General features: G+C 24.9%; 2 protein-coding genes across 6 annotated transcripts in view; one reads left to right on the forward strand and one right to left on the reverse strand.

The window, feature by feature from the left end:
• Positions 1 to 2,289: 2,289 nt before the first annotated feature.
• On the forward strand, positions 2,290 to 55,774 carry LOC117176248 (lissencephaly-1 homolog). Of its 2 annotated transcripts, XM_033366403.1 has the most exons (7): positions 2,290 to 2,406; positions 8,911 to 9,050; positions 33,680 to 33,833; positions 36,998 to 37,204; positions 46,452 to 46,862; positions 49,643 to 49,991; positions 53,685 to 55,774. In XM_033366403.1, the coding sequence occupies exons 2-7, from the start codon at positions 9,013 to 9,015 to the stop codon at positions 53,756 to 53,758; spliced, it is 1,233 nt and encodes a 410-aa protein (XP_033222294.1). In that variant the 5' UTR covers positions 2,290 to 2,406; positions 8,911 to 9,012; the 3' UTR covers positions 53,759 to 55,774. The 2 variants fall into 2 exon arrangements, with proteins under 2 accessions (XP_033222294.1, XP_033222303.1); XM_033366412.1 differs by lacking the exon at positions 36,998 to 37,204.
• A 9,474-nt stretch (positions 55,775 to 65,248) lies between these two features.
• Positions 65,249 to 72,089, reverse strand: part of LOC117175417 (ATP-citrate synthase) — a 94,036-nt gene continuing 87,195 nt past the window's right edge. For all 4 annotated transcript variants that reach the window (XM_033367493.1, XM_033366836.1, XM_033366127.1 and 1 more), the window contains exon 11: positions 65,249 to 66,275. In XM_033367493.1, the coding sequence (XP_033223384.1) occupies positions 66,184 to 66,275 (92 nt within the window). In that variant the 3' untranslated portion in view covers positions 65,249 to 66,183. The remainder of the gene's footprint in view (positions 66,276 to 72,089) is intronic.

The following is a 72,089-nucleotide window of genomic DNA, read 5'->3' on the forward strand; positions in this document are numbered from 1 at the left end:
CTAAAATATCAATTTAAAAAAAATCAAATTTGCAATTAAACCCTAAACGTTTTAACGAATTAGTTTAATTTTTAATCAAATAGTCAAGCAAATAAAAGATAAATCTTCAACCAAAAAAATTAATTTTTAACAAAGCAGTTGAATTTTCAATTAGAAAATATAAATGATTTTTTGACCAAAAAAGGAATAGCAAAATTTTCATTTACCATTAAAAAGATTAATATAAAACAACAAAAAAGACTAATTTTCAACCAAAAAACGTGAATTTTTAAGTTAGAAGATTAATTTTTTACAACAAAAAATTTGTTGACATAATACGTACATTTTCAATGAAATAATTTAATTTTCAAATATAGAAGAGAAATTGTGAACTAAAAATAAAGCTGTTAAATTTGTAATTAAAAAAATTAATTTTCGGTAAAAAATGAAACGTATATTCAACACATCTGCTAAATTTTCAAACAAAGAGGAATCTTCAAAAAAGAAATTAATTTTCAACTAAGTAGTCAAATGTTCAACTAAAAAAGATAAACTCTCAATTAAAAATACAATATCTGAATTTTTAGATAAAGAATTAATAAAAAACAAAATAGAACTTATTTTCGACCGAAAACATGAATTTTTAATTAAAAAAATTAATTTTAAAACAGAACTGAAGCAAATCAACAAAATAATTAAATTTTCAACAAAAAAGATAAATCTTCAACAAAAAAATTATTTTTAATATAGGAGTTTAATTTCCAACCAAGAAGTAAAATTTTCAACTAACAAACATACGTTTTCAATCAAAAATACAATATAGAAATTTTTTAATAACAAATCAATAAAAAATACTAATTTTCAACCAAAAACATGAATTTTTAATCCATAATATTAATTTCCTGTCAAATAGTTGATTTTTAAACCAAAAATGGATAAACTAAATTTATAGTTAAAAAAATTAATATAAAACAACAAAAAAGACTAATTTTTATGAAAAAAACGTGAATTTTCAAGTCAGAAGATTAATTTTGACAAACAAAAATTAGTTCAGATAATATGTATATTTTTAATCAAATAATTGCATTTTCAATTAAAAAAGAAAAATGTCAACTAAAAATAAAATTGTTAAATTTTCTATTTAAAAAATTAATTTTCGATAAAAAATGAAACGAATATTCAACAAAATAGCTAAATATTCAACTAAAAAAGATAAATTTACAATTATAAATGAAGTATCTAAATTTTTAAATTAAAATTAATAAAAAATGAAAAGAACTATTTTTCCAGAAAAAACGTGAATTTTCGATTAAAAAAATTAATTTAAAACTAAAATTTAATGAAATGAATTTGTTATTTAAAATTAAATACAAGAATAAAACAAAAATACTAATTTTCAACAAAAACATGAATTTTTAATCCAGAACATTAATTTTCTGTCAAATAGTTGATTTTTTAACCAAAACTACAAGAACTAAGATTTAATCAAAAAATTAATATAGAACAACAAAAAAGACTAATTTTTAATCAAAAACGTGTTTTTTTTTAACCCGAAGATTAATTTTGTACAAATAAAAATTTGTTTAAATAATATTTATATTTCTAATCAAAGAATTGAATTTCCGATTAAAGAAGATAAATTTCTAAGTAAAAATAAAAGCGCGAAGTTTTCAATTTAAAACAATTAATTTTCGATACAAAATGAAACGAATATTCAACAAAATAGCTAAATTTCCAATTATGAAGTATCTAAGTTTTTAAATAAAAAACAAGAAGAACTAATTTTACACAAAAAGCGTGAATTTTCAATTTAAAAAATCAATTTTAGACTAAAAATGAAGCAAGTATAAAAATAGTTTAATTTTCAACCAGAGATGAATCTTCAGAAAAAAATTAATTCATAACAAAGTAGTTAAACTTTCAACCAAGCAGGTGAATTTATTAACAAAAGAGATGAAGTTCCAACCAAAAATATAATAGTACTTTTCAACCAAAAAGTTACCTCCCAACCGAATTTTCAACTGAAAAACATAAATTTTCAACCAAGAATGTAATCGTTAAATTTTCAATGCGAAAAATAAATTTTCAAATGAAAATTAAACGGATTTTTGAGAAAAAAGTCAAATTTGAAACTAAAAATATAATTCGTCAACCAAAAGCATGAATTTTGTGCGAAATAACTCACAATGGTCTTCAATCCGGTTAATTTTATTCGTTTTATTTGTCGACATTCGTATGTGGCGCGCTTGCGCATAATTCTATACCTGTCGCGCATGCGCGGCCATCAGCGCCACCTCGCGAGTGATCCCGTAGTTTGGTCGCAGTCGTGATCTCGAGAAGTTACTTTCGCGGTACGGTTTCCCCGGTTTTCCCGTGAATTTCCCGACTCGTAGGGAATCTCGTGTTTTCAGCTCTGTGACAAGAAACGTGAGTACCGATTTTCCTTTTCCAATCTCCTTTTCACCGCGATGACTGTCTGACAAATTGTTACTCCCTCGACGCGTTTTGCACTCATTTGCACTCAACAGACGGCACGAATCCGACCAAAATGGCCGTACCCGATTTACAACAAACCGAAGGGCCTCGCTTCGATTCAATCACAAATCTCCAAAAAAGGACCCCACCAAAAATCAGTAAAAAATCCCCCCCTGACGTATTTCCCGATTTTCATACCTTTTCAACAATTTTCCCCGGAAGTCAAATCCGGAAAATTGAAAATGCCCCTGGCTCTTGCTTGTGTGTCGTCGTTCCGAATCGATTTTTTCGCAAGGGGCCGTTCTCGATTCGCAGAGAAGCTCCCAAGGGTGAAAAAGGAGGACTTTTGTTTTAGGGAGTTTCTAACCTCTACTTTGTTAGTTTTAGTATTTAGGAACTTTTTTCCGGGTGGATTTTTCTGATCCGCCCAGAATCAAGTTTTGACAGGTGAGGGATTTGATCAGCTGTTGGGACTGTCATCGGATTTTTGATTTGTAATTGGGAATTAAAATTTGGAATTTGTAATGAGCGTTTTTTTTTTGTTTGATAATTTAGAGGTTATTATTCGGTGAGAATTTGATTGTTGCTTTAAGGGGAGAAACAGGTCGTTTTTCTGAGTAAATGCCAGTTGTGATTCTCGATTTCTCCGCTTGTGGACTTTTTATTTTATTTTTTGAGGTAGGCTCGTTAATTACCGAAAGTTATTTCAGAACTGAGCGGAAAGATTTATTTGTTTTTTTGTTTCTGTTTTCGGGGCAAATTTACCCGTGGATGAAAATTAGACCGGGTCGAAGACCCTTTTTTTTCTTCTAAATATGTTTCTTCAATCCATTCTTTTTTGAGGATTCAGAACCTTTTATGTTAATATGTTTGATTTTATTAAATTGTGTACTCTACCTGAAAAACCTTGAATTTCCAGGACATTTTTATATTCCTGACAAGGGAGTTGAATTTTTAACACAAAAATATGATTATTCAGCAAAAAAGTTAATTTTCAACGTTAAAAGACCAATTAGCAATAAAAAATAGTTAATGTTTCAACCAAAAAATATTTAAAATTTAAATAAAGCCACTAAATAAAGCACAAGAATTTTTAACTAAATGCATAAATATTTATCCAAGAAGATTACTTTTCTACCAAAAAAGAAGAATTTGCAACCAAATATTTGCATTTTTAGCCTAAAAATTATCACAAAAAGATGAATTTTCAACAACAAAAATTAAATTTTTGACGAAATATTTGAATTTCCTATCATATTGTAGAATTTTTAAGACAAAAAGACGAATTTTCTACAAAATAGTTGAATCCTCGAACCAAAAGGTTTAATTTTCAACCAAGAAGTTGTATTTTTAACAACAAGAAAAGTTGATTTTATATTTAAAAAATCCCAATTTTCAACGAAATAGTTGAATGTTCAGTGTCAAAGTGATTACTTTTTAAGAGACAAAAATTGAATTTTCTACGAAATGTTTGATATTTCTATCAAATTGTTGAATTTTGAAGACAAAAAGGCGAAGTTTCTACAATTTAATTTTCAAATAAAACTATGAATCGTCAACCAAAAAAATGAAAGAATTTGTGATAAAGTATTTCAACTTTCAACCAAGGAATTTAATTTTTAAATTAAAAATGAATTTAAAAAAACATAATAGTTGATATTTCAACAAAAGAATATTTTAATTTCAAATAAAACACTGTTGAATTTAACCAAAATAGACCAAATTTTCAACCAAAAAAATAGTTGATTCCGCAACCAAAACAGGTTTTTTTTTAATCAAGAAGCTGCATACATATTTTACCGAGAAGATTAATTTCTTTACAAAACAAATGTTTGATATTTCTATAAAATTGTTGAATTTTCAAGACAAAAATGCATATTTTCTACAAAGCAGTTCAATTTTCAACTAAGTACATTTTTAACCAAGCAGATTAATTTTTTTTTTTACCAAAAAGATCAATTTTTTACAAAATAGTTGAATTTTTGACTAAAGTCATGAATCTTCAACAACAAAAAAAAGTTATTTTTAATAAAGTGGTTCATTGTTCTTTCAACCGAGGAGTTGAAAATGTATCTTTTTGTTAAAAAATTTAACTATTTGGTTGAAAATTCTTTAATTTTCCATCGAAGATTGATGTTCTGAATTGTATATTCCCATCATTTTAGTTAAAAATTCATCTCTGGTTGAATATTAATTTTTTTTCCATCTTCAATTTTTGGTAAAAACCGTGTTATTTTTCAGGTAAAAATTCGCCTTTCTTGTACAAATCAATTTTTTAGGTTGAAAATAAATATTTTTTGATGAAAAATTCAGTTATTCTAGTTGAAGATTTATTATTTTTTGTTGAAAAATGGAACTTTTACTTTGAAAATTCGTTTTTTTTTTGTAGAAATTCTTCTTCCTGATTGAAATTTTTGGTCGAAAGTTCAACTATTCCAGATTTAGATTCATTATTTTGCTCGAAAATTCATCTCTGATTGAAAATTGTTTTTTGTTTGAAAATAATTGATATTTTTTAGTTCGAAATTCAACTATTTGGCTGAAAATTTCTCTCATCTCTTTGAGAATTCAACTTTTTAATTTAACCTTTATTTATGTATTTAATTTAATTATTCAATTTTAAATTGACAATTTATCTTCTTCAGATTAAAATTCATCTTTTTGGTCGAAAATTCGTCAGTTTTATGGAAATTAATTTTTTTTAACTGAACCATGTTTGTGAAAAATTCATATTTTCGGGTTGAAAATTAAAAAAAAGAACTTGAATAAAATGTAAACTCTTTTTGGTTGAAAATTCGATATTTTGTTTAAACACGCAACTATATTTTTTTAAATTAATTTTTGTTGAAAATTAGTGGTTTTTTTCAAACCAAAAATGTATTTATTTCCGTTAAATATTCAATCATTATATTTGAAAATTTATCTCTGGTTGAACATTAGTTTTATAACCGAAAATGTAACTATTCAATTTCTGGTTGACAATTTATTTTTTAAATTAAAAATTCATGTATTTTGTTGAAAATTTGTCTTTTTGGTAGAAATTAATGTTCTTGGATAAAAATTCATCATCTAATTGAATATAAATTTTGAAACTGTAAATTTAACTATTATTTCTTTTTTTCCAAACCTCATTTATTTAGTTTAAAATTCAACTGTTTTGTTGAGAATCGATAATGTTTTAAGTTTAAAGTTCAACTATTTGGTTGAGAATTCATGTATTTAGCATATTACACTTTTTTGAAATACCGATTCGAAAATAGGTACTAATTTATAAATTGCTGACAAATTTTTTAATGCATAGAGTAATAGTTTCCAAAAAAATTGTCTTTTGGAAAAAGGCGTGTAGTTTTTGTTTAAGTACAAATTAAATTATTGTCCTGATTTTTGGTAAATTTTGCAGTTAAATGCTAATTATAGAGTTTTTATCATCCAGGTTTTTTGGTAATTTTTACTGATATGTTCCAGTTTTGCTGAAAGATTTAAGGCTTTTTAAAGGAATACATTTAATATATCCTCATAGTATTTTTAGGTATACTTTACAGTTTATGTTCTTTTTTTATTGCAAATTAATATTTTCTTGAAAGTAATTATTTCTTTCAACATATTATTTTCCTGACATACATTTTTGCAAGAGTTCTTATCGTCTTTTTTATCATTGAAAATACTTTGTTCCCAATTTTTGTAATTTATAAAAATAATTGCTTTTGGAAAAAAGTTATGTACTCTGAGGAAATTCATATTTAGCAAAGTTTTAAAAAAGAATGTTGAAATTGACACACTTGCAAAAAAGTGATTAATTATTATTGGTTATTATTATTGTTATTTATTGTATGTTTTTCTGCACATGTCAACATGAAGTATTTCTTATAAATTTGTAGTTTGCAAATTTTTAACGTTTTCGTAGTGAATTAAAAACAAAAAAAAACAAAATCAAATTTAATTTTCCGTTTTACGAATCTAATCTCTAATTAAGCAACTGAAAATTTTAAATAACTTATTATTATTATTATTCTCCAGAAATAAGGGCGTTACATGAATATTTGAATAAAAGGAGTCCAAGGGGCCGGCCGGCGGCGAGACTATTGATTGTAATAATCTCGTATACGCATAGTCGCAAAAGTGTCGCGACGCTACACCTACCCGGTAGATTATGCCGTCTGTCAAGGTCTCTTGCGTACTTCCGGAAAACTCTTCTTTGTTTCCAATTTCCGGTAAATAAACCATTTAAAACCCAAATTCCGAGCAAAATTCATTTTTTTTTTAATTTTATTTATTTTGTTTCCTATTTTATATTATGTATATATTTTTAGAATTATTATGATCAGGGCTGTTACAGGTCAGGGATTTTCAGAACGTCAGGGAATATCAGAGAAAACTTGAAATGAATTTCAGATGAATTTTCGACCAAAACGATGCATTTTTTTACCAAAAAAGATGATTTTTAATAAAGTAGTTGCATTTTCAACAAACGAATTGCATTTTTAACCAAACAGTTGAGTTTTCTAGTAAAAAAAAAGAATTATCCGCCAGAAATGGAATAGTTACATTTTTAATTTAAAAAATTAAGTTTTAACTAAATGAAAATGAATTTTTACCAAAGTATAGTTAAATTTTCAACTAAAAAAGGGAATATTTAACCAATAAGAATAATTTTCACTAAAATACGTGAAATTTTAACCAAACAATTAGATTTTTAATTGAAAAAGATGAGTTTTCAACAATATAGTAAAATTTTCAACCAAAGATATGAATCTTAAAAAAAATGTACAAAGTAGTTCAACTTTCAACCAAGTAGTCGAATTTTTCAACAAAAAATCAAAATTACCAACTAGAAATGCTGTAGTTATGTTTTCAATTTCAAAAAAAGTTCACAAAAAGACGTGAATTTTCAACCAAATAATTAGATTTTCTGCGGGAAAAGATGAATTTTAAAACTAAAATGAAACAATTTTTAAACAATTTAGTTCAATTTTTAACCGAAAAGATGAATATCCATCTAAAATAATTAATCTGCAAACATGAAGATGTATTTTCAACTATGAAGTTAATTTTATACCAAAAAAGACCAGATAAAACTTATTTTTAACCAATACATGTTTAAATTGTTAATCAAAGAAGTGAATTTTCAACTAAAATGATTAGTCTCCAACAAAAAAAAAACTTTTAACCAATGAGTTGAATTTTGGACTAAACAAGAAGACTTTTTAAGAAAATAGTTGCATTGAAATTAATTTTTTTTCAACCGAAAATTGACATCTTTTTTTTATCAAAAAATTATCTTTTAGATTGAAAATTAATTTTTTTTATATGAAATTAATTAATAAACATTTTAAATAAACATTTTTTATTATAACTGAAAATGTAACTATTGTATTTTTGGTTGAAAAATTATCTTTTAAATATGAAAACTCATGTGTGTATGTTGTAGAAAAGTTGTCTTTTTTTCGTTAAAAAAAAGTATCTTTTGGGTTGGAAATTCAACTCATTGGTTAAAAGTGCTTTTTTTTAGGATAAAAATGCATCCTTTTATGTAAAAAGCAGTTGTTTTTTTAGTTGAAAATTAGTTTTTATAACTGAATATATTTTATACCATTTTTGCTCGAATATTTATATTTTTATATGAAAGTTCATTTATTTAGTTGAAAACTCCATAATTTTACTAAAATATTCATAGTTTAGACTTAAAGTCCAACATTTTGGATCTTTCATTTCTGTACTGATAAAATTTTTGTTTGTTTGAAATTTAACTTTTTTGTTCAAAATTCCTCTTCTGAGTTTTAAAATTAGTCTGCTATGCTGAGGATTCAACTAATATCTTGAAAAGACTTTTTTTTCCTAATTCAAATGTATTTGATTGAAAATTAAAATATTTTTATGTGGAATTTTTATGTTGAAAAATGATCTATTCTGTTGAAAATCCCTTTTTTCTTGTTATAAATTAATTGTTTTAACTGAAAATTTAATTCTACCATTTTTTGTTCAAAATTTTACACCTTTCACGAAAAATGTTTCAAATAAAGTTGGAAACAAACCCTTTTTCAATAATATTATTTATCTCCCAGGTGCAAGGTTGTTTTTTTTTATCTAAAAGACAAATTTAGTGTTGTCAGGGAAAATGAAAATTTTGTCAGGGAAAAGTCAGACAATTTCAAGATTGGGATTTTCTAACAACCCTGTATCATTAAAAAGACGAAATCGCAAACAAACAAACTCGGTTGAAATCATTTCGAAGACGTAGAATCTATTGATAAATTATCGGACGCGATATTTCGAACCATTCTGAGGAGTATTGAAGAAAATTATTCTTAAAAAAAAAACAGAAAGTTTATCAAAAATTGCGATTAAATTTGAAATTATTTTCCGCCTGAAGCCAAACAATCGAATTAAAGATTATTTGAAGCAAGTTAACTTGGTAATCATTAATAATCAATACTATTTTTTAAATTAACGTTTTAGAGGATGTCGATGGCAGTGCACTAAAATTCAAGGCTCGAGGGAGGACTCAAGTCTCTACTGATTTGCATCATCAAGGAATCTGCCGAGTTACACTCGTGGATCATGAAAATGGTGTTGTCTCAACGTCAGAGGGAGGAGTTGTAAGTTTAGTTTTCTTTTTGTGTATATATGTAATTTTTGAGAATAATACTGGGTTAACATGGAATTTCGGAGTTACAAATGCTATGATAGAAATAGAATGCACTGTCATATATGCCATAGAGATATTCTGCGCAGTCACAAATGATATAGCCATTTACTGCGCATCAATATATTCCATATATGTCCACTGCGCATCAATATATCCCATATATGTCTACTGCGCATTAATATATTCCATATAGCTCTGCCGCGCAGCCCAAAATGCATTCGGGGCGGGAATTTCGAATGGGGAATTCTTTTCTTTTGATGTTTGGAACGATTTGTATTGTTTATGTTAATTTATATATATATATATATATGTATATATATATATATTTTTTAGGCGTTAGAATAAAAAAGTAATTTTTTCAATTCAAAAAATGTGAATGTTTAAATTTGTTTTTTTTTTCAATCCAAAAAAATTACTTTTTCTTTTTTTTATGTTTCTTCCTTCTGACGATTATATTTTTAGAGTAAACTTTTATTATTTCGTGGAAAATTCAACTTTTGCTATGTTCATCCTTTTTGGTTTTTGTTCTGTGCAAATTAATTATTTAACTGAAAATTTAACTATTCTAATTTTAGATAGAAACTAAGTGATCTAGTTTGGTTCAAAATTCATGTGATTTGCTAAAAATGGGCCTTTTTGATTAAAAAATTAATTGACTTGGTTAAAAATAATGCTTCTTTGGTTAAACATTCAACTGCTTGTTTAAAAGTTGAACTAATTTGTTAAGACTTCATTTGTTTTTGTTGCACATATATAATTTTATTTTAAAAATTCATCTCTGGCTGAATTTTTGTTGATGAAAATTTAACTATTCCAGTTGCAGATTTATCGTTTTAGTTAAAAATTAATTTTTCTGGTTGCAAAATGAAATATTTTGCTTAAGATTTTTTTGTTTCGAAATAATTTTGTTTAACCGTAAAGGTAACTTTTCTATTTTGGATTAATATATGATCTTTTTTAGTTAAAAATTCGTCTTTTTTTTTAGAAAACTATCTTCTTGCTTTGAAATTTTCACGTTTTTAGTGAAAAATGTAACTGCTTGGTTGAAAATTAACTTTTATGTTGAAAATTTATATTTGCGGGTTTAAAATGCAATTTTTTTCAGAAAATTTAACACTTTAGGTAAACTTTTATTTTCTTTCTTGGCTGCAGAATCTTGGTTTGGAAAATCCTCATTTTAGTTGCAATTTATTTTATTTTTTTTGAAAATTCATCTTTTTGGTTAAAAAATGTAACTCTTTTTGTAGAAATTTCATATTTTTCGGTTAAAATGTAAACTATTATGTTTTTGGCTAAGAATTCATCTTTTTACGTCAAAAATTCTTTTTTTCATTCGACTTTTTATCTTGAAAATTTATCTTTATAAATAGAAAATTAAAGCATTTGGTTAAAGATTCAACTATATTTTGTTGACATTATTTTTTTAAAAGTTTAATTATTTGATTTAAAAAGTTTTCTTTTTTTTTGTCGAAAAATCAGATGTTGGGTGGAATATGGGTATTTTTTTATTAAAAATTGAACAGTTTTGACGACAATTCAACTATTTGATTCTAAATTCTCCTTTTTTGGTTCTAAATTAATATTTTTTTATTAAAATTTTCATCTGTTCTTGGTTGAAATACCAACTAGATCAGAATTCATCTTTATAGAGTGAAAATGAAGTATTTAGTTAAAGATTGCATTTAAAAAAAATAAAAATTTGTTTTTTTTTTGTTGAATTATCGACTTTTGCATTTTTGGTTGAGAATTCATCTTTATAGGTTAAAAATGGACCTTTTCGGCTTTAAAAGTCAACTCTTTTCTAAAAAATTTAGCATCTTTGGCTTGAAAAATCAACCATTTTTTGTTGTTGAAAATTCACCTATATTGTTAAAGATTTAATTATTTTTTTGAGAATATAAATATTTGTTTAAAGAGTCATCTTTGTGGTGAAAAGTTCAAATGTTTGGTTTAAACTCAACTATTTTGTTAAAATTTTAATGATTTTGTTAAAAATATTATTGTGCGAAAAATTAAATTATTTTGTTAACGTCATTTTTGTCATAGATAATTCATCTTTTAGGTAGAAAATTCAAATATTTGGTTAAAATTTTAATTATTTTGTAAAAAATTAAATTATTTTGTTAGATAGAAAATCCATTTTTCGGTAGAAAATTCAAGTATTTGGTAAAAATTCAACTATTTTGGTAGAAATTTCATCTATTTTAGATGCAATTTAATTATTTTGTTAAAAATTTAATTATTTTGTTGAGAATTTAAATATTTGATTAAAAAGTTATCTTTGTGGTGAAAAGTTCAAATATTTGGTCAAAGTTCAACTATCTTGTTAAGGTTTTTATGATTTTGTTAAAAATATTGTGCGAAAAATTTAATTATTTTGTTAAAGAGTCATTTTTGTCATAGAAAATTCATCTTTAAGGTAAACAATTCTCATATTTTTGTTTAAAATTTAAATTATTTTCTTGAAAATTTATTTATTTTGTTAAAAATATTATTTTGTAAAAAATTTAATTATTTTGCCAGATAGAAAATCCATCTTTTGGTGAAAAATTCAAGTATTTGGTAAAAATTCAACTATTTTGGTAAAAATTTCATCTATTTTAGTTGCGATTTAATTATTTTGTTAAAAATGTAATTATTTTGTTGAAAATTTAAATAATTTGTTAAAAAGTTATCGTTGTGGAAAGTTCAGCGATTTTGCTTAAAATTTATTTTATTTTGATTGCAACTTAATTAATTTCTTGGAAATTTAAATATTTGGTTAAAAACTCATTTTTGTGGTAGAAAATTCAAGGATTTCGCTGAAAACTTTTCTTTGTAGAAATTTTAACTATTTTGATTCGCAATATCAACTGTTACATTTTTGGTCGAGAATTCATCTATTTGGTCAAAAATAATTCGACTAGTTTGTTGAAAATCCAAATATTCTGTCAAAAATTTAAATATTTTGTTAAAAATTTAACTCATGTTGGTTGAAAATTAAAATTTTTTATGGAAAATTCGTTTTTTTCGTTGTTGAAATAGTAAAGATTACATTTTTTGTCGAGAATTTAGCTTTTGGTTGAAAATTCGACTTTTCGGATTTGAAAGTGAACTATTTTCTAAAATATTCGACATTTTAACTTGAAAATGCATCTTTTAGGTTAAAAAAACTCAAGTATTTAGTTAAAAATTTAAAGATTTTGTTGAAAATTCAACTATTTTTTTGAAAATTCATTTTTCATGGAAAGGAAAGTCGTCTTTTTTTGGCTGAAATAATTCAATTAATTTGAGATGTTTCAATTTTAGTCTTAAATAGTTTTATTTCGTTTATACAGGTGGGGGAATTTTGAAAATTTGCATTTTTGCACATTATTCTGCATTTTTATTTTCTATCAAATTTGGTTTAATAATTTTCGCACATATTCATTCCACTCAAATATGGTTTTCTTCAATTTAAAACATGTATCAAATTTAAAAACAAATGATAATTTATCCGCCTATCTAACATAGGGAATCTTCTTATAATATTATTACATTGCAAATTGACTCTTTAGACAAGAGTTTTTTGGTTTCCCCCATTATGGGTTGGCGTGCAGACTTAGTTCGGATCAATGGAACGCCATACTCGGCTTCAGAATTTAATCGTTTCGTTACACAAGTTTGTTACTAAGGTATATCCACTTTCAAGGCAAAAAAAGATCCTCCCTTCATTTCTAACTTCCGATCACTCTCCAGTTTCAAGAATGACTATCAACACACCCTTAGAAGAGACAACAAAAAAATTATTTTATCTTCAAATGCAATGCCAATGTTAATTTGATATTTCAAACTTAGCAATTTTTAATATTCCCTTCAAATCTTATCTGTAATTTACATCAACACGATGGTTGCCATTGATCGATTTTTTCAATCCTCTTGTCACGAATCTGGCTCAAGTCGATAATAATTGTTTATATATATATTTTTTTTGTTTTTTTTTTTGTTATCAAATTAATTCATCCAGTTTTATCAATTTTGTGATTCGTTTTCCTCTTGCAAATGGAGAATCCAATCTGACTGAAACTCATGCGATTCGCAAAGTGGAAAAGGCCAAAATCGATCTTATGAATTAGTCTCGGATCAGTCAGGGTGGAATGAATAGTGGGCGTAGTGAAACTGTGGGGAAACACGACGGGGGTGTCTTCTCGAGCACGCGCTACTTGTCAGATCGATAGTAAAGTCGTCGAGACGCAGTATATGCGCAAAAGGCGGAAAATTGCAAGAAAAATTTCAAAAGATCCCGTTTATTTACTTAAATTCAACAAAAATTTGAATAAAATTGAAAAATTAAAATTTATCCCCCTTTCTCTTCTTCATTGAAATTGAAGGGATTTAAAAGGATTTTAAATATTTGAAGGTCATTTAAAAAAATCCAAAGAATTTGGAAGCGCTTTAACCTGTTTCAAGGGATTTCAACATATTCCAATGAATTTGAAATATTTTTGAATATTTTAAAAGTTTCGTAGAATTTAAACTAGATTGAAATAATTTATAGATATTCTAAAAGATTATAAAGAAAGTATTCCAAGGAATTTTCAAAAGATTTCAAGGAATTGGAAATATTTTAGGATATTTTTAAAGATTTCAAGAATTTTTGAATAACTTAAAATAATTTGAAGAGATTTGAAAGGATTTGATTGGTTGTAGGGTATTTTTAAAAATTCCAAGGAGTTTTCCACAACTTTAAAAAACTTGGATTTCGAAGCATTTTTAATATTTTAAGGTATACAAAAAAATCCAATGAACTTTCAAGAGCGTTAAAAAACTTGCAGGGATTTAAAATATTTATTTAGGGTATTTGTTAAAAATTCTAAGGAATTTCAAAGGATTTTTAATAATTTAGGGAATTTTTAAAAATTGTTTGAAGGTTTTTCAAAGGATTTTAAAGATTTTAGGATAGTTTAAAAAAAAATCCAAGGTATTTCCAAAAGATTTAAAAGGCCTTAAGAGATTCCAAATGATTTTAAACATTTTGGGATATTTTTTTGAAATTTCAAAGAATTTTAAAGAGCATTACAAAATTTTGAAAAAACATATTTTTTCTCAATATTAACGAATTTTCAAGAACTTTTAAATAAATATATCATTTGAAGAGATTTCAAAGGATTTTAAGATATTTTCAACAATTTCAGAGAATTTTCAACAGCTTTAAATAGTTCGAATTTCGAAAGATTTTTAATATTTTAGGGTATTGTTTTTAAATTCCAAATAATTTTCAAGAGCGTTACAAATTTCAAGGGATTTCCATATTTTAATACAATTTTCGGGTATTTAAAAAAAATTGTTAAATGATTTCAGTAATTCAATGGAATTTCAAAGGATTTAAAATATTTTAGAACATTTTAAAAAATTTCAATGAATTTTCAAAAGAGGATGAAAGTTTTTTGATGTATTTCGAAGAATTTGGGATATTTTAAAAGATTCCACGAAATTGTTTACTTCATTTGATTAATTTGAAGAGATTTTAATAAATCTTAAAGATTTTAGAATATTTTTGCAAATTCTAAGGTGTTTCAAAATATTTAAAGAATATGAGATACCTTAAGAGTATTTAACAGATTTTAATAATTTCAAGCGACTCCAAAGATCGTGCAAAATTTGATGGTATATCTAAAAAGTTTAAGGAATTTTCAAAAAGATTTAAAATTAATTTTTAAATGTTATTTTAACTAAATTATGGTCTTTTTTAAATGCCAAAGAATTTTCAAGAGATTTACACATTTTTAAAGGGTTTCTATTCAAAAGAGTAAAATAATGTCAAGGAATTTCTAAAGATTTTAATGATGTTACGTAATTTAGAAAATTTGCATGGGCTTTCAAAAATTTCACTAGAATTTCGGAAGATATAGAGCGATTTTATAGGACCTATATGGTTTTAAAATATTTCAAGGGGGTTTACAAGATTTTCGATTTAATATATTTATATAGGTTTCAAAGAATTTATTCACAAGGAGTGACGGATTTCCTAGTGTTTCAAAGATTTTAAGAGATTTAAAAATATTTCTTCAATTTTAATTAATTGGAATTTTTTTAATTTCTTTTGAATTCTTAAAATTTTTTAGAATTTTTCTAAATTCACTCAATTGTACTTAATTCATTCGATTTCACTCACCTAAATTTTACTGAAGTCAATAAATTTTTATTTAGTTTTTTCCAATTCATTTGAATGCTTCACAACAACAGCAAGCAGGTGAATTTTTTTAACAAAAAGAGATTAGTTTTCAACCAAAAAAGATGTTTCAGTGAATGAAGAAAAAAAAGTTACACCCAGAGCGTTGCATTTTTAATCCAAAAAAATGAATCCTCAACAAAATACATACATCTTTAAATATATAGTTGAATTTCCTACCAAGAAGATTGATTTGCTACCAAAGAAGACGAGTTTAATGAAAAAAACTAATTTTCTACAAACCATTTTTATTTAGCAGTTAAAAAATTAATTTTGAACCAAAGTAAAAACGAATTTTCAACTAAGATTATTAATCTTCATCTAAAAAATGACTTTTATGAAAGTGGTTCAACTTTTGACCCAGAATCTCAAACAAAACCGATTTTATCAACCAAACAGTTGCATTTTTAACAATAAAAATTGATTTTCAACTAAGAAAAAGACGAGTTTTGAAGCTAATACATAAAATTTTCTACAAAACAGTTGAATTTTCAACCAAAAAATATGAATTATCAACAACAAAAGATTAGTTTTAAACGAGAAAAAAAAACTAATTTTCAGCTAAAATTATAAATCTTCAACCAAAAAAATTAAATTTTAAGAAAGTAGTTCTACTTTATTTTAACCAAGGAGTTGAATTTGTTACCTAAAATTAGGAATTTTCGACGAAAAATATAATAGTTCATATTTAAACAATAAAAGATTTTAATTAAAAATATAAAACAGGTGATTTTAACCAAGCCTTACATATTAATGTGGTATAAAACAGTTGCATTTTCAACCCAAGCATGTGAATTTTTAACAAAGAATTTTATTTTCAACCGAAAAAGACTAATTTGTAACCACGCAGTGACAAATCAACCAAAAAGATCATCAAAAAGAGCATCAAAATACTCAAATTTTCAATTAAAAAATTCGTTTGTTTTGAAAGAAAAAAATTTCAATCAAATTGATGAAAAGAGATGTTTCGGGTTCCAATCGTATAAAAAACTACGAAACGTTGGCAAAATTCGTATGATTGGAACCCGAAATATCTATTTTTATCAAAATCAATCGTCGTAAAAGCAACTAATCTGTTTTCAATCAAATTGTTGAGTTTTCAAGTAAAAAAAAGACGTATTTTCAATCAAGTAATTCAATTTTGTACCAAATAATAACATTTTTTAATAGAAAATATGAATTCTTAACGAAAAATATAATAATTTAAAAAATGTTATGACACTATTTTGACACTTTAAAAAAATTGTTACACTATTTACACTATTTTTGATCTCTAAAGTGAGTCCTCGACCTGAATTTATTGTCTTTAAATAGTAATGGACAGGGAAAATGAAAAAGTAATCAGACAAAAAGTCAGGGAATTTTGATAATGAGTATTTTATTCTGTCCGTGTTATTTAAAAGTCTAGACTTCTCTTGCCGAAATTACCGTCAGATAATAATATAGCATCAGTCGGTAATGTCGGTTAAAATGTCATATTATTAGAGTTCTGAGCCGGTTATATTACTTTGAAAACAGTAACGAGAATGAGAATATTACCGAGAATATAACCGAGAAATAAATTCTCTAAGAATTTATGAGAATCTCATAATTTATTTTAGTCAATAGAAAATTGCATTTTTTCGTTAACTTTTCGGTTGAAAATTCAACTCCTTTTTTTTGAAAGTTTGTCTTTTTTATTTTAAAGTTTACCTGCTTTAGCAGAAATTAAATCTTTTTTTGATAAAAATGCAACTGTTTGGTTAGAAATTAAGCTGTTATACTATTTTCTTGAAAAATTAACTATTTCGTAGAAAATGTACTTTTTGTTTAAAATTTATATTTTGACGTTGAAAAAAGAACTGAAATACTTTCTGGATGAAAGTTCCACTTATAAAAAAGTAATTTTTTTTTATTACAAATTTATCTGTTTTAGTACAAAATTGATTTTTTTTTTATAAAAATGCAACTACTTGGTAGAGAATTGAACTATTTTGTTAAAAATTCATCCTTTTTGGTTGAAAAAATTCGTCTTTGTGGATTGAAAATTCAATTTTGTTCGTAAAAACTTACTTTTTTGTTACAAAAATTCAATTTTTTGTGTTACTGAGTTAACGGGAATCTTTTTTAGATGAAAACTCAACTTTTTTTGTAATAAAAAATTCTTCTGCTTCAAGATAAATTTCATATTTGTTGATAAAAATGCAACTATTTGCTAGAGAATTCAACAATTTTGTTAAAAAGTCATCCTTTTTGGTTAAAAATTCGTCTTTTTGGATTGAAAATTAAATTTTTTTGATAGAAAATTATTTCTTGTTAAAAAATTCATAGTTTGATCGTCCTTCTTTGCTTGATAATTCAACTAATTTGTTTAAAATATTTGGTGGTATCAATTTTTTTGTTAAAGATTGATATTTTAAGTTGAAAAGTTATCTCGTTGGTTAAAAGTTTAATTATCTTGTTATAAATTAATCTTTTTTGATTGAAAATTCAAGTACGTGGGTCAAAGTTAAACTACATTGTAAATTTTTTTTATTGAATGTTGGTTTGAAGTCTGGTTTGAAATTTCCTTTTTTTGCGTAAAAATGCATAAGTTTCCCGTAAAATTAATTTTTTGTTGAACAGTCATATTTTTTGTTTGAAAATTTGATTTTTAAAATTAAAATTTGTCTTCTGGTTTGAAGGTTTAATAATTTAGATAAGGTTTTATTTATTTTTTGAGTAAAAAATCTTAATTTGTTGAAAATTCGTCATTCAAGGTTTAAAATTCTTTTCTTTTGTTGTATAAATTTCATTCTTTTTTTTATTAAAACATAAAATATGACACTTTTTCGTTGATAATTTGTCTTTTGAGGTTGAATATGGAACTATTATGTTAAAAATTAAATGATTTTGTTGAAAATTCCAGTATTTTGTTAAAGAGTTATCTTTTAAAGTATAAAAAACTTTTTTTGTTTGTTTGAAATAAATGAATACATTTGAAAATGTTTAATTTGTATATGAAACACTGTAACTCCTGAATATTTCTGAGCTAGAAAATAATTTATATTCAACCGCTGATATGACCTGATACTATAAAAATATTGTTAAAAATTATAAATTCTCTTAAATTCTTTTAAATTCTGTTATATTCTCGGTTACAAAACCTGAACTTAAATTCTCAGGAATTTAAGAACTCCTCTACATCTTATAGTCAAGTCACGGATAATTTCGATCACGGAATCGAACCTCTTTAGTGTGGAATTCTACTATCCTAGTTTCCCGATGTCGGTAAATGTCGGCAAGAGGAATCTATCTTTTAAATTTATTTCGTAAATTAATAATAAACAAAATAGGAAACGATTCTTGAATTATGAAAATAATATATACTGGATATTATTTGGAATAAATGAATATATTTCGTAAACTTTATACTATTTTTGTAATAATTGTAGTTTTGTGAAGTACAAACTATAAATTCTAAATGTCAGGAAGATGGGAGAAATGGTCGTGGGCATCGATCTTTACTTTCCAAGTCTATAGATATATAAAACACGTATGATGCACACCTCATGTTTCACAGAATGACGTCATGCAGTTACTAAGGAATGGGCTTTTACACACAAAAGTTATGACAAAAATTATCGTGAAATTAGAGGTTGGAGTCACTTGAATACTCAAGAAAAGGAAAAACGAAGGTCAATGGTCCTTACGTCATTTGACACGCAGATTTTTCAAATATTTTATTTTAAAGTATTTTAGTAAATTAAAAACGAATCTTTCGCATTATAAAAAATAAAATAAAAACGTAACACAATGAAAATCTGAGATGTGTCCCATGGGTGGAGGGAGGGGTTCAAAATTATCCAAAAAACTGTGTTTTTTCATTTTTAATGTTTCCCATTTCAAAATCTGTTTATTTAAAAAAAAAATTTAGAGTAATTGAATTCATTTTTAAATTTTTTTTTTAATTGGTCTAATCAGCTTTAATGCTGAACTATAATTTTGTTACGTTATAACAATTTAAAATTCTGAAATTTCAAAAGCTTTGACTTTGAATTATTCAATTCCATTTAAAAATGTCAACGTTTAATCGCTTTGAATTTAAAATTAATACAATTCAAAAGTTTTTAAATATATTTAATTTTGAACGCTCTCCAATTTCCAAAATTCTTATCTTAAAATATTCAATTTTGAACATTTTTACATTGTTCTATTTTCGAAATTTTAATCTGAAATCATTTAATTTCCTGATTCTTTAATTGAAAATAAAATTGATTTATTTTTAGCGCTCCGACTTCGAAATTATACAATTCAAATTCTTTTTCTAAGTAATTTGTCAAGAATCGTTAATGATTTAAAAAATTTTTAAATTTATATTTAAAAATTGGTTTAATAATGGATTTTTTAATTGTTTATATGATTCAAAATCAATAGATTTCCCATAAAAAAATTTTTGCTGATGATTATCGACCTCCACAAATTTTCCGCAAGATATATTTTTAATGGAATGAAATGGAATTTAATTTGTCTCATGTCTGAATCAAAGCGTTTGGAATTCAATCATTTTAATTTGAAGGTATTAGAAATTGAAAAATTATAATTTAGAAACACTCAAAATTGAAAATTTTCATTCTAATTTTTCGAAAAAAGGACAATTTCAAAACTTAGCAAATTTAATACTTTCAGATGAGAATTTTTAAAATTGGATTATTTAAATTCAATAATATAAAATTAAAAACGAGATTGAATATTTCAAAGTTAAAGATTCTGAAGTTCTAGAATTTCTAGCATGCAAATAATTCTAGAAATTGTAGAATAAAGGAATAGACAAATGTTTCTAAGATAAAAAAAAAATAAATGAACTATTATAAAGTTTAAAATTGAATTATTTTAAAACATTTCAAAGGCTTAATTTGGATAAATTATTTTTCTTAAGTTTTGTCTGTTTTGAATTAATTCTGGAGGCATATAGTTTATACAAATAAAATTTCGAAGAATTAAAAAAAAGGAAACAATTTTGTACGTTTAAAATTTTTTTAAATTCGAAAATAACAAACTTTAATTTTCAACTTCTCATTATGAAAAGAATTGATTAAAATAAATTAAAATTTAAGAAGATTATCATTATTTCTGCAAAAGAATTTTCTAGAAATTAGAGTTGTTGGAAAACTGTTCCCGGAAGAATTCTTTTCCTTTTTCATAAATGGCCTCACAGATCTTAGGATCGCACTTTCCAGAGGAATATCAAAGGCTCGAAACTTTTTATTCCCAAGACCAATTCGCTTCTTCTTCTCACCTCTCTTATTTACTTTCTTACCTCAATACCTGATCAGATTCGAAATCTTTAATCACAGTTTAACCAGGTGAAATTTTTCATTAAAAATCATTGTATTTATTTTTTGTTTTCCTAAATCATAGACACATTCTTTCCCCTATTCCTTCTTTATTCCCCTATTTTCAAGAAACTTCCTTCTTTTCTCATTTTTTCGGTTTAATATGCGAACTGAATTAATAAAATAAAAAATTATACTATTTTTTTTAAATTTAAATATTTGGTTACAAATTGAATTATTTTGTTAAAGTCGTATTTTTGGTTTTAAAATTCAACTACTTGGTTGAAAATTGAACTATTTTGATACAAAGTCATTTTTTTCTATGATTAAAAATTTAACTATTTTTTGAAAATTCCTTTATTTTTTTTGGTTGAAAATTAATTTTTTAAACTAAAAATGTAACTTCCATTTTTGGTTGAAAAATATTATTTTTAATTCGAAACTGATCTTTCGTAGATGAAAATTCATCATTTTCGGTTAAAAATTATTTTTTTGTTTAGTTTTGATTTAAAATAGATCTTACATTGTTGAAAGTTCATCTATTTGGATTGAAATTCTATGTATTTTGTTGAAAATTCAACTATTTTTGTTTAATTTTTTTCTCGTCGAATTCAGCTGTTTTTTATTTTAAATTAAAATATTTTTTGGTTGAAATATCAACTATCACATTTTTCTTTGAGAACTCATGTCTGATTTGAAAATTAATCTTTTGTTGCTTTTAAAAATGTAACTGTTTGATTAAAATTGATCTTTTTTTTAGGATTTTACTATTTTGTTAAAAATTTGTTCTTATTTTATTTGAAAATAAATTTCCTTACATGATAATTTATCAACTCGATTTTTGGTTGCAATGTAACCTTTTTTAGCTGAAAATTTAATTATTTGGTAAAAAATTTTTGCATTTGGTTACAAATTAAACTTTTATTGAAAATTTAACAATTTCGTTGATTTTTTCTTTCTTGACTGAGTTTTTAAAATCATTTTGTTGAAAATTCCACACTTTTTAAGAATTTATCTTTTTTTTATCCAAGTTTTTTGTAAAAAATTAAACTTTTTTGGTTGATGATTTAAATATTTTGTTGAAAATTCATCCTTTTTGGTTGAATTCGACTGATTTTGATTCAAAATTAAAATCCTTTTTGTTTGAAATATTAGCTTTTCATTATTCATTCAGAATTGATCTTAATTGGATGAAAATTCAACTATCTGGTTGAAATTTTGAACTGCTTTGTTAAAAATGTACTTTTTTGGTTAAAGATTCATCTTTTTGGGTTGGAAATTGAACTATTTTGTTTAAAAATTCAACTATTTAGCCAAAAATTAACCTTTTTTTTTTGCAAATTTATCTGTTTTGTAGAAAATTTGTATTTTTAGGTTAAAAATAAAAAAATTGGGATTATTTTTTTTCTCTACTGAAGAATCAACTTTTAAAAATTAAAAAAAAGTTCAAATTCGTTTTTTTAGACGCAGAAAGTTCATATTTTGATAGAAACGTATTTTTTTTTAGACAGGAAAATGCGACTAAATTTTGTTTATAAATTAAATGTTATAAAATTACAACAAAATAGTTGAATTTTCAACCGTAAAGATAAAACTTTATTTTTAAAAAACCAACAAATTAGTTCAACTAAAGTATTTTCGACTAAAAAATATGAATCGTCAACAAAAAATGATTTCTTAACAAAGTGGTTCAACAAAAATTTGTAAACAAAATATTTAAATCCTTAAGCAAAGAAGATTAATTTTTAACCAAACAGTTGCATTTTTATCCAGGAAAGATGAAATTTGTAATAAAAACAGGTGCATTTTTAAATACAAAAAAATAAAAATATAAAACAGTTGAATTTTCATCCAAAAAAGATTTCAGTTGAGGTTTTAACATATTTTCAAAAAAATAATTGAATTTTCTGCCAAAAAGAGTGACTGCAAAAAAAAATACAAGAGGGTAGTGTCGGTAATAGTAACCAATTAAATGAATTAAATTTCTAAAATCGAAAGTGGAATGATTATTAATATTTTTTCACATTATGGGAAACGGGGTGTGTTAATCTCGATAAATCTCGTTAAAATATAATTGGTTCGCAATTCGCATCTCACGATCCTAAGTCAATGGAGTCGATAGAGTTGTCTGCTATTAAAATCGATCAGAGTGTGTCATCATTTCAAAGGTCGCCTCCCACCTCTTTCACTATTATTATAATTTCTACATTAGATTATCGATTTCTGCTTGTAATCTTGTTGATCAACAAAGCACTTTTTATTTTTATTTTAGTGGTTTCGGATTTTACAGTCCAAAATGCTTTTAAAATAGGGGAAATAGGTTGATTTAAAAAAAACTGAATTATAAAGGAATAAATACTTTTCAATAAAATTAATGTTTTAATCGTTGAAATTTCAACCAGGAGATATGAATTTTCTACCAAAAGAAATGGATTTTGAACAAAAGAGTTGAATATTCGACCAAAACGGATTAATTTTTAAGCGAATACTTGTATTTTTAACAAAAAGATATTAAATTTATACTAAATCAGTTGATGTTTTAACTGAGAATTTTTCCACAAAATAGTTGAATCCTCGACCAAAAGCAGATTAATTTTTGACCTATGACTTTTTAATCAAATTCTTGTATTTTCGTCAAAATAATTAAGTTTGCAACCAGACAGTTGTATTTTTATCTAAAAAAGATTATATTGCTACCTAAAACAAATTAATTTTCAGCAGACGAGTTCAATTTTCAACAAAGAAACATTTTTAAGTCACAAAATAAAAACAATAAAACTAAATTATTGAATTTTCAACAAAAAATTTCATTTTTAACCAAATAGTTGAATTCTTAGTTTGAAAAATTCTTTTTTAACGAAAAAAGAACAAATTTTCAACAAAATAGTAAAATTAACCAAAAAGATTGTTTTTATCATAAAATAGAATAGTCAAATTAAAAAAAATTGAACTAAAAATGTAATAATTTATATTTTTCTTAAAAAAAAACATTTTAATATTAAATAAAAAACTAGAGTTAAATTCAACCAAAAAAGGCGATTTTTTCACAAAATAGTTCAATCCTCTACCATAAATAGATTCAATATTTTGGAAAACTTTTAGATTCTGAACCCGAAAATATGAATTTTCAACAAAAAAGTTCATTTTCAGCCAAATAGTTAAACTTTCAAGCTAAACAGATGATTTTGTTAACAACAAAAAACTAGAATTTTTAACTTTTATAAGTTTTTAATTTTTAATAGTTAATTTTTCGATAAAGAAAAAAATTCAACAAAATTGTTGAATTTTTAACTAGGAAGATGAGTTTTCATGCAAGAACATCAATTTTCTACGAAAAAAGTTTAATTTTCCACAGAATACATGAATTTTCAACAAAAAATTGTATAGTTAATTTTTACCATTTTAAACTTCATTTTTAAGAATAGTTACATTTTCAACTAAGAAATATCAATTTTTTACTAAAAACGGAATAGTTACATTTTCAGTTGATAAAATTAATAATTTCAAAAGTTTTGTATGTTTAATTTTCAGCAAAAAAAATTTTAAACAAACAAAACAAATTAAACAAAAGATAGTGGAATTCTTAACAAAAGAAATTAATTCCAAACTAAAATGATCAATTTTCAATAAAAAAATGCATTTTTAAGAATATAGTTAATTTTTTAACTAAAAAATATAAATTTTCAACTAAAAACGGAATAGTTACATTTTCGTTTGATAAAATTAATAATTTCCGTCCCAGAAAAGTTTAATTTTCAATCAAATTTTCTATTTATTTTTAACTTAAAAATACGATATTTAAAAAAAATGAACTTTCAACTAAAAATATGAATCTTTAACAAAAAAATAAGTTTTTTACAAACTAGTTCCACTTTCAATAAAGTGCTTGAATTGTCAACCAAAAAAGATGAATCCTTGATGAAAAATTCAATAGAACTTATTTAAAAAAAAGATTTCTATTTTGTATTTAAAAGAAGTTTTTAACAAAATAATAGAATTTACGACCAAGAAAGAGTTATCAGTCAATAAGGAACAAAATTTAAAATTGTTTATTTTTCAAGCTAAAAATAAGAGTTTTTTTACAAAATAATGTAATTTTTAATTCAAAAATATAAATTTTTAACAAAAAACTTGCATTTTCAACCAAATATTCCATTTAATTTGAATAAGAAGATATGAGTTTTCTACAAAAATAGTTGTATATTCAACCGTAAAGATAACATTTCAACTTAGTAGTTAAATTTTTAATAAAAAAAGATCATTTTTTGACGAAAAATGTCATAGTTGATAATTCAACCAAAAAATATTTTAATTAAAAATAAAAGCAGTTAAATTGAACCAAAAAGGCTAATTGCAAACTAAAAAATTTATCTAACAATTCTCAACCAAAATAATTAATTTTCAACCAAAATCTTGCATTCTTAAACAAAAAAGTAAATCTTCTTTTAAACCTGATGTGTTTTTTTTTAATATTCAATTTCTTGTGTGCAAAATGCCATCATAGCCTAAAATTGTTTCAAATGTTGCGAATCTTCTTTGAAATCTATTTTTTTTTCATTTTACCATTTCTTTTGAATAACCAATTTTTGACTAAGAAATGTTAATTTTACTTAGAAATGCTAACAAAACGTATGGCATTCTTGAAAAATGCTTCATTTTTAAACTACAATCATTTTTAGATTAAAAATGCCCATTTCCGGAGTACAAAGTTAAAATTACCTAAAATTGTTGAAGATTGAGAGTCCTGATGAAAATTTGTGTTTTGTAATGTTAATTTTTGTCGAAAAAAATTAACTCCGTAAAATGTTGAGAAATTTTATGATTTTATAATAAATTTCTTTTCGTAAAAATACTATATTTCGAGTAAAAATCATTAACATAAAACATAAACAACATTTTTCATTTGTGGATTAAATTTTCAAATTTAAAATATAAAACAACTCCAAGTAATGAAAAGCCTGAAGGTGTTTCAACAGCAATGATTGCAACATTTTAGAGACATATCGTGGCACCATTTTTAAAAAATATGTTTCCGAAGATAAGATATCAAGTTTAATCAATTATCAAAAATATGGTCCTTGCTTTTCTTTTCGTTTATTTGAGATAATGGATACCATAAAATCTTCAAAATGTTTATTAATTAATATTGATTTAAGATTTGCGTGAGACTTTTTTGAAATTCTCTAATTGGCTAAAACTTATCTCAATGGCTGATTTTAGGGGTCGTCCAAAGTGTTGAACTTTCAAGACAAAATGATAAGCTTTTAACGAAACAGCAAAATTATCAACAAAAATCGTTCAGTTTTCAACTAAAAAATGAATTCTCAACGGAAAATATAATAGTTGATATTTAATCAAAAATTATTTTATTTAAAAATGTAAAAAAAGAGTTTAATATAATCAAAAAAGAATACTTTTCAACAAATACTTTAATCTTCTACTAAAACAGATTAATTTTCAATCCTACAGTTGCATTTTCAACCAAAAAACTTATTTTTCAACTACGAGGCTAAATTTGCTACCACAAATTGAATAGTTTAATTTTCAGTTGAAAAAATTAATTCTTAATAAAAAGAAGACGAATTCTCTACCAAACAGTTACATTTTCTTTCTGGAAATACTAATTTTCAACAAAATGTTTAGTCGTTGATATTTAAATGAAAAAATATTTTACTTTTAAGTACAAAAAAGTTGAATGTAACAAAAAGACGATTTTTCAACAAAATACTTAATTTTTCAAATAAAACAGATTAAATGGCTACCATACAGTTATATTTTTAACAAAAAAAAATTATTTTTTACAAAAAAAGTGTTGTCTATCAAATACATATATGTATTTCCTGTAAAATAGTTTATATTAATATAATTATATACTTGCATTTTTAAAATAAAAAAAAATCGATTTTCTACCAAAAAATATGAATTGTCAACCAAATACATATATTTCAACCAAAAAGTAGGATTTAAAAAAAAAGATTAATTTTCTACCAGAAAAGACGAATTTGCAACAAGATACATACATTTTTAACCAAATAGTTGAAGTTTTTAAGAAAAAAGACAAAATTTCATTAAATACATTAGTTTTCACCAAATTACACATATTACGAACTAAATAATTTGAACAATGAATATGATGTTAGTCTTTTATTTGTTTAATTTTTAGTTAATATTTTTCTTCGTTTCTAAACTTTTTTAACTGAATAGTTGAATTTTTTAATTTAAAAATATCAGTTTTAATTAAAAATGTCATAGTTATATTTTTATCGAAGAGAATTAATTTTCAATTAAAAAAATAGAATTTTTTAAATAACAGTTTAATTTCTTATCGAATAGTTGAATTTTCAACCGGAGAATATGAATTTTCAACAATATAAATAGATAAATTTTCAGTTTAAAAAAATAACTTTTTACAAACAAAAAAAAACGAAATTTTCAAACTAAAGTTATGAATCTTTAACAACAACAACATCTAACTTAAGAAAGTGATTCAACTTTCAACCAAGGAGTTGAATTTTCAACCAAATACATACATTTTCTACCAGATAGTTCAATCTTAAACAAATAAGATCAATTTCGTTTATATTTTATATATTTTTTCGTTTCTAAAAATTTATAACTAATTTTTAAAATTTTTTAACTGAAACAAAATCAATTTTGAACCAAATATGATGTTATTCAATTTTCTTTGAGAATTAGTTTTCAAGTAAAAACAAAAACAATTTTGTATCAAACAGTTTAGTTTTGTAATTTTTCAACCAAAGTTATGAATTTTCTACAAAAAATGAGCTTTTAAGAAACTAGGGCAACTTTAACCAAGAAGTTGAATTTACGATCGAAAACAGTTTGATTTTAACCAACGAAGATGAATTTTCAACAAAATACTTAAATTCTCTCTAAAAAGCAAATATATTTTCAACGAAATAGTTAAAGTTTCTACCAAATTGTTTAAATTTCGAGCCATTCAAATTGTTTTACTTCACAAAAACAACAATCACTTGATATTAAGAAATATCTTGACTGTTCATTAAAAATCAGTAATTATACATTACATATTAAAAATTAAACAAAAGAAACTAAACTTTGCACTTATAATTGTAATCGTTCTATTTAAACAATTTTATTTTGTAAGTCAATTTATTGAATTTTGAGGTATAAATAATAATTCAACACCTGTTATTTGTAGGAAAAATTTCTAGTAAGTTGAAGGAATATTCAGAAGTTGAAAAAAATTAATTTAAAATTTGAAATGATTTTAAATAATTTACACCGAGAACAACAGGTTATTTGTACCGAAATTTCGGTGCAAATAGTCCATGGCCTAATTTAAAACCAAGTATAGATTTTGACAGATTTCGAACAAAAAATTTTGAATATTTTTAAGAATTTTTAAAGGATTTAGAAGAATAAGAAGAAACATTTCCTAGGAAAATTTAAAATTATTTTTTTTATTTTTTAAAATTAATTTTAAGAGAATTTTTAAAAAGATTTGGAAAGATTGACAAAGTTATCAAAAATAATTGTGTAAGATTATAGACATCTTTTTTTATTTGGCAGGAATTAAAGAAATTATATTAGGAAAATTTGAATTACTTTAAAATATGCTTAAAAGTTCAGAAAAAGTTTTTATAATGATCAAAAAAATTGCTAAAAATTAAAAAAAAAAATTTTTAAGAATTCATGTTTTGTCGTTGAAGGTCCATCATTTTAACTGAAAATTCATATCTAGTGGAAAATGTAACTACTTTTTTTAAAAATCAATTTGTTAAACTAAAAATGTAACTATAAATGTCAAACTATTGTTTGACAATTTATGCATTATGTTTTTGGGTATAAAATTTATTTACTTTTTTGTAGAAAATTCTCTTTTTCTTCGCTAGTTTATTTTCTTCTTTTAATTTTTTGGTTTATTATAAATTTATGTATGCCAGTTATATATTTATTATTTTATTTTAAAATTCATCTGTTAGGTTGAAAATAAAATTACTTGGTTGAAAGTTAAACTCGTTTGTTAAATTTTTTTGTTGAAGATTCATTATTTTAATCAAAAATTCATTTATTTGCTTGAAATATGAGATATTTTATTAAAAACTTATTTTTTTATTGATGAAAAGTAATTTTTTGCCGCAAATTGAATTTCTTCTCTTTTTTTCTTTTTCGGTTGAAAATGATTATTTATTGGAATTGAAAATAAAACTATCATTCCCGTTGAACGTTCCATAATTTTAGTTAAAAATCCATCTATTTGGTTGAACATTAATTTTTTGACTAAAAATTTACTTATCAAATTTTTGGTTGAAAACTGATCTTTTTTTAGTTAAAAAGTGCATCTTTTTTGTTTAAAATTCTACTCTCCCAGTTAAAGATGTACAATTTTAGTTGAAAATTCATAACTTTGTTTGAAAATGTAACTTTTTTTTTTAAACTTTTTTTTTGTTAAAAGTAATTTTTTTAATTGAAAATTTAAGTTACTCCAATGGAATATTCCATAGTTTTAGTTGAAAATTCATTTATTTGGTTGAAAATTTATTATTTTAACTTAAAATTTAATTACTAAGTGTTGGTTAACAATAAATCTGTTTCCGTAAAAAAGTAATTGGTTGTTTTGTTAAAAATGCGAATATTTCAATTCAACTAGTGCAGTTGAAGATTCATCATTTTAGTTGAAAATTCATCATTCAAGTTGAAAATGAATTATTTTCCTGAAAATCCGTTATTTTTTTGTTTGAAAATTAATGTTTTGAGCTAAAAGTTGAAGAATTCAATTTTTTGTTAAAAATTTATATTTTTTGTGTTAAAGGATGCTTGAAATGTACGACATGAAACAAAATAAGTGTTTGTGTTTAGAGACAAATATGAATATGTTACTTTTAGTTTACCGGGAAAATTAAAAAATAGACCAAGAAATGATCGGGAATTTGAAAATGTTTAAATTCATTGATTGAGTCTTCAATTTAGTGGATTTATATTTTTGGAACTGAATCTGAATCTTTGAACTCTATAATTTATAAAAGTTTAAAAAAAAATGATTTGGCAATTTAACCACTTTGAGAACTTTAATTTGCAGCTCATTTTTTATTACTTCAAATGGAAAAATGGTTGACTTTAGAATTCGTTATTGTAATTTCATTGAACTTGAAAAATGTTAGTGAACCGGAAAATGACCGAAGAATTTTTTCCTTTGATTAAAACGGCCACTCTGAATACATGAGGTTGTGCTTTTTTTTATAATGATTTTGATTTGAAGGATGTTGAGAGTGTAAAGTAAGGAATGTGTACGGTAATAATGAAGACTACTATTGGCAAAAGGGAACTCGTCGAGGCCTTTCACCCTGATTGTGAGCCAGCTTCACTCGACTTTCGATCTCTTTCCCACGTATTATTATTCCCTCACGGTTAACTCCATTAACTATCCTCGGAATCGTGCTACACCAACACTTGTACTTTAAAATTTATTATATACACTTTGCAGTTTGCTCCCGCGAAAACAATGCTCTGTCTCACTATCTACCTGCTTGTCGAAAGTCAGAGTCACCTCAGATTTGCCCTAGAATTCGAGCAATGACGGCAAAAAAAACCGCTAATTGTTCCTCGAACAATAGTTCCTTTTAGATGATCAAGATTTCTATTTTGTTTAAGACAGTTTGACCGGATAAAAGTTTTAAACAATTCGAATAATTGTTACGTTTAACCTTTCGTCGAACGTTCGACCAAGTGATTGAATTCACAACCAGGAAAGGTGAAAACTAAGAGAAAAAAAAGAGTTGATATTTCAACCAAGAAAAGATTTTCATTTCAAATAAAAAAAATAAAAAAAAAAGGTTGAATAGAACCCAAAAAGATGAAATTTCAATCAAAGGAGATGAATTTTCAAATAAAAAGAGATTAATTTAAAAATCCTTTACTTTAAACAATGTCCATTTTAGATTTTAATTTTTAATTTAAAGAATTTTCAAATGCAGTCTTGAAGACCTAAACAATTAAAAATTAAAAGTTTTTGAAGTTGGAAATGTTCGATAAAAAACATTTTTATTTTATCAACTGTAAATATAAATAAACTAGTTTTAAAATGAATCTGTATTTTAAGTATTAAAAAGTGAAGAATAATTTATTTGGCAAAACTTCCAATTCTAGAAAACAGTTAAATATTTAAACAAATAATTAAATTTGCAACCAAGAGGATTAATTTTATACGATAAAAAGGGCTTTTCCACAAAAAATATAAGCTGTTAACCAATCAGATGAATGTTCTATTAAGTGGATTATTCTTCTGCTAAAGACCAATTTTCCACGATTCACATAAATTTTCAACCAGAGTTTAATTTTGAAACTAAAAGTGATCAATTATTATCAAAAAATGGAATAGTTACATTTTCAATGAAAAAAAATAATTTTCTATAGAACAGTTTAATTTTCTACCAAATTGTTCTGACGAATTTTATACAAAAATGTTGAATTTTCAACTAACTTAAATGTTTATTTAGAAAATAATCTAATGTGGAACAAAATTAAATTATTTTTAATCAAAGTATTTTAATTTTCAATCAAAGACCCAAAATGAAATATTAAAATTTGTATAAAAAAACTTTCAATAATAACAAAAAATCTTCCACAAGACAGTCGTAATTTCTACAAAACTGTTTATTTTCCACCATACTGTTGAATTTTCTAGACAGACCATTTTTCTGCAGAAAAGTTTTTTTTTAAATTAAATAATTACATTTTCTCTAAAAAAAATGATTGCTTAACCAAAAAATTTTGTTATCAAAGTAGTTCAATTTTCAACCAAAAAGATAAATTTTCTGCTAAAATCATGAATTTTGCACAAAAAAATTTATTTTCAAGAAAGCAGTTTAACTTTGAACCAGAGTTGAATTTACAATCTAGAAAGAATTATTTTCAACCAAAAGTGTAATATTTGATATTTCAAACAAAATGTTATATTTAATTAAAACCAGTAGAATTTAACCAACAAAGGCACATTTTTAACAAAGTACTTGGATCCTCAACTATAGCAGATTCAATTTCGTAAAGGATGAATTTTCAACAAAATATTTGAAATTTCTACCAAAGTTGTAAATAACAGTTTTAAAGCAAAAAGATTAATTTTTCTAGCAATATATACGAATTTTTAACAAAATAAAAGCATTTTCAACAAAAACAAATTTTTTGATCAAGACAAATTTTCAAATAAAAAATATGATTTCTTAAGAACATTGTGGAATTTCCAACAAAGTGATTAGACTTGAAACCAAGCAATATCATTATTAAACAAAGAAGATTAACTTTTTACCAAAGAGATGAATTTTCAAATCAAGAAGACGCGTTTTCAACTAAGACAGTTTTTTTCAGGGAATAGAGAAAAACAATTCATTCAAAATGTTGAATTTTCAGGACAAAAAGTTGAGCTTTAAACAAAACAGTTCAATTTTCATTAAAATACTAAAAAAATAGAATAATTTTCAACCAGCAAATAAAAATCCTAAATAAAATACAAGCATTGTTAACCAAATAGTTCAGTTTTCGACCAAGAAGATTAATTTTTTATCAACAAAAATTTATCCTCAACAAAATGAATACATTTTAAACCAAATACTTGAATTTTCAGCCAAGAGGTAAAATGTTATACCAGAAAAGACGAATTATCACTTAAACAAAATAGTTCAATTTACGTATTAAAAAATCTATTTTGAAAAAAAATTCAATTAAATTTACGAATTTTCAATCTAAAAAAATGGAATTTTAAGAAAGTAATGCCACTTTTAACCAAGAGGTTGAATGCATTTTCAATCTAGAAAGATGAATTATCATATGTCATATTTATGGTTCAGAATTAATCTTTTTTGCTTAACAATTCTACTATTTAGTTGAAAATTTAGTTATTTTGTTGAAAATTCAACTATTTTGTTAAAAAGTCATCTTTTTTTGCAAAAAATTCAACGGTTTTTCTGGAAAATTCGTCTTTTCGAATTGAAAAATCGCTCTTTTAGATTGAAAATTCATGCTTTTTGTTTGAAAAGTCTTCTACTATCTTATTGATTCAGAATTCGTCTCGTTTGGTTAAAAATTTTATTATTCAATTGAAAATTTAATTCTTTTTTTATTTTGAAAATTTAACTATTTTCTTAGTCATATTTTTTGGTTGAAAGTTAATTCCTTTTACTGTCAAAGTCTACTTTTATATTTTTGGCTCCGAATTCATTTCTTTACGTTAAAATTTCAATTATTATTATTTTTTTTTAATTGAAAAATTCGATCTTTTGGATTGAAATTCTTTCTTTTGGATTAAAAACTCCTAGAAATAAGAGGCAAATTCTTCCAAATAGACAAATTTTCAACAAAGTATATGAACTTTCAACCAACTAGTTCCATTTTCAACCAGAAAGTTTATTTTGCAAACCAAAAATCGAATAGTTAAATTCAATCAGATTAATTTTAATCAAACAGTTGATGTTTTATAAAAAAAAATTCGATTAAAAGAGATGAAATTACAAGCCAAAGACGAATTTTCAACTAAAACTATCAATTTTCTACCGAAACAGGAATAGTTAAATTTTCAACCGAAAATATTGATTTTCGATCAAAGAGATAAATTTTCAACTAAAAAGATTAGTGATCAACCAGAAAAAATTAAATTGTAACAAACTAGTTAAACTTTCAATCAAGAAGTTGAATTTTCATCTAAAAAAAAAGATAAATTATGGTACTTATGTAAAATAAATTATGGTAATGTGCAGTAAACTTCTAAGACAATGAGGGATGCGCAGAAGACTTATGCGACTACAATGGTTGCGCAGTAAACGTATATACCACCCGTAAATGCGCAGTAGACTTCTGCGACACTTATGAATGCGCAGTAGGCTTCTACGACTCAAATGGCTGCGCAATAAAGTTCTATGGTATATGTGGATGCGCATTTAAATTCTATAACACCCACAGCTGTGTAGTAATCTTCTATTGCATCGAAAATCACGGATTAGATTATGAGAAATCTTTTTTTCGAAACAAAAATACTCACTAACGTTGTTTTAAGAAATATTATAAATTAGACAATTTGATTCAACGATAATGATCCGTTTTTTTTTTGTTTAATTACAGAAATAAGGCGATCGCAGACTACCTGAGCGCGAATGGCTACCAGGATGCGTTGGAAGCGTTTAAGAAGGAGGCTGATATGCCAGGTGAAGTTGAGCGCAAATATGGTGGTCTCCTCGAAAAGAAATGGACCTCCGTAATCCGACTACAGAAAAAGGTTAACTTTGGAAATTATTAAACAGATAAAATGATACAATTACTTGAAATTTCTAACTTATAATACCAGGGTGGCGACTTGACCGGGAAATGATCGATGATTAAATTAAAAACCCGGGAATTCACTTCTGATGGCAGTAAAATTCGACTTTTCATTATACTAATAATTTTTGTCAATTTAGAAAGTTTTTTTTTTGTTACTTAGTCCTCATTTATTTGACTATGAACAGGGAATTTTAGAAAATAATTATCGTTTTTATTTTAGGACAGGGAGTTTTTCGGCAAAGAAATATAATTTCTCTTGAAACATGGAATTTTTTTAAACCATCATAATTTGGATTTAAAAAAAGGAATTAAAAAGAATTCCAAATTCAAGTGAGAATTTATCACAATTTGATAGTTTCCTCTTCCCAATTTTATATAAAGAAATTACGTCAAGTTGTTTTTAGAGTAGAAGTGGTATTTTAAAGAAGAAATATTTCTGATTTATAATTTTTTTTAGATTGTTCGTTGCGACTCCTTGTCTTTTTTTTATAGTTAAAAATTCAACTGCTTGGTTAAAAGTTATGCTCTTCAGTTAAAAATTAATTTTTTTGGCTTAAGATTTATAATTTCAATTCGATATTCATCTTTGGTTGAAGTTGGAAAATTTATGTACTTTGTGAAAAATTCGCCTTTTTGTAGAAAATTAATCTTTATGGTTGCAAATTCTTTTCTTTTTTAGTATAAAATTGAACTATTCCAGTTGAAGATTTATCAGTTTAGTTGAAAATTCATCGATTTGGTCGACAATTAATTCCTTTAACTGAAAATGTGATTGTCTATTTTTTGTTGAAAATTCATCTGTTCTTGTTCGAAATTTAACAATTTGGATGCAAATTTGTATTTTTTAATTACAAACTAACTATTTCATTGAAAATCCACATATTTAGTTGAAAATCGATCGCTGGAGCGGGAAACCGGGAATTTTTTGAGATCGGGAAAAACCGCGAAATGACAGTGAATTTTTTTTGGCCGGGAATTTTACAAATTTGTAGAAGAAAAATGTGCCCACGTTCGATTTCAACAGTTTTAAAATAATTAGTTAAATTTTTAGATTTTTCAATTATGCTATTATTTAGCTTACAATGCGTAATTATTCAAATTTTTACTTAGAAAATTTTCCATTCTAATTTTTATTTTTAAGCTTACATTTTTAATTTGAAGAATTTTTAAATGCTTTCTTAAAGAATTGAACAAATAAAAAATAGAAGCCTTTGATGTTGAATATTTTGGATAAAAAACATTTTTATTTAAGAAATAAATAAAAAATTTTAATTTAACTGCATTTTAAGTAATAAAAAGTGAACAAAAACGATTTGACAAAACGATCTTAGACCAGTTCAAAATTTTCAGATTTTAACATTGAAACTTAAACGATTTCAATTGGAAAGTCTTAGTCATTAAACAAATATGAACGTGTGACTCAAAGTTTATAAACTATTTTCAACTTAAAAATAACTTTATAATAATATATTCTTAATTAAAGGATTTTATTACATTTAAAATACTGATAGTTGTAAAGAATCTTTAACTGCACTTTTTGACATAGAAAGCCTGGAATCGTTAAAATTTCGAAGAGCCTTTAAACTTTGAACGTTACAATTTTAATTGTTGCATTTGAAAAATGCTTAATTAGTAAGTGAAATTTTTTAATTTTGATGTATAATTTACAAATGAACATTTGTAGAAAAAATTGGAGTGATTTTAAGAGATATTTAGGAGTTTCAAAAAGACAAATTATTATCATGCAAATTTTAGAAAGTGTTCTTAAAATCTTCTAGAATCTTTTTTGAAAATTTTGTTGAAATCTTTGAAAAACTTTTAAAATATTCTCTTAAAATAATTTTTCTAAATGAAAAGTTTTTTTTTTGATTTTCCTATGAATCTTAAGAAAATGTTTTTATTCTTTTGAAGCCTTTTACAATTCTTGAAAAGAATCTAAGTTTTTGTTTAAAATCTGCGAAAATCTACATTTTGCTATCATTTCAAGTTTTACATTAAGCTAGAATCTTTTCAAAACTTCTACATATCTCTTAAAACTACCCAAATTTCGCCTACAAATAATAAATGTTCAATTGTTATTTATACATCCAAATTGTACAGAAATGTTCTAAAAATTGCAGGGTTTTTGTTTTATTTTGTTGAAAGTTAGTGATTTGTGAAAAGTAATTTTTTAACTGAAAATATAAATTATCATAATTGAATATTTCATAATTTAGTTAAAAAATCATTTCTTTGGTTTGATATTCATATTTTTTGGTAGAAATTAAATTTCTTGGTTGAAAATTCATTTCATTGGTCAAAAATTCAACTATTCCAGTTAAATATTCAAAATTTTATTGTAAATTTTTTTTTGTGAAAGTAATTTTTTAATTGAAAATTTCACTTATTTTAATTAAAAATTCCATAACTGTAGTTGAAAATTTATCTTTTTAGGTAAACGTTAATGTATTTAACTTTAAATTAAAGTTTTGGTCGAAAATTAATCTTTTTTGTTATAAATTAATTTGGTTTGTTTGAAAACTCATCTATTTCAGTTGAAGATTTTTGGTTGAAAATTATTATTGTTTTTTTTTTTTTCGTTAGAACTTCAACTATTTAGTTTGGAAATTTGTCCTTTTTAATTAAAATTTCAAATATTTCGTTAAAAATCCATCTTTTGTTAAATGAACGTATTTTTTGTCAAAAATTAATGTTTTTAATTGAAAATTAATCTTCTTGTCTAAAAATTTAACTATTTCAGTTGAAGATTCACAATTTCATTTAAAAATTCATCACTTTGTTTTCAATTCGAAGTATTTTGTTTGAAAATTCTTTTTTTATGGTTAAAAATTGATTTTTTTAAACTGAAAGTCTAACTAGTACATTTTTTATTTAACAAAAAATAGATTTTTGGTGGAGAATTTAAGTTTTTTTTTATTAAAAATTAAATTATTTTGCGATTTTTTGCTCTCTTGTATTAAAGGATGTTCGGAATGAACGTCAGGATTTAAAATAAATGTTTTTTTCGCGGAAAATATGAATATATTAGTTTTTGACCAGGAATTCGGAATCGTCGGCCGAATCGCCACCTTAAATACTATTCTCAAATAAATATAATAATAATAATAATAATAATACCAGGTAATGGAACTAGAATCTAAACTTTCCGAGGCCGAGAAGGAATTCATCGAAGGAGCTCCAACCCGAGGAAAGAGATCCTCTTCCGAGTGGATTCCAAGGCCGCCCGAAAAATTCTCTCTCACTGGCCATAGAGCCACCATTAACAGAGTCATCTTTCATCCCGTTTTCAGCCTCGTCGTCTCCGCCAGTGAAGATGCCACAATCAAGGTTTGAAAGACACTTGTTATCAGATTTAAATTTATTTATTCAATTTTCAATCTCACATGACTCAGAGATTTTAGATAAAATCTTGCAAAGGTCAGGGAATTTGGATGAAAGGCATCTTAAACAGAGAGAAATAGAGAGTTAGAAAATGAGAAAAGTCATCTTTTTGGTCGAAAATTCGTATATTCGGGCAGAAAATTCTATATTTTTAATTTAAAATTCATCTCTTAATTTTAAAAGTCTACTAGTATATTTTTTGCCCAAAATTCATCTCTTTTGGTTAAAAAATCAACTAATTTGTTGAACATTCCTCTATTTTGGACCGAAAGTTCGGTCTTTTGAATTAAAAATTCGCCTTTTAATTTGGAAATTCCACTATTAAATCCTGGGTTGAGAAGTAATGTCTTGTGGTTAAAAATTAAACTTTTTTTTTTGTTCAATATTCTATTATTTTTGGCATAAATTTCATTCATTTGAATTGAAATTTCATCTTTTAATTTTATATGTCTACACTTATATTTTAGGCCTAAAATTCGTCTCGTTTGGTTAAAAATTCTCTTACTTGGTTGAAAATTTAATTTTTGCTTTTAAATTTAAACCATTTTTGTATAAAAGCGTCTTGTTTGGCTGAAAGTTAATTCTTTTCCGTTTTTGAAAAGTAAATTCATGTTTTTTGTACAAAACCTATCTTTTTTTCGTTGAAAATTCATCTTTTATGGTTAAAAATTAAATATATGTAATCTAAAAGGATATTTAATTGATATTCATATGTTGATGTCGGCAAAAAGTAAACAAGTTATTTTTAAATTGATTATTTTGGGTTTAAAATCATTTGTTTTAATAGAAATTCCATTCTTTTATATAAAAAAATTTTACTTTATGATTGAAAAGTAGTCCTCTTTAGGTGACGATTCAAATATTTTGTTAAAAATTTGTCTTTTTGGGTGAAAATATCCACTAATATATTATTGGTTAAAAAATAATTTTTTTTTGTTGAAAATTGAACTGGTTGAATTTTGAAAAACTGCTTGAAAAATGTTTAAAAAAAAAATGTATTAAAGATTAATTATTTTTGTTGAAAATTCATCTTTTCCATTGAAAGTTGAACTATTTTTTGAAAATTAGATATTTTGGTTTAAAATTCGCTGTTTTAACTGAAAATGTAACTTTTCAATTTTTTGTTGAAAACGGATATTTTTAATTCAATATTCGCCTTTTTTTGTATAAAGCTAATCTTCTTGGTATGAAATTTACCCTTTTTAGTTAAAACTGCACCTTTTCGGTTGAAAATTTACGTTTTTGTTTTGTAAAAAATTTTTTACTGAAAATCTACATTTTTCATTTTTTGTTGATTTTTTTTCTTAGTTTAAAATCTCATGTATTTTGTTGAAATTTCGTCTTTTCGTGTTTCAAAATTCCTTATTTTTTGTTTTAAAATTTCCCTTTTTTGTAGACATTTAATCTACTTTGGTTAAAAATTCACTTATTTTGCTGAAATTTTAATTATTTTGTTGACAAGTCATATTTTTTCATTGAAATTTCATCCGTTGAAAATTCGATTTTTCGTCTGCTTAAAGTTTGTTGTTTAACTGAAAATTTAACTTTTCCATTTCTGGATATAAGTGGATCTTTTTTAGCCGAAGATTCACCTTTTTTGTATAAAACTGATCTTCTTGGTTTTAAATTAATGAGTTTTAGTTAAAATTGGTTACAAAAGGGATTTTTACTTTTTGTTGAAAATTCGTCCTTTTGGTTGGAAAATTCATCATTTCAGTTTAAAATCTCTTTCATTGGTTGCAAATTTGACTTTTCCAGTTTTGGTTGAAAATTTTTGTTTTTTAGTTGAAAATTCATGTATTTTGTTAAAAGATATTCTTCTTTGGTAGCAAATTAATTTTCTTCACTGAAAATTCGTATTTTTTGTAGCAAATTAATCTTTTTGGCCGACCATTCGTCTTTTTGGTTTTATTTTTTTGAGATCTCATATTTGTAAATTTTTAATTAAACAATTTGGTCAAAAATTTATTTATTTGGTTTAAATTTTAATTATTTTACTATTTTGTCGATAACGCGTTTTTTTGTCGTTGAAAATTAATTTCTTTCCTGAAATTTCATCATTTCCATTTTTAGTTGAAAATTTATGTATTTTGTTAAAAATTGTTCTTTTTTGGTAGCAAATTATTCTTCTTGGCTGAAAATTCGTCTTTTTGGTTTTAAAACTTGACTCTTGTTGGTAGAAAATTCCTCTCTTTTTGGTAGAAATGTACCTTTTCCATTTTTTTTTAATTTATCATTTTCAGTTAAAAATTCATGTATTTTGTTGAAAACTAGTATATTTTGTTGAAAATACATATTTGTAGGTGAAAAATTAAGTTTGAACGATTATCTCTTTCATTAAAAATTTCACTATTTTGTTAAAAATGCGTTTTATAGTTGAAAATGATTTATTTTCTGAAAATTTAATGTTTCCATTTTTGGTTGAATTTTTTTTTAGTTGAAACTGTATGTACTTTGTCAAATTTAACCGTTTGTCGGGTAAAATTAATCTTCTTAGTGTTTAATTATTTTGTGGAAAATCGATGTTTTTTGTTGTTTAAACTTCCTTGTTTTAACTGAAAATTTGACTTTTCCATTTTTTGTTGTTAAAATCTTATATCAATCATTACATTTCTTATTAAGAATTCATATTTGTGGTCGAAAATTCAAATATTTTATTGAAAATACGTCCTTTCGGATTGAAAATTCATCTTTTATGGCAGAGAAGTAATCTTCTTTGGTGGAAATAAATAAATAAAAGTGAAAGTTTTTAATATTTATTGTTTTTACATATTCATTAATAGGGAAAATGAAAAAATGGTCAGACAAAAATGAGGAATTTCAAACACTATTTTAATTTTATTTTTGCCATTAATATCTTGAAATTGACTGAAGGATTTCTAAAAATATTTATTGAATTTTTTGCAAATTTTATTCAAGAATATAAAATATTTTTAAAACTTCTGAAGCATTTTCAGGAGCTTTTAATTTAAAGTATTTTAGGGAATTTTAAAGGATTCAAAGGATTTTTTTTATTAATTTCATTTATTTGAAGTAATTTTAAAGCTTTTGGAATATTTTAGGATTACGATTTTTTTTAATGTCTGAAGATATGGAACGACTTTATAAGACTTAAGATTCGAAGATTTCCGAGGATTTCAATGATCTTTTAACCCTTTGCGGCATGGTGGGAATATCGTATTCCCACCTTTTTTCATATCATTTTTTGTGATTTCAGAGTAGTTTTTATTGGATTTTACACATATATTTTTTAATTTCATGCTCGCAGGATGATAGAAAATTGAAATTTTTGTGCGAAGGGTCTAAATTTTTTAAATAATTTGTCAATACTTATAAACAAAGATGAAAAAAAGCCTTTTTTGTTGAAGAAATTCATTATTGAAAAAACTGTTCATTATATCCTTATGAAAATGGGTACTTAAGGGTTTTTGGGGTCGCTGAATACGAATCTGGACTCAGATTTCGAAAGTTCAAAATGGCGTACCCAATATGGCTGCCGAAATTGGGAATATTTTTGGATTTTATCTGAAAATTGGTATACAGATTACTCAGATTTTGGAAATTTAAAATGGTGGATCTAAGATGGCGCACGAAACTTGTAATATTTTTGGATTTTTTTCTAAAAATTAGTATACAGAGGTTTTCGGGGTCGCGGATCACGAATCTGAAATCAGACTTTGAAAATCCAAAATGACGGATCCAATATGGTGGTCAAAATAATAAATTTTTCTGGATTTTTTTTAAAAATTAGTGTACAAGGATTTTTGGAGTCACTGATCACGAATCTGAATTTAGATTTTGAAAATTCAGAAAATTGGTACTAATCCATGTTTTAGGTGAGTAGGTGTATGTTTTTTCAAACCTCAATATTCTAAATATTTGTCATTTTGAATGCAGATTCAAGATCAGCGACCCCCTGCCAGTGCCAACTCTCAAAAAACAATTTAGAAATATTTTGAATTTTGGCCCGCCATTTTGAATGTTCAAAATCTAAGTTCATATTCCTGATCCGAGATACCAAAAACCCCTGAACACCAATTTTCAAACAAAAAAATCCTAATTTTGCCCGCCATATTGGATCCGCCATTTTGAATTTTCAAAATCTGAGTTCGGATTCGTGATTAGCGACTCCAAAAAACCCCTGTATACCAATTCTTAAAAAAAATCCAAAAACGTTTTCCAAATTTAAGTCGCCATATTGGATCCACCATTTTGAATTTTCTAAATCCGAGTTCAGATACGTGATCAGTGATCCCAAAAACCCCCGCATACCAATTTTCAGAAAAAATAAAAAAATATGCCAAACGTTAGCCGTCATATTGGACCCGCCATTTTGAATGTTCAAAATCTCAGTTCAGATTCGTAATCAGCGAGCCCAAAAACCCCTATGTACCAATTTTCATGAAAACTCGTTTCCCTGAAAAATGTATGCTGGAAAGGGTTGAGGGATTTTAAAACTCAAATGTATTTTAATACAATTTCCATGATGTCAGAAAATATCATCATAAAATTTGACGGGATTTTATAATATTTTAGTGGATTTAAAAGAATTTATGCATAAGAAGGTATTTTGTAGGGTTTTAAAGATTTGAAGATTTTGGAAATTCACCCTGAATTCTTATTAATTTATCCTAAATTCTTTGGAATTCTCTTGAATTACTTTAAATTTATTCTACTTAAGTCAATGGATTTTATTTTTTAAGTTCTTAATTTAATTGACCATGAGGATCAATTGATAACATGATCAAAGGATTTGAAATATTTTAAAAGTTTTTTTTTTTCAAATTCCGTGGTATTTTCAAGAGCTTTAAAAAATTCCAAAGTAGCTTGAGGGATTTAAAAGTATTTAGGTTATCTTAAACGATTACAAAGAATTTTTTTAATGATTTCAGTAATTTAAAAGTATTTTACACACTTGAGGGTATTGTAAAAGATTCGCAGGCGTTTTCAGCTCCTTTAAAAAGTTCCAAGGGATTTCAAAAGATATAAAAGGATTCGAAATGTTTTAGAAATTTTTAAATGTACGGCATTAAAGATTTCAATGCATTTTCAAGAGATTCAAACCATTTTTTTACAGGACATTCGCCCTGAATTCTTATTAATTTAACCTAAATCCCTTTAAATTCTTCTAAATTTACTTAATTCTAACCAATTCAATTAATTTTTTCAAATTTTTTAAACTGTTTTCAATTCACCTGATTGATTTTTCAATTCAGTTTGATTTTGTACTAATTTCATCTAATTCTTTACATTTCGTTTAGATTTCTCTAAATTTACTCAAAATTTTATTGTGATGAATCAATCTTTTTCGATTCTTAAAAGTGTTCCAATTTATTTGAATTCTTTTGAATTTAACTTGAATTGTTTTTTATTCATTAGTCACTTCTTATGTTCGAAATTAGTAGAGTTTCAAAGATTTGAAGAGATTTAAAATGTTTCTGAAATTCACCCTGAATTCTTTGGAATTCTCTTGAATTTTTTTTTTAATTCACTTGAATCCTTCTCAATTCACTCAATTCCACTTAATTCAGTGATTTTTAAAAAAATTTTTACAAGTTTTTATTTAATTGATCTTGAAGTCTATTAACCTCACCTTGAATTCGTAGGTATTTCATCAAATTATTTGAATTCCCTTGAATTTTCCTAAGCTTATTTCAAAGTTACTGAAATCAAGAAAGTTTTTTTTTCATATATTACTGTCGGAAATATTTTTAAAAACTCGTCTTGATTTTTTTATAAATTACATAGACTTCTTTCATTTTATCTTAAATTCCTGTAAATTCATTCTAGTTTTACGAAAATCAATGGATTTCTTTATTTTAAACATTTTTTCCAATTAATTTTAATTCTTTTGAATGTAACTTTAATTTTACCCTATGAGGGTGACAAAAAAGTACCCTTATTATTTCGGAAAATTTTCCTCTTTTGTCTCTATTTTTATACAAAAACTTGAATTTAAAACATAAAATTTTATTTTACATAGCAAAACCAAAAATTGAATATCAGGATCATATCAGTATAAAGGGAGTTCATAATTTGATCAATTTTTCACATTTTAATTTAAAAAAAGCACTGTTAGAAAGTGTACAAAAAAAAATCGAAAAATTAGAGAGTGATTAAAAATCGGTAGAAACGGATTTAAAAAATGTCACACTTGGTGCCGAATCTATGCAAGACGAGTTGAATTTGGTTGCGAAGAAAAATGGCAAAGATATAGTTGTAAAAGAATTAATTCACAATCTACAAAAACTTTGGGATAATTAAAATAAAAACGACAGGAGGTAGATAGGCTACAAAAAAATGTCAGAAAGATATGTACTGCTCTGGAGAAGAATATTCTTTTTTTTTTAATAAAAGAATATGCCATTACTTAGTAATTTACAGTAAAAATATTTTCTTCAGTATTCTGTGCGATACTAGTTCAGGGTGTCTAGTGACCTTGAAAACCTGAAACTCTCCTTGAATTTTTTTTAAACCTTGAGAACCTGGAAATCTCCTTGATTTTTTCACGAAAACCTTGAATTTTAATTTTTTTTTCTTTTAAAACAGTAATTTTATCGAAATGCGAAGAGTAGTTTAAATAAAAATCTTACTGCTGAAAATTTTGTTATTCGTCAAGATATAATTTATCTTTTGTTCATTACAGAATAAATAAAGATATTTTAAGGCACTTTTTGTGGAGGTGTTCAACTTAGAAATTATAAAAGTTATTAGTTTAAAATTTCGATGTTAATTCAGTTTTAGAATTAGAATAAGCCATGACACTACAACGAATTTTTCAAGGGATGGACCACTCGGGTTTTAAGTGTACAACAGATTTCAAAAGGTTACTAAATATTTCTTAAGATTTCAAAATATTTAAAATATTTCGAATTATTTGAAACGATTTCAAGAGGTTTTAAAACATTTTAGAAGATTTCAAAATATTTCAAATAATAATTTAATTACTTCAACAAGTACAAAAGATTTTCCAAAAAAAGATTCAAGAAAGATTTTATAAACATTTCAAAAAAAAATTTTCACGAAGATTTCAAGAATTTCAAACATTCAAAAAAGGCGTGCACACTAGATTAAAAAGTTTTTACAAAAATTCCTGAAAAATTTTGAACATTTCATAAAGATTTTATAACTTACAAAAGAGTTTAAAGATTTTAAAAAGGGTATATTAAACCACATTTCTAAGATTCCAAAACATTTCAATGATTTTAAACAATTTCAAAATTTTTTTCGGAGATATCAAAAGATTTCACTAAGATTTGTAATGATTTAAATAATTCCAACGAATTGACAAAGATTTCACAAAGGTTGTGAACATTTCGCTAAGATTTCGAACATTGAACGAAGATTTTCAAACTTTCAAAAGATTTTGAAGATTTCAAAACATTTCAAAGATTTTAAATAACTTCAAAATATTTCAGGAGATGTGAAAAGATTTCACAAAAGTTTCCAAGATTTCATAAAACATGCATAAAGATTTCAAAACAATACTAGAATTTCAAAGATTTCAACAAGGGTGCAATACACCAGATTTCAAGGATTTCAAACCATTTCAAAGATTTTAAATGATTTAAAAATGTTTGACAAGATTTCAAATGATTACAAAAGATTTCCGAAAGATTTCTCAAATATTTTAAAGAATTCTCAAGGATTTTAAAACATTTCAAGAATTTCAAAGATTCCAACAAGGGTACAATACAACAGATTTCCAAGATTTCAAAACATTTAAAAGATTTTTAATGATTTCAAAAGGTTTCAACAAATTTGAGAAGATTTGAAAATATTTGAATAATTTCAAACGAGTAGAAAAGATTTCACGAACAGAGATTAAAGAAACATTTCAAAAATATTTGAAATATTTTATAAAGATTAAAAAAAAATTCGAAAAGTTTTCCTAGATTTCAAAGCTTTCAAGGACTTTGAGATTTCAAAGATTTAAAAGCATTTCAAATATTTTAAACGATATCAAAATTTGTTATAAGATTTCAAAAGATTTAACAAACATTTCAAATATTCCAGCGATTTTAAACAATTACAACAAATTTCATAAAGATTTCACAAATGTTTCAAATATTCCAGTAATTTCAAGTGAATACAAAGGACTTAGAGAAGATTTCACAATATCTTTAAAGAATTCATAAGGATTTCAAAAGATTTCAAGAACTTCAAAACATTTAAAAAATTTTAAGCTATATTAAAAGGTTTCAACACATTTGAGAACATTTCATAAGACTTCAATGATTTTGAACAAACACAAAAGATTTCGCGCACAGAGATTAAAGAAAGAGTTCGAAAAAAGATTTCAAAGATTTCAAGAATTTTAAACATTTTGCAAAAGCTTTGGAAAATGTCAAAAGATTTCACCGAAATTTCAAGCTTTCACTAAGGTTTGCTCATTTTTACATGTATGACAAACATTTATTTCATTATTTGATGTAAAAAAGGAGACCTGGAAATTTTTGTATTTCTTGACCTGGAAAACCTGGAAAAGACCTTGATTTTGTTCCTAAGAATCGCTAGACACCCTGTAGTTTAATAAACTATGAAACCGTAATGCGCTATTAAAATTTAGAAAAGGCTCGTTAGACTAATTTCATTAACAATATGTCTTCTATTGTAAGTTGTAAACTCTAAAACTTTCATATTTAATGACATGGTTGTAAACTGTTTAGCTACAACTGATGCTAATTAAATAAGACACGTAACACTGAAATTGTTAAAACCGCAAATATATAGGATGTGTAAACTCAATAAAAAAGGCGTAAGATCCGATTAACCCATTCTAATAAGTGTAAAAAGACTGCTAGGAGACTCTGCTTTACGATTGTTTAAGTTGCAACTCATTAAGCACATTGTCATTTAAAGAGTTTATATAGTTTAATTAATTTTTCACGTTTATAGTAAGACATGTATTCCAAGATATCTTATTTTCTAAAGGTCATGTATATACGTCCATTCGAAGATATATTGTTTCCCCACTGATTTCGTTCGAACTTCTTTACAAAATATTAATATAATTGTTCTTCCAAACAGTCTTCTATTTTGGAAAAAATAGAAACTGTGATCCCTGACATTTACTAACGGGAAACAAAGTGTTTTTGAAATGAGCCCTATATAATTATAAATACACAGTAGTGGAAAGACTCGAGATTGAATTCGCAGCTAGTTTTTTTTTCTTTTTTCTTTGATTCTTCAGGTGTGGGATTTTGAGAGTGGAGAGTTCGAGCGAACACTGAAAGGACACACGGACAGCGTACAGGATATCGCTTTCGACGCAACGGGAAAGCTGCTAGTCTCCTGTAGTTCTGACATGTCGATAAAGCTCTGGGATTTCAGTCAATCGTTCTCCTGCATTAAGACAATGCACGGCCACGATCATAATGTGGCCTCGGTGACGTTTATGCCCCAGGGTGACTTTATCGTCAGTGCCTCGCGCGACAAGACTATCAAGATTTGGGAGGTCGCGACCGGCTACTGCGTGAAAACTCTCATTGGACACAGAGAATGGGTCAGGATGGCGAGAATCAGCCCCTGCGGAGAATTAATTGCGAGTTGCTCCAACGATCAGACTGTCAGGATCTGGTCTGTCGCCAACAAGGAAACAAAGGTATGATACATTGTTCTCTCGCGAATTTTTATGAATGTAGCGCGGAAATTTGTGCTCGGATCCATAAAAAAGATACATTTATTTTTTCAATGTGATATAGTGAACTCTTGTCTGTATCAAGAGACGCGAAACGTAAAGCGTGTAAGCATGTGTACGCATTTGCGCATCATGCATGCCAGTGTTTTTGCTGACGTACGACATGCCGAATGTAACATTTCCTTCAAATAGTACAATTTGCCAACTCAGATTAATATACTAGAATCAAAAAATGAATCAAATATTTAGCGGAATGTTGGGTTTTGTAGCATGACGTCAAGCTCATGTTAGGATATTTTATTATATTTTTATTTTATTATATTTTATTTTATTATTATTTATATTAATAATTAATGCAAATTAAGAAACATGCTCATTTAAAGAATTGCTTATTGTTTATAATCATCTTCTCTCAGAGTAATGCTAGAAATTTTTGTGTTTTTCTGAAATTTTCAGCATTTTTCACTTTTTACTTAGGAAAATAGAATAAATATTTATATAATTTCAGCAAGAAGGCTCTGAGTAAATATTTAAAGGAGAGTTTACATTTAATCTGATCCTTATGGAAAGTTTATAAAATATTTTTAACATCTGGTTTATTTCAGAGAAAAATTTTTTTTTTCTGTGGAAAATTTTGTCAAAAAAACGGAGACTTTTTATCTCTATTATAAAAGGAAATTAATCAAAACAATAATGAATTGTTTAAACAATTTATTTAAACCTCTAATTATCAGTATAAAGTAGTATTTTATGTGTTCGAAACAATTTGCATTTGAAGAATATTGAATAAAATTCTGAACTGTTCTTGAAAATATGCTAGAAAAATTTGGAAAATCCGAAACATATTGTTGAGTTTTAAAACAAACATTTCTACACCTTTATAGAAAATAGCGTTAATATTCGAGTGCAATCAAGAAGAGTACAGATTCTTAAAGAAATATTGCAGAATAATCTATTCCAGAACGTTCTAAAACATTCCAGAATTTTCAGAAAGTTTAAGAAGTAGAAGAATATAAAATTTTTTAAATCGTAAAACATTAGGTATCTGAACTCCACATATAATAAAATTTCATATCAATTTTACATTCCTCAGAAACTTTATCGTAATATCCTTGAAATATTTTATTATACTGGGAACGTACATTACTTAAAAGATCATTTTTGTTGAAAATTAATTACTTTGATTTAAAATTGAACTATTTTGTTGAAGATCCCTTTTTTTTAATTAATTTTTTCAACTGAAAATTGAACTATTCCTTTTTTTGCTGTAAAAAATGATATTTTTTAGTAGAAAATTTAAGTATTTTTTTCAACATTCATTTATTTGGCAATGTCGGGGAATTTTCGACAAACTGAAGTTGAAGTTAATTTTTTTTATTTTGTGGAATATTGAACAATTTTATTAAAACATATTCTTTTTGTTTGAAATATCATCTTTCATCATCTTCTCGTTTTCTTGAAAATTTGTCTTCTTCAGTTGAAAATTGAACTATATAGCGGAAATTTTAATTTTTTGTTGGAAATTTATATTTTTTTATATAAATTTAATCTGCTTCATTGGAATTCATTCGGCAAAAATTTATTTTATATGGTTGAAAATTATTTTTTTTTTACTGAAAATTAAACTTGAATTTAGCTCGCCAATTTTTGGTTTAGATGAAAATTAAACAATATATTTTGTGAAAAATTCGTCTTTTTTTGTTGGAAAAGTCATCTCATTAGCTGGAACTTCATTTTAATGGTTAAAAATTCATTAATTAAGTTTAAAATTTCACTATTTTAATGGAAACTAGAATTATCGGTGGAAATTTATTTGTCTTACTGAAAATTAAGTATTCTATTTTTGGTTGAAAATTGTTCTTTTTTAGTTGAAAATTAATTTTATAGCTGAAAAGTTCTTTTTTCTTTTCGAAAATGACCATTTTTAGAAACATGTAAGTTTCTCGGTTGAAAATTCATCTGTTTGTTTGGAAATTTAACTATTTCCGTAACAATTTATTTCATATGTTTTGAAATGGTTCAATATACATGTTGAACATAATTTTTTTTACTCAAAATTTATTTGTTCCATTTTAAATGAAAATTTTATCTCTTTTAGATTAAAATTCAACTATTTCATTGAAAATTCATTGTTTTTTTTTTTATTAGAAAAGTAATTTAATTAGTTGAAGCTTCATTTTTTGATTAAAAATTTATTTCTTCAGCATAAAGTTTCACTTTTTTTTGTTAAAAATTTAGTTTTCTAATTAAAAATTTATCTATTCTATTTTTGGTAGAAACTTAATTTGTTGGGTTGAAAGTTCAACTATTTTGTTCAAAATTCAAATTTGTTATGTTTGAAAATTAATTTTTTTTGTTTTGACAAATCGACTATTTGGTTGAACACTCACTTTTGCGGTTTTAAAAGTCAAATTTTTCTAAAACATTAGACTTTTTGGGTAGAAAAACTAAACTCTTTTGTTGAAAATTGATTATTTTTTTATTGAATATTTTACTATTTTGTCCACAGTACAATGTATTTGAAATTTTAGGAATATGGTACCTTTATTAATGTTACTAAAAAAGTATTATTTAATTATTGTCACAAATGCTTACAAGTCAGCCGGGAAAAATGTAATTTTTCGACCGAAAAAATCGGAAAATAGCCTGCTTTTTTATATTTTTTTTTAGTAAGTTTGGATGGCCACCCTTCTGAATTTGTTAAATTAGGGATTTTTGGTGACGATATTGAAATTGCTTGCCAGGTGGAGCTTAGGGATCACGATCACGTGGTCGAGTGTATCGCCTGGGCACCGGATTGTGCGAGGGCGCCAATAAATGCGGCCGCTGGCGCTGATAACAAAGGTGCACACGAAGGTCCTTTCCTCGCCTCTGGATCTCGAGACAAATCCATCCGCGTTTGGGACGTGGGCGCAGGAGTCTGTCTTTTCACTCTAATTGGACACGATAACTGGGTTCGCAGTATCGTTTTTCATCCCGGCGGCAAATTCATCGTCAGCGCCTCCGACGATAAAACGTTACGGGTATGGGACATCCGCAACAAACGGGCCATGAAGACCCTCGAGGCTCATGTACACTTTTGCACTTCTGTCGGTAAGAAACGTTCCAATTATCCTGATTACATTCACCTTTTTCTCTCTTAGACCCTTTCTCTTTTGGTAGAATTTATCATTTGCAAGTGATATCCGCAACAACAACTACAAAAATTAATTAAGTAGAGCGAATAATGAACTTTTTACCAGTTTTATTGGGAAAGGTACGCCAAGTGGAATAGCCGAGAGTGGAAGGGGAGCTCTGCCAGATTGCGGAGCGGCTCATAGTGGGACAAACAAAATTTTTTCTGGTGAAATTATTCTAGAGCTTACAATTTTGATTTTTGGACTGATTCCGAATGAATACAGTAAACGCAATCAGAATAAGAAAGAAAACGATAAATATCTCTAATATATCAAAATTTTTATGAATTTTTACATTATATTCTATAATAATATGAAAGTTTTATGAACGCCGGTATTTGATGAATTCCGGGTGTTCTATGAACTCTGGGAGTTTTATCAGTTCCGGAAGTTTTTTTTTTAGCTCCATCAGTATTATGAACTCTACGAATTTTATGAACTGCAGGAGAACCATAAACTCTAGGAGTTTCATGTAATGAGGGAGTTCTATAAACTCTGTGGGATTTCATGAACTCCGGGTGTTCTATAAATTTTGGAATATTTTGAAACCCCGGAGTTTTTTACTCTGTGGATTTTATGAACTGTAGAAGTTCTATAAATTCTGGAAATTAAATATACTCCGGGAAAACTTATGAATACTAGGTGTTTTATGAACTCTGGGAGTTTTATGAACTCTGGATAAACTCTGGGAGTTTGATGAACTCGAAGAATTTGATAAACTCCGCGATTTCTATAAGATCCGTGAATTTTTTGAACTTCGGGAGTTTTATAAACTCGGAAAGTTCTTGAAACTTGTTGTTCTTTTATTCTGTGCATTTTATTAACTCCGAGAATTATATGAACTGCGGGAATTCTACAAACTCCGAGAGTTATAAATGAATTCCGGGAGTTTTATGGATTTACTAACTTTTATGAACTAGAGGTGTTCTTTAAATTCTGCATTTTCTGTAAACCCCGGAAGTTCCAAGAATTTTATCAACTCCAAGAATTTTATAAATTCCGGAAATTTTATGAACTACGGGAATTCTACACACTGCGAGAGTTCTATAAACTCCGAATTTCTTTAAACTCTTGAACTTTTGATGAATCAAAGGTGTTTTATAAATTTTGGAAGTTCTTTAAAGTCTGGGAGTTCTAAAAAATTTGGAAATTCCATACATTTTTGGAATTTTTTTAAACTATGGAAATGTTATGAACTCCGGGTTTCTAAAAACATTGGGAGTTCTATAAACTCCCAAAGTTGATTAAACCTTCGTGTGTTATGAACCCCAAGAATTGTACGAACTTTTTTTTTAGCAGAGCGTTCTTTTTTTTTAAGTTTTCTCACTTTTTGCAAAATATTTATTATTCGCAATTAATTTTCATATCTATTTTATACAATACTAATTTTTGTGAGTATCTGGGCTACAATTAAACCAAAAAAAAGAGAAAAAAATGGAGTTAAGGGTATTTAAATCGGAGAAATTTCATTTTGAATTTGGCTCAGGTCTGCTATACCCATTCTAGGTGGAACAGAAAATTTCGAAGTTCTAGCACTTGAGGGTTATGCTCCAAGAGTTTAAGTAAGTCCCGAAATTTTATGAACTCCGGGGGTTCTGTAAAATCTAGGAGTTTTATAAATTTTTTTTTTTTGCAAAATTTATTTAGTAAGACACTTTGTCCAGTGACAATATTTATTCATTGTTTCAATTATTTTGATAAACAAGTTCAGATTTTCGTCAATTTTCAAGCATCAGAATTTGTTTTTGTTTCCCAACTTTTATTTCAAGCGTTTGTTGAAATAATTAGTTAAATTGTTATCTTTTTCAATTTTGATATCATTTAGAGTAGAATGCACAATTTTAAAATCTTTTACTTAAAAAATTTTCCATTATAGATTTTTATATTTTAAGCGTAAATTTTAATTTAAACAATTTTAAAATTCAGTTTTAAAGACTTAAAAAATAAAAAATTAAAGACGTTTAAAATCGAAAATTGTTGCTAAAGACATTGTAATATATATATATTCATAGTCAAAGGCTTTTATTACATTTGAAATATTATTTCAGTCATTCTTCCATTATTAAACCATTCAATTTGAAATTTTTAATTGAGAATAAAAACAAGTTCCTCATATTTAAAAATATCTCACTGTTCATTTAAAATCCGCAATTATAATTAAATATTCAAAATTAAACAAAAAAATTAAACTTTAAATGTTGCAATTTTAATTGTTCAACTAAAAAAAAAATATTGTAAGTCAAGTTATTGAATTTTTATGTATAAATAGGAATTGAAAATCTATAATTCTTAGAAAAAATTCGAGTAATTTGAAGGCTTCGAACAAAACATTTAAAAGCTTTTTAAGAATTTTGCAAGACTTCAGGAGAGTAAAAAACCTTTACTGGGAAAATTGAAAATTACGAAAAATTAATTTTAAAAGGTTTAGAAATAGTTACAAAATTATCAAAAATGAATGCGGAAGATTTTATGGAAATTTATTTAATTTGGCAGGATTTTAAAAAAATGTCAGGAAAAATTGTAATCATTTTGAAATATGTTTAGAAGTTCTGAAAATTTTTTTAAAAATAATAAAAAATTTGAAAAAATATGAAACAACATGTAAATGTTTCAAGGTTTTGAAATAAATGTTTGAACAAATTTTGAATTTTGTTAAAAACATGTTCTCGCTCAATTTTTAATTTTTCTAGCTTAAAATTGCTTAAAATTATATAATTTTTAAATTTATAAAATGCAATGATTGATTCTTAAATTTCGAGAATTGAAAATGATGACGTGAATTTATATTTTTGGAACTGAATCTAAATCTTAAAACTCTATAATTTATCAAAGTTAAACAAAATTATATACAACATTTTTTAAATGAAAAACTTTTAGACGTTTAAAATTCAAGAATTCGACTTTGAGTGCTTTAATGTGCAGCTCAGTTTTTATTACTTCAAATCTACCAATTTTTGGCTTCAGAGTTTGATTTTTAATTTTCATTGACCGTGAAAAATGTTTGCAAAACATTAAAACGGCCACCCTGTCTTCAAAAATGTTGAAGTGAATGAAATAAAAAAATGCATTATTATGTAAATTAGAAATTTATATTTTTACATATTATTTATCGTCCACAAATTTTTAATCAATTCTGTAAGAAAAAAAACGAAGTCCTCAGGGAAAGAAATTACTACAAAATTGATTTTTTAAAACATAAATAATTACTTTTGATTTAAAACAAAATGGTAACTAGGCATTGGTTTAATTTATATTCCGATAAAAAATTTACAAAATAAATCTAGAAGTAGTACTTTTACTCATTAATTCGTTAATAAATAAATTTGTTTCAACGTTGTAAACTGTTAGATAATGCTTTCAATGATTGTATTTACTGTTTTCATTTAGATTGAAAAAAGTGAAAATAATAAATTGGCTCGCAAACCTCTTTGAAATTTAGTTAACTTTGTTTTTTTTTCAAGTCGCCCAAATTGGATAAACATTGTATGTTCTAGAATAATTTCTCCTGAAAAATCTTGTCAACTCCACTGTGCGGTCTCGAAATTGCCAGTTTTCTATAATAATAAAAAGAAAAAAACTTTCTAATTAAAATGCATTCGTTTTTCCCCAGATTTTCACAGAAGTCATCCGTATGTTGTGACCGGGAGCGTGGACCAGTCGATAAAAGTTTGGGAGTGTCGCTAGTCAGCGGATTTTCGAGTTTCCAATCGAAAGTCACGAGAAGAAAATTTTTCGAGTCTTCGCGCAACGCGAAATTGGAAAAGAGACGCGTTTTTTTCCGGTTAGAAATGGCCGAACGAGAGTAAGCTACTGCAAAAAAGCTATCGTACATATAAAAAATATAATTATTATAATTATTATACACACCTATACACGTACGGTTAAGAGCTCTTTAATTAATTTATAATAAAGTATAATTAGTAATTAATATTATACATATAATGCATATATACCGACAAAAATATTATCGTTTCACGATAACGGATTACACTGGACTTCGAGACAAGAACACTTTTTTTTTTCTTTTTTTTTCTTTTTCTTTCCTTTTTGTTTCGCGAGGATGTTTTCCCACCTCCGAAGCCATTTTTTCTTCACCTCTGGATTTGTTCCAATCGTTGTAAATAATATATTAAAAAAAAAAAAAAAAAAAAAGAGAGAGAACACGACAAAACCAGCAATCGACACTTTCGTATTGTCGAAAACGTCCTCGACGAATTTAAACAGGGGAATTTTTCAAACTGAAAATGTGACGTTGCAATATATAATCACTGCGGTGCAATGATTCTTATTTATACGGAAGCTATAATCTTAATTTTGTACTCGGAATCCTTGAAAAAAAAAAAAACTAATCGAGAATCGTTAAGGAATTAATGAGAAAGTTCTTTCTGACATTATTTATACTTTGAATAATTCGATTCGGATTTTTCTCGGGGGATTCGAGATTCGTCGCAATAATATCTGTATTTCCTGTACAGGATGGTAATTTGTGGTTTCTGAACGAAAAAAATAGGCAACGAGCGTTTTGTTAATAAAAATATTTTTTTTTTTTCGTTACTTCTTTCTCTTTTTGGCAGAAAAGAGTTTGCAGAGGTTGGCAAATCTGTAATTTCAGGCCTCGTTCTTGTTCTTTTTTTTTCCTAATTTGAAATCTATTTTACATTCTCATTTTCTTTTGAGTTTTCTCGGCGACGATTATTATAATAACGAGCTCCTCCCGTATTTAAAACGAAGGTGACGTGAGAAGCTTTTTTGCAACATTCACCATCAGTCAGTACACGTGGGAACTACTTTGCCGACTAATGATAAAACTGCAATCTTATTAAACAACTGTTGGTAAAGTAGGAATTAAATCTGATTTATCTGCTGTTGATGTTGCAGGCCTCTGCCTTATCTACTGATGGGAAATTGTAAATAATTTAGTTTTGTAATTAATTTTTACGAGCTTGCATTTTAACTTTGTTTCTTTCTCTCTCTCGCGCGTTTTTGTTTTCTTTTTGACAATTTAGTTTTCGCGTTTTTTCATCATCGGCCACGAATTATGAAACACCCTGTATATATCGAAGTACACACAAAATATGTACATACACGCATATATTGTAAGCGAAGAGAACGAAGTTGCAGAGAAGAGTTTCCGATTTGCTTTTTTCAAGAGGCGCGCGTCTTGCAATCTTTTCTCAATCAAATTTCGCAGGCAAAGTTGGGAGACTTTTTTCTTCTTTTCTTTCTTTCTTTTTTTTTTTAACCAGATACAACCTTTTTCCGGACAATCCTAGGAATTTTCTGTTATTTCGGGTGCTACTTGAAAAAGACTGAAACTCGAGACATGTTTAAAAATTGAGATTTTTCGCTTTTTTTTTGTTTTTTTTTTTTTTTTTAATTGAAATTGGGAGAATAAAATAAATAAATTCAGGTAACAACTTTTGTGGTAAAATCTGATTAAGAAAGATTTGATCGCGCCTTGAAAATAAAATATAAAAAATATTAATAAGTACCCCCTAGCTGACTAGCAAATGCAAAATCTGTAGCCCGCTGCAACTGTAAACCTTAAAGATTAAAAAAAACAACAATTTGTTAAATGTATCGCGTACGCATATGCAAAGTGTAGTGCATGTAGCTTTTTTCGAATGGGGTCTGAGACGTAAGATTTAGGTACACACAACTCTTAACTAGCGATAGTCGCATAAGTAGTGTGTAGAGAACGAAAGAAAAAAAGACGAATAAGGACGCAAAACTTGAATTTTGAAGAAGAGCGCCTCTTTCCGGAGGAAAAATGTGTCCAAGTTGCAAAAAATCCGGAAATTTTGTGAATTTGTAACAGAGTTTCGCCAAGTATTGCAACCAAATCTGCTTTATCGACTGTCGGTAATGATAGACGGATTTTGGTTGTTTTGCAAATTGGACATTTTTCCTTCATTTGGAATAAGCAACTCGCAGAAGGTCTTGCGATGCCATAAGTTTAACTCGAGACTGTATTTTCAGTCAATGTCTTTCCACCTATGAGCACCATCCTCTCTTCCTTTCAGAAAAAAAATATGATCACTCGGCCTTTGACCTTCGTCAACTCGATCCTGCTCCCGTTTAGGACCCTTCGATTGATGTGGTACTAAATTATTTTGATGAATAATAAACCAAGTTGTCACTGAGTTAGTGTGCTTTTTTTTATCTTGATCCTAGTTCCCAGATGTGGATTTTTCACTTTTCAGGGTTATAAGACTTTAAAATATTATAGAGCGTAGCGGTAAGTATACATTTTTTTTACTGCGCAGCCGTAAGTGCCACAAAACTCTACTGCGCAGTCATATATGAAAGTAAGATCTATTGCGCAGCCATATATGCCGTAGAAATTTACTGCGCATCATTTGAAAGTGCATGTGCAGCGGGAAATTTAAATCGAAAATTATCTTTTTCTTTTCTTTGATTGATACAAAATTCAAATTTTCAAACTCCCTGACAAACTTGTAGTTTTTTCCGACTATTATAAGTTTTTCTTTTAGGTATAAAAACAAACTTATATCTAGGAGAATATTGTTAATAAAAAAAATAATAATTCGTAAGTTACTTAAGGCATGCGTAAAATATATGAAATTTCAACCTGATAGTGAAATTTCTGAATCAGAAAGATCAATTTTGAATAAAAAATGGCACAATTAAATTTAAACTTGAAACAATTAATTTTCAACCAAGAAAAGAAAAGGAATTTTCAACAGAATAGTTCAATTCTCAACAAAAATGAAGAATTTTCAATTAAAAGAATGCATATGTAAAAAATACATAAATTTGTAACTAAAAAAAAAAAGTAACAAGTTAGTTAAATTGCAGTTAAAGAAGTTAATTTTGAAGTAAAATTATGAATATTCTACAACAAAAAATAATTTCTTAATCAAATATGTAAATTTTCAATCTAAAAGGTAAATCTTATATCAAAAAAATTAATTGTTAACAAAACACATGAATTTCCAAATAAAAAATATAATTTTCTATTCAAAAAAGGAATAGTTATATTTGCAGATAAAAAAGTTAATTTTCTCCAAAAAAAAAAACGAATTTTTAACAAAATAAATATATTTTTAAACAAGTAGTTGAACTTTCAATCCAAAAGATTAATTTTCTACCAAAAAACAAATTTTTAATAAAATATATGAATTTTAAACTAGAAATTTTTTTCCAACCAAAAATAGCATAGTCCAATTTTCAGTTAGAAAAATAAATTTTTCAACGAAAAAAAGTTACATTTTTGTCAAAAGAAATTGTTTTTAACCAGAATATGAATAGCTACATTTTTAGTAAAAAAAAATAATTTTGAACCAATTAAAATTTATTTGTCACCACTAAAATAAAGTTTGAACGAATAAGATTGCTTTTTTACCAAAATGGCGAATTTTCAATAAAATACTTGTATTTTAACCTAAAATAGATTTTTTAAAGATTAATTTTGATAAAACACATGCATTTCCAATCAAATATTCAAATTTTTAAAGAAATTTTCACCAAGAAAAGAACACATTTGAAAGTCATAAAAGATGAAGATGAATTTCCAACAAAATAGTTTTAAAAAAATGAAGAATTTGCAACAAAAGAATTGAATTTTCAACCAAGAAAGATTTTTCAGTCAATAAAGAAAAAAAAAAATCAAACCCAGTATGCTGAATTTTCAAACCAAAAAGACGAGTTTGCGGCAAAACAGTCGAGTTTTCAACTCGGAACTATGAATTTTTAACAAAAAAGTTTAATTATTAATCGAAAAATATAAAATTTCAACAAAAAAAAGACGAGTTTTAAACAAAATAAGATTATTAAATAAAAAAGATCACTTTCCCAGTAAAACTGGAATAGTACCATTTTTAGTTAAAATAATTAATTTTCAAGTAAAAAAAAAAACGAATTTTCAATATTTTTCAATGATCTTCAGCCAAAAACAATAATTTTTTACCAAAAAAGGAAAATTTATTACAAAATATATGGATTAAAAAAAAAGAAAAAATTTAAACCAAAAATAAAACAGTTACATTTCAAGTAAGAAAATAAACAAATTTTAAAGGAAATAATAAAATTTTAATCGAAATAAATGAATTTTTAACCACAAAGGAACAAAGTTTAAACTAAATTATGTGATTATTTTTCCGAAATAAAAGAAAAATTTATATAAAACTTTATCCAAAATCAAATGAAATTTAAATTAAACATAATACTGATTGTTAACCTAAAACATTACATTTTAATAAAATACATGAAATTTTAACCCCATATTAAAATTTTTAAAGAAACGTTCCAACGAAAAGATGAGTTAGTCACAAACGACGAATTTTCAACAAAACATGGAATTTTCCAATTTATTTAGTGTAAAAAAATAGTTTTCGTCAAAGCAGTGAAAATTTTGAACACAAATTTTTGTAACTAAAATGGTGAATCTGAAATCAAGAAAAATAATTTCTAAGCAATTAGTTTCGATTTTGACGCAAAAGATTTATTTTCTACCAAATAAGGAGAATTTTCAACAAAATACATTAATTTTGCATTTAAAAAAATCAATTTGTAAACAAAAATAGACAAGAAAATCTAATTTTCAAAAAAATAATTAAATTTTAAACTAAAGAAAAGAATTTTTAACAAGAAAAATTAGGTTTCAACTAACGAGATAACGCATTTTCAACAAAGTGTTTGAATTTTAACATAAAATAGATCAAATTTAAATTTAAAATTAAATAGTTAAATTTTCCGTACAAAAAAAAATTATTTCCAAATAAATAATGTTAATTTTCAGTTGATGAAGATAAATTTACAAGAAAACGAATTTTCAACCAAACAGTTGAGTTTTTTAAAAAATTGTCTGATAAAATTATAAATCTTCAAACACAAAAATTTATTTTTAACCAAATAATTGGTCTTTCAACCCAAAAGATGAATTTTATTACCAGAAAGACAAATTTTTATCAAAATACATGAATTTACAACTAAAAAGGATCCATTTTCTAGAGTTAAGTTTTCAAAGCAAGAAATTAATTTTTAAGCAAATAGTTAAACTTTTAACCCAAAAGATTAATTTTCTACCAAAAAGATTAAATGGGTATCAAAGAATATAAATTTCCCCCAAAAATGAACTTGTCAATCAAATACTTGAATTTTAAATTAAGAAATTTGTAACAAAAATGTGACAGTTGATATTTTAAGCAAAAAAGATAATAATTTTTTCAACCAAACAGATCAATATTTATCCAAGAAATTAAATTTATATAAAAAATGTAAATTTGCGACAAAAAAACGGAATAGTTACATTTTTAGGGGGGAAAGTTAATCTTCAATGAAGCAAACTAATTTTTGACCAAAGAAATAAATTTTTAACCTAAAAGAATAATTTTCAATCATATACATTAACTTTTAATTTAAAAACAAAAACAATTTTCAACCAAAAATAGAATAGATAAATTTTTAGTTAGAAAAATAAATTTTCAACAAAATAGTGTAATCTTAGACCAAAAAAAATGTAGTGTTAACTAATGAGATTACGAATCTTCCATAAAATAGTTGAATTTCAACCTAAACTTTAAATTCTTAACTAAAAATGGAATTTTCGGCTCACATAAATTAATTTTGAATGAAAAAAAAAAAATTTCACTAAAAAAAAATTAATTTTTAACCTTGAAGACTAATTTTTAACAAAATACATGAATTTTCAAACAAATATTTTAATTTTTAAAGGAATTTTCAACAAAAAATAGAATAGTTCAGTTTTTCACTAAAAAAAACCAATCTTTAACAAAGTAGTTAGGTTTTAAACGAATGAAATTAATTTTTAACTAAAATAAATATTCGAACCAAAAAAATTAATGTTTAAAGCCAAATAGATGAACTTTCAACCCAAAGAATTAATTTTTTACGAAAAAAAAAAATGTTTTTCAACAAAATAAATGGATTTTGAACTAAAAAAGAAAAATTTTAAACCAAATATAGAATAGTTCGATTTTTTGTTGGAAAAATAAATTTTTAAGAAAATAGTGAAATTTTGAACCGAATAATTAAGTTTTTAATACAAAAAATTAAGCTTCAATTCATGAAATTACTTTCCTAATTAAAAAGATGAATTTTGTATAAAATAGTTGAATTTTAACCTAAAACAGATACCATTTTTAATTCAAATAGAACAGATAAATTTTCAGTAAAAAAATCAACATTCAACCATATATAAAATATGTTTATGGAAATAGTCAAATTTACCACAAACCAGATGAATTTTCAACTAAAGAAAATCATTTATTTAATAAGTGCAATAAGTTTCCATTAATTTTTTTCAACGAAAGAAATGGATTTTTAGATAAAATGCTGAATTTGAAACAAAGAAATTTTTTTAACAAAATAAATGAACTTTCAAACCAAAAGTTTATTTTTCCACAAACACGAAAATAAAATATTTCAACATAATTCATGAACTTGCAATACAATTTCTACATCTTTTAAGGAATTTTCAACCAAATAGTTGCATTTTCAACTGAAGGAGATAAATTATTTATTTAATAAATTGAATAAATTCAACTATTGTTTACATCGAAAGAAATCAATTTTTAACTGAAATGATAAATCTTCAAAAAAAAAAAAAAAAAATGAACTTTCGACCAAAAAATAAAATAGTTAAATATTCAGGTTGAAAAATAAATTTCCATGAAAAATGCTCATTTTTAATAATATAGTAAAATTTTAAACCAAACAAAAAATAAATTTTTAACTATAAAAATGCAGTTTCTACTAATGAGATTACTTTTCCACCAAAAAGTACCAATTTTAAACCAAACAGTTTAATTTTCAATCTAAAATATAATACTTAATTTAATTTTCTACCAAACAAATGAATTTTTTACCAAGAAGATTAATTTCTACCAACGATTTTCAACTTAAAAAGGATGAATTCAGAACAAACAATGTAACAACATTTTCTATTCAAATTGAGAAATATTTCTTACCTGAAATATTACTTCTACTCTAAAAATTGGCTTGAAGTATTTTCTTTATCTAAAATTTTGAAGAGAGAACTTTCAAATTGTGACGAATTCTGACTTGGAAGAGGTATTTTATTAATTCAGGGTGGCTGTTAAATCGAAGAAAAAAATTCCCGGTTATTCCCCGGTTCGAAAACATTTTTCAGGGTAAATGAAATTTAAAAAATAGAACTTAAATTTAAATTAAAAGTTACACTGTTTATATTCTAAATAACTCAGAAATCCTTAAAATGCTTCAAAATCTTGAAACATTTACATTTTTTTTTGCATTTATTCAAATTTTAAATTATTTTGTTCATTTTTTTAATAATTTCTAAACATCTTTTAAAATAATTAGAATTTTTCCAAACAATTTTCTTAATATTTTTTTTAAATCCTGCCAAATAATTTTTTTTTTAAATCTTCCACATATTTTAGATAATTTTGCTAATCTTTCTAAATCTTTTAAAATATTATCTTAAAATTAATTTTTCGAAATAAAAAAATCTTTTCAATTTTCCTAGGAAATGTTTTTTATTCTTCTGAGGCCTTTCAAAATTCTTTAAAATCTTCTAAATTTTTTTGTTTGCAATCTAAAAAAATCTGCATTTGGTTTTAAATTAGGTCATTGACTATTTGCACCGAAATTTCTGTACGAACAGCTGGATTTTGTCGGTTTAAATTATTTAAAATTAATTTTGAATTTTTTTAAAACTTCTGAATATGTCTTTGACTTTCTTGAATTTTGGAAAAGAATAATAGGTGTCCAATTGTTATTTATAATTCAAAATTCAACAATTTAATTTGCAAATTAAATTTTTAATTAAATAGAACAATAAAAATTGTAACGTTCAAAGTTTAGTTTTTTTGTTTAGTTTCGAATATTTAATTTATAATTACGCATCCTGAATGGACAGTCAGATATTTCTAAATATGAAGAAATTGCTCTTTTTTTTCATTACAAATTTTTATATTGAATGTTTTGAAAATGGAATATTTTAGACTGTAAAAATATTTGAAATTTAGTAACAGCCATTAATTACAAATATATTATTTTCAAGTTATTTAAAAATTGAAAATAGTTTATAAAGTTTCAATCGAGTGCTTACAATTAATTAACTAATAAGACGTTGCAATTGAGTCAGTTTAATTTTTAACGTTAAAATGTGGAAATACTTAAATTTTGAACAGATTTCGAATCATCTTAAAAATTATTACTCCATTTTTAATTTTAACTGTAATGTTTAATTGTTTAAAATTTTTAAACTGAATTATAACATTTTTTAAATTGAAATGTACCGCACAAAAAATAAAAATCCAAACGAAAAACGTTTAAAGTGAAAGATTTTCAAATTACGCATTTTAAACTCAATATCATAATTGAAAAAGATTACAATCTAACTAAATATTTTTTTTAAAAAACTACTGAAATGAAAGTTGGACAGATTTTTTCTCTCTAAAAATTTGTCCAATTCCCGGTCGAAAATAAATTCCCAGTAATTTTCCGGTAGATAAAGTAGAAATCCTATTTCTAAATTTATCGAAATTATGAAAATAATGTAAACTTGAAATTTGATACAGTCAGAACTTAAAATAATTAAATTTTGAGTTACAAAATTAATGTACAACTAAACAGATGGATTTTCAACTAAAACGATGTAAAATTCAATTGGAATAAATTAAATTTTCAGTTGAAAAATTACTTTCCACAAAATAACTAACTTTCAACCAAAAAAAAACTTTAAATAGAATAGTTACATTTTCAAAAAGAGTGATAAAATTTCAACTAAAATGATGAAACTTCGACAAATAATAATAAAAATAATAAATAAAACAAATAATAAATGTTTAACCAAAGAGAATTTTTGATATTTACACTTTCAGTTCAAATAAACAATAATTTTCAATAAAAAGAAAAAGACACAAATTTTCAAACACACAGTTAAATTATCAGCAAAAAATTACAAAAAAAAAAAAAAAGAATTTTTCAATAACATAACTCATAACAACCGAACAAATTAATTTTACATTAAAATGATGAATCTTCAACAACAACAAAAATGAATTTTTAACAAAATAGTTTAACTTTCAACCAAGTAATTTTACTTCCAACATAAAAGATGAATTTTCAACTAAAATGACAAATATTTAACCGAAATACTTCAATTTTTATCAGAAAAGAAGAATTTTTAAACAAAAATGTTAACTTTCAAAGAAAAAGATAATCTTCTACAGAAAAAATGGATTTTTTAACAAAATACGTGAATTTTTATAGTTTAATTTTAATAAAAAGACAAATTTTCATATAAATTGGTAAATTTTGAACTAGACAATATCAATTTTCAACTAAACATGAAAAAGTTAAATTTTCAATTAATTAATTTTATACCTAAAATATTAATTTTGAACCATAAAGATTAATTTTCTATAAAAAGGCGCTTTTTTCAAAGTACATAAATTTTGAAACTAGTTTAATTTTTGTAATCAAAAAGAAAAGATACAATGGATTTTCAGCAAAATATTTAAATTTTGTACTGGAAGTAAAATTAGGAAGAGAGAACTTAAAAATTTTGTCAGAAAATTAAAATAATAACTATTTTTCTCAAATTTTATTCTTTTATTCTGCGAATAAAACGCGACGAATCTATTTTTTGAAAAAAAATAGAAAAATCTCAGAAAAAAATGTCAAAAGGTTTTTCTCATAATTTAAAAAAGTAAACAATCACAGGGTGGCAGTTTTAATCAACGAAAAAAATTCCTGGTTTTTTCCCGATTCTCAAACTTTAACAAATTTTAATTATTTTCAGAAAAAATCCCTGTTTAAATCCAGAATTTTAATTCTTTAATAAAATTCTTCATTTCCACTCAGAAATAAAATTCGTTTGAAAAATTTCCCGTTTAAACCAAGAATTTTAATTCTTTTCGAAAACTCCATTTCAACTAAGAATTATAATTTTTTGTGAAATCCCCTATTCAAATTCATAATTTAAAATTTGTTCGAAAATACCTCGTTTTGACTGAGAATTATAATTTTGTTTAAAAAATTATATTTTCCATTCAGAATTGTTATTCTTCTGGATAAATTCCAAATCTAACTCAAAATTGGTTAAAAATTGAAAGTTCCCTGTTCCAATTCGTAATTTTAATTTTCTTCGAAAATATCCCGTTTCAACTTAGAATTAGAATTTTTTTCTTTTAAAAAATTCCCTGTTCCAAGACAGATTATAATTATTTTGGATAAATACGAGTTTCAACTCCGAAATGGTTAAAATTTGGAAATTCCCTGCTTCAACTCAGAATTAGTTTTCCTTTTTTTTTGAAAAGTTTCTGTTCCAATTCAGAATTTTTTTCCTTTTCGAAAATTACCAGTACTAGCTCGGAATTTCTTAAAATTCAAAAATTCCCGTTTCCAAGTCAGAATTATTATTATTGTGGATTAATTCCAGTTCCAACTATAAATTATTAAGAAATTGAAAATTCCCTGTTCAAATTAAAAGTTAAATTATTTTTATTTTTATTTAAATAGTTTAAAAATCCTTAAAACGCTTCGAAATTGTATTTCAAAATCTTGAAATTATTTAAAATTAATTTTTTTATTCTGTCCAATTTAAGAAATTTTCCATTAATTCTTTAAATTCTTTTAAATCTATATAAATCTTTTTAAATATTATCTTAAAATTAGTTTATTAAAATAAAAAATTAATTTTCCATTTTCCTAGGAAATGTTTTTTGATTCTTCTGAAGCCTGTCAAAATGCTTAAAACGCTTCTAAAGTTTTTGTTTGAAATCTATCGAAATCTACATTTTGCTTTAAATTCGGCCGTGATCTATTTACCGAAAATAAAAAAAAAATCATTATTTAATTTATATTCACAGTTTATCAACGCTAAATATATATTTTTTAAATCAAAAACCTTCGATTTGAAAAGCTTCTAAATTGTAATTGTTTAAAAGTCTTCAAAACTGAATTTTAAAATTCTCTAAATAAATAAACTAAATAAACTAAATGATATCATAATTGAAAAAGATAAAAATTAAACTGTAAATAAAAGTAGAAACCACTTTTCTAAATTGAACAAAATTCGAAAAATAAAAAAAACTTAAATTTTTCTCCGATCAAAAGTAAATTCCCGGTCAAGTCGCCATCCTGAAAATAGATATATTTTTCCGGGTGAAAAGATCTTAAGAAATAAATAATTAAATTATATTTTTCGTTTCGAATTCGGCAATTTATTATTATTCATCCATGCATCTACAGCCAGAAGACTTGATTTTCTTTCCTATTTTTACAGATAATCGTACTCGACAACCGCCTCTTTGAGTTCTCGTTTTTCACCTATACTTCGTAAAATAACGTTCAGTGCGATTAAGTCGGAGACACGGTAAAACCTTAAATAATACGTACATACATAAATATTATACATAACATGTTTCACTGTTACATGTCGCTATATTTCTTTCACAATTCATTCTGAAAACTTAAGGGCCTTTTTTTCCTCTTCCTATTTCTTCCATTCTAGATTATTTTATTTATTCTCTTGTGCAAAAGGCGTCGCCAACCTTCCCCTAATTTAAAATTCTTGTTTGTTTTTCTTTCTTTCTAAAACCTACCTAAACTTCTCTCTTCTCCACTCTACAATTCTTTTCCTCAAACATTTTTTTTCTCTTCAGATCTGGGTGCAATAAGATTTTATTTTGTTTGTGCTGCTGTACTTTCGACTATTTACAGTTTAGAAAAAAATTCTCGGGCGCCTCGCAAACAAAAACCAAAAAAAAAAAAAAGAGAGAGAGAGAGGGAAGAATTACAAAAATGCAGAGCGTGGAATGTTGGATGCGAATTATACGGAAATAAAATCATTATTTTTAACCTAATCATAATAATTCAATCCTTGTGGTTAATCGATTATTGAATATCGATTTTGGTAAACGTTACTCAATATCAAAATCAAAAAATGACCAGATTGAATAAAAAGTGGCGAGGTCTTTTAAAAATGAGATTTTCTTTCCTTATCGGGAAAGTTCACTATTAAAAGTTTCGTGATGGAAACTTCAATTATCAATCACTTGTTGGGCAAAAGTGATGAAGCGATTTTTGTTAATTTTTTTTACATGGGATGACTGAATTGTATTATTATATATTTATTAATTGTACTGCTCCGGCAGGACGTATGAAATGTCATCCCAAGGATGACGATAGAGACCTTGTTTCAGCCTCTTCTGGTCCATATAGTGACCTGGAAAAAAAGAAAGGTTGATTTCGAAATCAATAAAACTTAAAAAATTACAATTTTAAAGCAAAACATTGATCCATTTGAAGCAATAAAAAATAAACTACAAATTAAAGCACTCAAAATGGAACTCTTGAGTTTTAAAATCTTAAAATTTAATTAAAAAATTTAATTTGTTTTAAACTGAACACTTCTTAAATTATTTTCACCTTAAATAGTTTAAGCAACCTTGAAAAATTTCAAAATTGTATTTCAAAATCTTGTGAAATCTAAAAATTGTTTTACATTTTTCAAATAAAAATAATAATCGAATTTTTCCTGCGACTTTTAGAAAATCCTGCAAATTAAAAAAAAATTCCTTGAAATCTTTCAGATTCTTTTTTGACAATTTTGTAAATCTTTTAAAATATTCTCTTAAAATAATCTTTTAAAATGAAAAATTAATTTCAATTTTTCTAGTAAGATCTGTCGTTAAATTATTTGAAATAATTTTAAATGTTTAAAATAAATCTTGAATCTTTTCAAAACTTCTAAATATTTCTTAAAATTACTCTAATTATTTCCACGAATAGTAATTGTTCAATAATTATTTATATATAAAAAATTAACCATTTCACTTAAAAATAAAAATAATAACTTTTTTAAATTTTATAATTGTATATTTTTAATGTTAAATTTTTTTTTATTTTGCTACCGCACGAACAATAGAATTTTGGGAAAATTCAAAATTATTTAGATTTTATTTGAAAAAGTTAATTTTTGAAGATTTTAAAATATGTCGAAAAAGAATCTGCAAGATTTTAAAACAATTTTCTCGAATTAATTTATTTTTAGAAGTTTGAGTAGTTTTGAAAAGAGTCGAAAATAATAATTAAAATCTTGAGAAGATTCGGAAAAATTTAAAACGAAATGTACATTTTTGAAGAATTTTTAAAGGTTTTAGGAAAGACCAGAAAGTTTTCAATGATTTTTTTATTGCGAAAAATTAACTTTCGGATAATGTTCTAAAAGATTTCAAAGTATTTTCAAAGAAATTTTTAAAAATAATCTGGAAGTCTTGAAGGCAAATTTTTTTGTTTTTAAAAATGTTGTCAAACATTTAGAAACTTCAGCTATCTTAAAAATATTTTTAAAAAGTTGTTATTTTGAAAATTATAAATATTTGGAGAAAAGAATATTTATATATATGATACAATATAAAATATGATAAAATTTAAACTACTTTCTTTTCGGATATTTATATATTACACAAATAATTATATGACTAATCTAATTGCGTACGAAAAATAATTTGTTGTGGTTGGTAGGAATGCACTGGGATTTACGTCTAAGTGCAGTGAAATTTACGATTTTCGAAAATTATTTTATTTATTATTATTTATTAATAAAATTTTTGGTAAAAAATTCCTTTTATTCCAAAGAAAGAACAATTTTTCAAACAAACAGTTCAATTTTCAACCAAATAAATGAATTTTTACTTAAAACAATGAGATTAATTTTCAAAGAAAAAATTATTTTCTAACAAAAAAAGTCATGTTTAAAAAACAAAATACGTGAATTTGCAACGAAACAAATAAATTTCTATATAAAAGACAAATTTACATTCAAATTGTTAATGCTTGAACTAGAAAAAGTCAATTTTCAACTCAAAGTTGAACAGTTAAATTTTCAGGTAAAAAAACTTGCAACTAAACTGATAAATTTTCAACTAAAATAATGAATCTTCAACTAGAATATTTGAATATTATACCTACCGGAAAGATGAATTTTTAACCAATAAGATTAATTTTATAGAAAAAAAAAGAATTTTCCACAAATTACATGAACTTCATTTTTCAGTTAAATAAATAAATTTTCGTTAAAAAAAATTCATTTTCATTCAAAGAAAAAAAAAGTTTTCGATCAAATAGCTCATTTTCAACTAAGGAAATGAATTTCAAATTAAAATAATGAATCTTAAATAAAAAAATTATTTTTCAACAAAGAATTTTATTTTTCACCCAAGAAAATTTATTTCTGACCTAAAAGATGTTTTTTCAACAAAAATTATAAATATTTAACTGGTATACTTAAATTTTCAGCAACAAAGATTTTTTAAACAATGAAATTAAGTTTTAAAGAAAAAAATAATTTTGTACCAAAAAAATCGATTAAAACAAAAAAAAGACGTGAATTTTCAACGAAATCTAGAAAAAAAAAACCTAAAAAGACGAATTTTCTACTAAAAAAGATAATTTTACCACCAAAAATTAAATAATTAAATGTTCAGTCAAACAATAAATGTTCAAACAAAAAAATTAATTTTCAACTAAAATGATGGAATTTTCAACTTTAATAGTATTTTTATTTTCAGATAATGAAAAACATTATTTTCAACCAAAAAATAAGCAAATTTTCAATGAAGTAGTTAAATTTACGGTAAAGAATTTCTTTTCATTCAAAGAAAAAAAAGTTCTTAGTCAAAAGTATCTCATTTTTAAAAGAACAACAAAGAATGAATTTTAAATAAAAATGATGAATTTTCAATAAATTAATAAAATTTCCAATAAAGGAAATTATTTTGTATCGAAGTAAATTTATTTCTAACCAAAAAGGCGTTTTTTAAAAAAGCTGAAATGGTAAATATTTAACCGGAATACTTGAATCTTCAACCAAGAAAAAGAATTGTTAAACAAGGAGATTATCTTTAAAAGGAAAAAATTATTTCTGCAAGAAAGTCGACTTTCTAAGAAAAAGTAATTTTTTAAAAACAAAAAGAAGTAAATTTTCAATTAGAAAAGACATATTTACATCAATATTGTTAAATTATGAACTCAAAAAGATCAGTTTTTAACCAATAAGATTAATTTTCTACAAACAAAAAATACGAATTTTGCACAAATTACATGAAATAAGATAAAATTTTAACCAAAAATATAATAGTTGAATTTTCCGTTAAAAATTTAAGTCTTAACTAAAAAAAACGGATCTTCAGAAAAATGGTGAAATTTTCGTTAAAAAAATTTCTTTTCATAAAAAACAAACAAGTTTTCAATTACAAAATTCATTTTTAAACGAACAGATTAATTTTTAATTAAAATGATGAATCTTTAATAAAAAAAAAATAATAATTTTCAACAATTCATTTTACATTCAAATAAATTTCTTTCGAACCTAAGAGGTAAATTTTCAACTAAAATGATCAATATTTAACTGAAATACTTGAATTTTCAACAAAAACGAATTTTTAAACAATGAAATTAACTTGTGAATTTAAAAAGATAAATTTAGATCCAAATTGTTAAATTTTGAACTAGAAAAGGTCAATTTTCCAACTAAAATAGTGTCAAACTTTGCACTGGAATAGTTGAATTTTTAGTTAAAAAATTGATTTTCAACAAAGTAGTTACATTTTTAAAAAGAGAAGAATTTTTAGTTAAAATTATGAATCTTCCAACAAAATTAATTTTTTGCTAAAGAGCGTAGCTTTTAACCGCAATGAGTTGAATTTTCATTTTAAAAAAAGGGTAAATATCCAACGAAAAATGTAAAAAAATGTATATTATAATTCAGAAATATTTTCTCTTATTATATTTTCCTCTTACTCCAAAAACTACTTTAAGTATTTTTTTTTTCTAAAATTTGAAAGAAAGAACTTTTAAATTGTGAAAAATTTTCACTTGGAACTATTGGATTAAAATCTATATTTTACAGAAATTTTCACTTTGATTTGATTAATATTTGTTTTATATTTTTTCATTTCTAAACCCTTTTAACTGAATAGTTTCAAATTTTGTTCATATAAAGTTTAACTTCAATTTTGAAAACTTTATTTTTAATAAGAAGAAAATGAATTTTCTAGAAATAGTCTCATTTTGTGCCAAATTTTCCAATTTTTTATCAAATTTTTGAATTTTCAACCCGAGAATATGGGTTTAAAAAAAAAGTTAATTTTTAACAAATCAGTTGAATTCCATCAACTTTCAACCAAGAAGTTTAATTTTATTTTCGTAGAAGATTAATCTTCTAGGTAGAAAGATAATCTTCTTGGTCGAAAATTCAAATATTCGGTTGAAAATGTATGTATTTTTGTTAAAAATTAATCTTTCTGGTTAAAAATTCGTCCTTTTTGATAAAAATTTAATATTTCTGGTTGCAGATTTAACTATTTGGTTAAAAACTTATGCAGTGTGTAAAAAATTGGTCTTTTTTGGTAGAAAATTGATTATCTTGATTTAAAATTTAACTATTCGGTTGAAAATGTTTGTATTTTTTTGAAATTTCATCTTTTTGGGTAGAAAATTAATCTTCCTCGTTAAGATTCGTCATATCTGATAGGAAAATTATCTTTTTGTTTGAAAATTTAGTCATTTTATTAAAAACTTATGTATTTTGTTGAAAATTCATATTTTATAGTAGAAAATTAATCTTTCTGGTTAAAAAGTCGTCCTTTCTGATAGAAAATTAATCCTTTTGTTTGAAAATTCAAGTATTTGGTTAAACATGTATGTATTATGTAGAAGATTCATCGTTTCTGGTAGAAAATTAAATCTTCTTGGTTCAAAATTCAAATATTGGGTTAAAAATCTATGTATTTTATTGAAATATCATCTTTTCTAGTAAAAATTTAATTTTTCTGGTAAAAAATTCGCTCTTTCTGTTAGAAAATTAATATTTTTTGTTGAAAATTTAACTATTTGGTTAAAAACTTATGTATTGTGCAGAAAATTCGCCTTTTTGGGTAGAAAATTAATCTTCTTCGTTTAAGATTCGTCTTTGTGATAGGAAAATTATCTTTTTGTTTGAAAATTTAACTATTTTGTTAAAAACTTCTGTATTTTGTTGAAAATTCATCTTTTATAGTAGAAAATTAACCTTTGTGGTTAAAAATTCGTCCTTTCTGTTAGAAAATTAATATTTTTTGTTGAAAATTTAACTTTTCGGTTAAAAACTTATGTCTTGTGTAGAAAATTCGGCTTTTCTAGTAGAAAATTAAATCTTTTCGATTTAAAATTCAAATATTGGGTTAAAAACCTATTTGTTTTATTAAAATATCAACTTTTCTGCTTAAAAACTTATGTATTGTGCAGAAAATTTGTCTGTTTTCGTAGAAAGTTATTTATCTTTGTTTAAAATTCAACTATTCAGTTCAAAATGTTTGTATTTTGTTGAAAATTCACATTTTTGGGTAGAAAATTAATCTTCCTCGTTTAAAATTCGTCCTTTCTGATAGAAAAAAAATATTTATGGTTGAAAAGTGAACTACTTTGTTAAAAACTTATTTATTGTGCAGAAAATTTGTCCTCTTTGTTAGAAAATTGATACTTTTTGTTGAAAATTTAACTATTCGGTTAAAATCGTATTTTATGGTAGAAAATTAAAAATCTTGGTTCATAATGTAACTATTTGGTTAAAAATTTATTTAGTGTGGAGAAAATTCGACTTTTTTGTTAAAAAATTAATCATATTTGTTTAAAATTTAACTATTCAGTTAAAAATGTATGTATTTTGTTGAAAATTAATCTTTATAGGTAGAAAATTAATCTTTCTCGTTTAAAATTCGTCCTTTCTGATAGAAAAATTAACTTTTTATTTTAAAATTCAACTGTGTGGTTAAAAATCTGTATTATATAGCAAATGCGTCGTTTCTGGTAGATAATTACTCCTAAAGGTTGGAAATTTAATCTTCTCGATTTAAAATTCAACTATTCAGTTAAAAATGTATTATTTTGTTGAAAATTCGTCTTTTCTAACAAAAATTTAATCTTTCTGGTAAAAAATTCGCTCTTTCTGATAGAAAATTAATATTTTTAGTTTAAAATTTAACTATTCGGTTAAAAT

This window comes from Belonocnema kinseyi, chromosome 1, assembly GCF_010883055.1.
Source record: "Belonocnema kinseyi isolate 2016_QV_RU_SX_M_011 chromosome 1, B_treatae_v1, whole genome shotgun sequence".
Classification (NCBI taxonomy): Eukaryota; Metazoa; Arthropoda; class Insecta; order Hymenoptera; family Cynipidae; genus Belonocnema; species Belonocnema kinseyi.

Bases quoted from the DNA above. Each gene is read 5' to 3' on its own strand.
- LOC117176248 (XM_033366403.1), top strand. From the start codon at position 9,013: ATGAAAATGGTGTTGTCTCAACGTCAGAGGGAGGAGTT. The intron at 9,051-33,679 runs GTAAGTTTAGTT...GTTTAATTACAG, and splicing joins CAACGTCAGAGGGAGGAGTT to AAATAAGGCGATCGCAGACT. The intron at 33,834-36,997 runs GTTAACTTTGGA...TAATAATACCAG, and splicing joins TAATCCGACTACAGAAAAAG to GTAATGGAACTAGAATCTAA.